General features: G+C 42.4%; 3 protein-coding genes across 3 annotated transcripts in view; all 3 read left to right on the top strand.

Annotated features, from left to right (window-relative positions):
• Positions 1-23,945: 23,945 nt before the first annotated feature.
• LOC101528802 (uncharacterized) lies at positions 23,946-40,640 on the top strand. The gene is made up of 4 exons (XM_004587958.3): positions 23,946-24,077; positions 26,058-27,131; positions 37,711-37,769; positions 39,551-40,640. The coding sequence occupies exons 2-4, from the start codon at positions 26,119-26,121 to the stop codon at positions 40,615-40,617; spliced, it is 2,139 nt and encodes a 712-aa protein (XP_004588015.2). The 5' UTR covers positions 23,946-24,077; positions 26,058-26,118; the 3' UTR covers positions 40,618-40,640.
• Positions 40,641-50,002: 9,362 nt separating this feature from the next.
• On the top strand, positions 50,003-54,052 carry LOC101529052 (melanoma-associated antigen B10-like). The gene is made up of 2 exons (XM_004587959.2): positions 50,003-50,078; positions 52,663-54,052. Exon 2 carries the CDS (start codon positions 52,684-52,686, stop codon positions 53,722-53,724), a length of 1,041 nt encoding a protein of 346 aa, XP_004588016.2. The 5' UTR covers positions 50,003-50,078; positions 52,663-52,683; the 3' UTR covers positions 53,725-54,052.
• Positions 54,053-70,856: 16,804 nt separating this feature from the next.
• LOC101529296 (melanoma-associated antigen B10-like) overlaps positions 70,857-72,089 on the top strand; it is a 1,741-nt gene continuing 508 nt past the window's right edge. Inside the window, exons 1-2 of the mRNA XM_004587960.2 lie at positions 70,857-70,936; positions 71,172-72,089. The exon at positions 71,172-72,089 is cut by the window's right edge and continues 508 nt beyond it. Coding sequence (XP_004588017.2) covers positions 71,212-72,089 — 878 coding nt within the window. The 5' untranslated portion in view covers positions 70,857-70,936; positions 71,172-71,211. The remainder of the gene's footprint in view (positions 70,937-71,171) is intronic.

Raw genomic sequence — 72,089 nt, 5'->3', positions numbered from 1 at the left:
TATAATTTTTTGAGGAAAAAATTTTTTTAATTTATTTTATTTTTATCACAAAGTCAGATATACAGAGAGGAGGAGAGACAGAGAGGAAGATGTTCTGTCTGATGAGTCACTCCCCAAGTGACCATAACGGCCGATGCTGCTCCAATCTGAAGCCAGGATCCAGGAACCTCTTCCAGGTCTCCCAGGCGGGTGCAGGGTCCCAAGGCCTTGGGCCGTCCTCAGCTGCTTTCCCAGGCCACAAGCAGGGAGCCAGTTGGGAAGTGGAGCTGCTGGGATTAGAACAGGCATCTATATGAGGTCCTGGCACTCTCAAGATGAGGACTTTAGCCTCTAGACTACCATACCGGGCCCAAATTTTTCCAGAAATTTATACTCATTTTTATGATTATTCAAAAGTATTGCTTGCTTTTTGTTATTACTATGGAGTATCTTTAATTATACTTTTATGTTAAATTTGAAGTCAAAACTTTCTGTTTCTAATTTACTTTAACGGCAGTATTTTGTAATACAGATATTAGAAAGATGCCCTTTACCATGTAACAATCTTTTTCTGACTTATTAAATCTAACTGAAAATTACTATTTTGCCTTTCAAATGCCTTTTAGTGAGCTTAATTATGTTTATTTATGATAAATAATAAAAAGTATATGATACCAGAAAAATATTTTGATATTTCACAGGTCTTAGAAAAGGAATCTGTCTTTGAAAGTGTTATTTTACATAAAACATCCTCACTGTATATAAACACGAAAGTATCATTTCCTGTAAAAGAATAATTATCAACCACATTATTTTGACACATTCAATGTATGAACTTGTAGTTCCAACATGCTTTCCCGAGATCAGTCATGTTCGTTTTTAAAAACGATTTCTTTATTTTTATTGGAAAATCACATTTACAGAGAAAAGGAAGTACAGAAAGATTTTCCCTCTGCTGTTCATTCCCCAAGTGGCCGCAATGGCCAGAGCTGAGCCAATCCAAAGCCAGGAGCCAGGAGCCAGGAGCCTCTACCGGGTCTCCCACGCGGGTGCAGGGTCCCAAGGCATTGGGCCGTCCTCAACTGCTTTCCCAGGCCACAAGCAGGGAACTGGATGGGAAGTGGAGCAGCCAGGACACACACCAGTGGCAATATGGGATCCCATCATGTGCAAGGCAAGGACTTAGCCACTGAGCCATCATACTAGGCCCAGTTGTGTTCTCTCTATATATAGTTTATTTTTCATTTAAATTACATTTTTGCCCAAGACAAATGTATTCAGTTGTCATATATTTAAATAATGTTGTTAACTTCTACTTTTTTTATTGTTTTTGATACAATTTAGTTGGCGGTGGGCTCTCCCCTCCCCCTAATTCACTCCCCTCCCTTCTCCTCTGTTCTCCCCTCTCATAATGTGTGTCCATCGTGAATTTTCCCAAGTCCATCATGCTTCCACTGAAATGTCTCCCAGCCATGCAGGAAAATAACTTTTTGTTGTAGGTTAATTCTTGTATCCTGGCGCCCTGATGTAGATACAGTGAGGATTAGGCCTTCGTTGTTTATGGGCCATACCAATAATAGTTCTATGTGGACACTGACAATCACAGGTGGTTATAAACAATCCACCTCTTGTGGATGGATGGTTAATGAATGAATTACATCACAATTGTTACATTAGGTACAAGTAAGTATGAATTAACATTGATTAACATAGAGTAAGATTCACATATGATATCTCTAGATTTGATATCATATTATATCATATTATAGCAAACATATGATATCTGACCTTTTGGGAATATATCTGAAAGACGTGTTGTATGACAAAGCAACATGTACCCCAATGTTTATTGCAGCACAATCAACAAGCGCAAGAACTTGTAAGCAACCTAAATGCCCATCAACAGCGGACTGGATAAAGAAGCTGTGGTTCATGTACACTATGGAATACTACTCGGCAATTAAAAAAAAATGAAATGCATTACTTTGTGGCCAAATGGGCCAAAGTAGAGATCATAATGCTAAGTTGTGCTCATTTTTTTGTAAGATTTATTTTATTATTTTTATTACAAAGTCAGATATACTGAGAGGAGGAGAGATAGAGAGGAAGTGGAGCTGCCGGGATTAGAACCAGCAGCCATACGGGATCAAGGCAAGGACCTTAGCCACTAGGCCACACTGCCAAGCCCAGTTGTGCTCATTTTTAAAGGTCTATTTTCATATTTTCTTCAGAAGACAGAATGAAATCTGTCTTTTGCAGGAGATTCATTTACCAACATTTTAATTTTTTTCTATTCTTTTTTTTAAGATTTATGTATTTATTTATTTATTTATTTGAAGATTTTATTATTATTGGAAAGCCGGATATACAGAAAGGAGGAGAGACAGAGAGGAAGATCTTCCATCTGATGTTACACTCCCCAAGTGAGCCGCAACGGGCTGGTGCGCGCCAGTCCGAAGCCGGGAACCGGGAAACTCTTCCAGGTCTCCCACGCGGGTGCAGGGTCCCAAAGCCTTGGGCCGTCCTGGACTGCTTTCCCAGGCCACAAGCAGGGAGCTGGATGGGAAGTAGAGCTGCTGGGATTAGAACCGGCGCCCATATGGGATCCTGGGGCGTTCAAGGCGAGGACTTTAGCTGCTAGGCCATGCTGCCGGGCCCTATTTATTTATTTTTAATACAAAGTCAGATATACAGAGAGGAGGAGAGACAGAGAGGAAGATCTTCCATCTGATGATTCACTCCTCAAGTGACCATAACGGCCGGTGCTGTGCCGATCCAAAGCCAGGATCCAGGAACCTCTTCCAGGTCTCCCAGGCGGGTGCAGGGTCCCAAAGCTTTGGGCTGTCCTCGACTGCTTTCCCAGGCCACAAGCAGGGAGCTGGATGGGAAGTGGAACTGCCGGGATTAGAACTGGCGCCCATATGGGATCCCAGCGCATTCAAGGCGAGGACTTTAGCCGCTAGGCCACGCTGCCGGGCCCATTTACCAACATTTTTAGTAATAAAATAGAGAGGAATTAATATACTATAACATATCTTGCAAGTGTAAGTTAAAGTAGTGTTATAAATTAGCTCATTTTAGAAAATTCACTTTTATTTAAAAATTTAATTTTGAGAGGTTGTCATTGCAGCACAGCACTTAATAGACGCTGCTTGTGATGCGTCCTTCCCCCTATCAGGATGCTGGTTAAAAACAGGGCTTGAATACTATAAGCTGCTAAATATAAAAATGAAAATAGACACGAGACAGCTGAATAGTACCCTATAACCATTTTAAGGTGTATAGCAGACAATTGTGTATAAACTAAAATTGAAATGTCAATGAAGTAGTCACAGGATGTGGTTAAGAATTTGCATTTTCTAACACATTGGTTACTCAATACTATGTCAATTAACTTCATGATGTTGTAACTTGTTGTTGTAGTTGTGTTGTGGCTTTTCATTGGAGGGGAGGATATTTTGCCAGCTCTACTTTTCAGACCAGGAATGGTCTCCCAAGGAAGCTATTGAATTTATCTGGAAAATAAGATGCTGGACACTCTGCATGGTCCATGCCCTCAATGAAAGAATCATGATTGGTTATGAACTGTACTACTGTAACAATGTGGAGGAATTCAAAATGGGGGGAGGGCTTGGGGGAATCCCAGAGCCTATGAAACTGTGCCATAAAACAAAAACAAGAACAAAATAAAACAAAAAAACAAAAAACAAACAATAAAAAATAGGACTGCTTCACTTGCCATCTAGCTTCCTGTTTACAAGCCTGGGAAGCAGCAGATGATGGCTCATATGCTTGAACCTCTACAACCCATGTGACAGATCCAGATGAAATTCCAGGCTACTGGCTTCAGCCTGGTCCAGTCCTGACTGTTGCAGTCATATGGGCAGTGAAGCAGTGGAAGGAGGCGCCACTTTTCTTTCAATCCCTGTCTCCCCTGCCCCATGTTACTCTGCCTTTTTAAATGAATATACTTATTAAAATATTTTTAAGTTTAATTTGAAAAGATTTGCATTCATGATATTGTATAGACTCAATATCTACAGTTACAGTTGCAGCAAATGTTAAGATGGAATCAGCATGTGATCCTTCATAATACATAAAAGAAAAATTTGAAATGTTTCAGAAATGTATTTGAAAATTACTTTGACTGTAATATTCTCAGAGAAAAGAAACCTTAATGCATTGTTCTTTGATAATTTTTTTCAAAAACAAATGTGATTATTTTCACCTCTTTAACGTATTTGTTCACATTTATACTTGTCGTTTCTGCCCATAGCTTTTATTCGTATCTTTTAGGGATTCTATTCACGAGTGCAAAAAGAAGCAATAGAAAAAGCCTGGAAATGATGCCATTCTCATTTGGAAAGCAGAAGAGAACAAAAGGGAGAAATTGGCCATGGAGCAGGCTTTTAGGCACAACCTTAGTTAGGCTAAAAAGAGAGATACACCAATTTTTCAAAACTGTGCTACTGTCAGTCAATCCTTTTATCCTCAGAATGCTGAGATTTTAATGCTATTGTTTCTGCCAGATTCCTTACAGCACTGTTTTTTATAAGTAGTTCTTTACTGAATAAGTGCCACAGTGGGACTCTGGAATTTTGATCTGTGTGTTTTATAGCCCTACTCGATGGAATGTTGTCTGTCACATGATAGATGTTAAACAGAAGTTGTTAAAAAAATCATTAAATGATCAGACAAGAAATGTAACATGGCTCCAGTGCCTAATCTATCATTTGTTTAGTTGATACCAATATGATTATTGAGAGGCAGACATAGGTAATTAATCACCCACGGATCGCAGACAAATGTGTTTAAGCATCTTCCTTAATTTTTCTATAAAGGTCAAAATTCACATTAGAGTTTATTAACAGGGCAATAATAGATCTTTTCACAAAATAAAACAGAACAAATAATTTAATGGCTGTCAGAAACTGACAGACCTTAAGTATTGAATATGTAATCATTGGTAAGCTTTTGCCACTTTTTTCTTTTCTAGATAAGCTTTTCAAATGATTCATTTTTTTAAAAGATTTATTATTATTGGAAAGCCGGATATACAGAGAGGAGGAGAGACAGAGAGGAACATCTTCCATCCGATGTTTCACTCCCCAAGTGAGCCGCAACGGGCCGGTGCGCACCAATCCGAAGCCAGGAACCTGGAACCTCTTCCGGGTCTCCCACGCGGGTGCAGGGTCCCAATGCATTGGGCCGTCCTCGACTGCTTTTCCCAGGCCACAAGCAGGGAGCTGGATGGGAAGTGGAGCTGCCGGGATCAGAACCAGCGCCCATATGGGATCCTGGGGCATTTAAGGCGAGGACTTTAGCCGCTAGGCCACGCCGCCGGGCCCGATTCATTTATTTTTATTGGAAAAGCAGATCAGATCTAAGGAGAAAAGGAGAGACAGAAAAAATCTTTCATCCACTGATTCACTCCCCAAGTGACTGCAATGGCCGGAGCTGAGCCAATCTGAAGCCAGGAGCCAAGAGCTTCCTTAAGTCTCCTACATGGGTGCAGGGTCTCAAGGCTTTGGGCTATCCCCTACTGCTTTCCTAGGCCACAAGCAGGAAGCTGGAAGGGAAGTGAAGCAGCTGGGACATAAACCAGTACTCATATGGGATCCTGGCATTTAGCAAGTTGAGGATTTAGCCACTGAGCACTAGGCCCTTCAAATATAATCTTGATCTTTTAAAATTTTACATGTAGTGCCAAGCATTGTGGTGCAACAGATAAAGCCACTGTTTGTGATGCCTGCATTCCTTATCACAGTGTTGGGTTGTTTCCAGGCTACTCCCTACTACCCATGTGGGAGAACTGAACAGAGTTCCTGACTCTTGGCTCCTGACTACGGCCTGGCCCAGATCTGGCTATTGCAGCCATTTGGGGACTGAACCTGTGGGTAGAAGATTCATTCTTTCTTGCCTCCCACATCCCTACCTCCTTTCTTTCCTCCCCTCTTCTCTGTCTCTCTCTCTCCTTTTCAAATAATTCTTTATTTTAAAAATTGATGTGTGGAATCAGACTGACTTGAAATAAAATACTCATTGCTGTTCAACATTTGTGCGTCAGTATTATAAAATGATGATTATAATAAACTACATACATATGGTCTACTGAAAAAGTAGATTGAATAATTCAGAACCCCTATCCCAATAAACAGAATTGAAAATAATGTGACTATGTCAGAAAGTTAATTTGCTGTTGAAGAAGTAAAACACCATTATCTTCAAGAAGACAGAAATCCAGGAAAGAATAAGCATTACTTGCAGCACTTGATGCGAATTGATGGGAGACGAAGCGATGCAGTGGACAAATCTGAAGGCTGAATGAATATTGTGAGTTCAGATCCTGCCAATATAGATAACAGTCTGCCTTTCAAATAAGTAAATATACATGAACATTTTAACATATTATTTCAGAAAGGCTTTAACTTAGAAAACCAAAATTGTGCATTAGTAATGCATTCCCAAATACACCCCACCCTATCCATTTTTTTTTTGTTTTGTTTTGGCTTTCTATATTGTTTTTTTTTTATTATTTTTACTTCATTAATTACATTGTATTATGTGACACAGTTACATAGGTACTTGGGTTCTCCCCACCCCTCCCCAAACCCTCCCACTATGGTGGATTCCTCCACCTTGTTGCATAACCACAGCTCAAGTTCAGTTGAGATTCCCCCATTGCAAGCGTATACCAAACATAGAGTCCAGCATCTTATTGTCCAGTCAAGTTCAACGGCTTCTTAGGTATACCCTTTCTGGTCTGAAGACAGAGCCAGCAGAGTATCATCCCAGTCAATTGAAAGCTCCAACATACCATCAGCAAAAATTTACATCATGATGGAATTAATTGACATAGTGATGAGTAACCAATATGTTAAAAGTAAATGCGAGTTCCCAGCCACCTTCTGTGACCACCTCACCTACACTTCAATTTTAGTTTCTATACAACATATAACATTCATAACATAACATGTTATGCATAACATCATATCTTCTTAAATTAAGGCAAACATGTGGTATTTAACCTTTTGGGATTGGCTCATTTCCCTTAGCATTATGGTTTCCAGTTTGGCCCATTTGGCCACAAAGAACTGCATTTTGTTTTTTTTTAATAGCTGAGTAGTATTCCATGGAGTAGATGAACCATAGCTTTCTTATCCAATCCTGCCTATCCATTTTTTTTAAAGAGGAGCACTAGCCTTATAACATCAACAAAACCCAAAAGTTCATGGACTTATGAGAGCAATATGTTAAAATCACTACCAAATAACTATATTCTACAAGACATCCTTTGAAAGGAACATGAAATAGACACAAATTGACCAAAAATATGATAATCTGTCACCAGCCATTTCACACTAAATAGTAAAGGATACTTTTAAGGCAGTATATATACATATTGATGGAAACTCAGAAAGAAATAAAGAGCATTAAAAACTGTAATTGTAATTGAATATAAATTAATACAGTAAAATATTAATAGCTGCTGGTGTTTTAAAAATAATTTATATACACAAAATATGGAAATCAAGAAGAGAGATAATCATATTTGCAGTAGTCTATATTTCTAGTTTTTTCTGAGAAGAAGGTAAAATAATAAACACAGGATTTTATTAATTCAATGGTGTATTCCATACCTTCTAAAGAAAGATGAAAAGCAGAATTAAAGAACACAAAACAAAAAGCATCATAGAGAAAATTAAAAATAAAAATGCTTAATATAAGACAGTGTAAAGAAGGTGAGAAAGTGAGACAATACCAATAACATCTTCAAGAACACATGGGACCCAGCACGGTAGCCTGTTGGCTAAATTCTCACCTTGCATGTGTGGGGATCCCATATGGGCACAGTTTCTAATCCCAGCAGCCCCGCTTCCCATCCAGTTCCCTGCTTGTGGCCTGGGAAAGCAGTGGAGGATGGCCCAAAACCTTGGGATCCTGCATCTGTGTGGGAGACCAGGAAAGAAGCTCCTGACTCCTGGCTTCAGATCAGCTCAACTCTGGCCATTGCGGCCACTTGGGGAATGAGGAAGCGAATAGAGGATCCTTCTCTTTGTCTCTCCTTCTCTCTGTAATTCTGACTTTTAAATAAATAATTTTTTAATCATCTCTATGGTATTTACAACAGAATCATCTGAACAAATTACAGAAAAGTTGAAAAAGCATAGGAAAATTATACTATGTATACACAAATCAAATAAACCTAGTACAGCTATACTAATAACAAGGAAAATTGAATTGAAAGCACAAAAGCAGTATTGATCACAAGTTTAATTTCCTAGATATGTGTAAGTTATTTTAAAAACATACTTATTTATTCTTATTGGAAAGGCCTATTTACAGACAAGAAAAGGCAGACAAAATGATCTTCCATCTGCTGGTTGACTCTGCAAATGGCCACAACAGCTGAAGCTGAGGCAATTTGAGACCAGGAGCCAGGAGCTTCTTCTGGATCTCCCACGTGGGTACAGGGTCCCAAGGCTTTGGTCCATCCTCTACTGCTTTCCCAGACCACAAGCAGGGAGCTGGATGGGAAGTGGCATGTGCAAAGCAAGAATTTAGCCACTAGGCTACCACACTGGGCATTTGAAGGTAGATTAACCAATTGAGCCAGCGCACCAGCCCCAAAAGCTGTATCAATTTTAAATCTTTACTTCAAATACCATGAACTCTATACATATAGGCAAAAGCTGACAAAATTACAACAAAGCCACTGAAAAATTTATAATATTTGAATGAATACATGAGATAGGTAGAATACTTTAAAAATATGGAAGGCATTAACATACTTGACGTAAAGGATATATTACAGAAATGTTTGTCAAAAAAATTCTTAATACGTATTATTTCACAAAAATAGGGATAATTTTAAGTAATGGACTGTACTCCTGGCCTTATTTTAAGCTTTATTTTTTAACAACTTTTATGTTCATCTATTTGAGAAATACAGTGAGAAAGAGAGATCTTCTATCCACTGATTCACATCTTAAATGCCTGAAATAGCCAGGTTGGGGGAGGCCAGAGCCAGGAGCTCGGAACTCTATCTAGGGTCTCCCATATTGGTGTCAATTAAAAATACTTGAAGAATAATGCCCAGTATGTATTTAGAGGGATGATTCTAGTTTAAAAACTTTATTTAGAGAATAACAAAGGATCCGAATTTGCGAACTAACAAGAAGATAGCATGATGTCAAAAAAATATGATACATGTGGAGAAAATCGCAAAACAAAAAAGCCCCAAAAAGTAGAATGTAAAGCAAAAATTATTAGAATCATGTTAAAATTGACAATAAAGTACCATAAAACTTGAAGTTATCTAAAGAGACTAACTAAATGGATAAACTCTGAGCAAGAATAATCAAGAAAAACAAAGTGAAAGAAAAGAACTGTGTAAGAATTCACAGGGAAATACCATTACAAATCCAACCAATCAATAAATTACCATATTATGACTATTGGACACTACGATCATATTACAGAAAATTTGAAAAATTAAACTAAATAAATTCCTAAAAAATAAATCTTACCAAAATTGACATAAAAATATAGGAAAGCCAAGTAGCAATGAAAGGAAACTGAATCCATAATTTAAATTTCCTCAAAGAAAACTATAGAGTCATATGGTTTTATTAATAAAGAAACAAAACCAGAATTACAGGAAAACATTCAAGAAATCAGGAAAACAGGAAACACACCTTGACTTATTTATAAATGCAGCCTAAATAAACATCAAAACAAGGATATTATGAAAACAATATTATAACCTATTTCTTTCATAAACGCAGATGTAAAGACTGTAAATAAAATGTCAAAATCAAATTTAGTTATAAATAGAAATAAAATAAAAGTATAGATAAAAATACCAGATGTTAAGATCAAGTGAGTTTATGTACCTAAAATGAATAAAATTTACAGATAGGTAAGAAGGTAAATACAAAAGTAATTCATCATAATCAGAGGAGCTTAGTACAGCACTGCAAGATTTATTTATTCATTTTACTTTTTATTTATTTAGAGAAAGATACTGTATGCTAGTTCACTCCCTAAATGCTTCCAATGCCTAGAGTTGGAACAAGGCCATAGCCAGGACCTAGAAACACAATCTAAGACTCCCACCTGGATGGAAGGAAAATAATTTCTTGAACCATCATTATTGTCTCCCAGAATGCATATTATGAGAAGCTGCAGTCATCAGACACAGCAGTTGAGTGTAGGGGAAAATGTGAATATCCAATGGACTGAGCTAAACAATTGCTCCTAAAACATTTAACATTAAAAGTATTAAACATTCTGCATTTTGGCGCAGTGTGCTAATCTGCCACTGCAAACACTAGCATCCCATTTGGAGGGCTGTTTGAGTCCTCACTGCTCCACTTCCAATCTAGCTCATTGCTAATGCTGCCTAAGAAAACAGCAGTCAATGGTCCAATTACTCAGATCACTGTCACACACATGGGAGACCCAATTGGAATTCTGAGCTCCTGGCCATTTGGGGAATGAAACAGCTGATGGAAGATCTCTCTCTTACTGTCTCTCCTTTTCCCTATCACTCTATCTTTAAAATAAATCAAATAGATCTTGTTTAAAAAGTTTCAAACATACAATTAATAAAATAAGCAAAAGGAGAAAACTACATACATAAATAAATGCAGAATATGTATTTAATAAAATTTAGTATTCATTAGTATTAAAAACTATTAATCTAGAACAGGAGTGGGGCCCGGCAGCGTGGCCTAGTGGCTAAAGTCCTCACCTTGAACGCGCCGGGATCCCATATGGGCGCTGGTTCTAATCCCAGCTGCTCCACTTCGCATCCAGCTCCCTGCTTGTGGCCTGGGAAAGCAGTCAAGGATGGCCCAAGGCTTTGGGACCCTGCACCCATGTGGGAGACACAAAAGAGGTTCCTGGTTCCCGGCTTCGGATCGGCGCAGCACCAGCCGTTGCACTCACTTGGGGAATGAATCATCGGATGGAAGATCTTCCTCTCTGTGTCTCCTCTCTGTATATCTGACTTCACAATAAAAAATAAGTCTTTTTTAAAAAAGGCAAGTAAAATTAACAATAATGTTTCTAACAGGAATGTTTGTCTTACTTCTTCTTTCAATGCAAAAAAAAAATATTACATTATTAACTATGATGTTTGCCATAGGAATTCAATATTTAATTCAGGAAACCTTACTCCTGTTCTTTTTTTTTTAAGATTTATTTATTTTTATTACAACGTCAGATATACAGAGAGGAAGAGAGACAGAGAGGAAGATCTTCCGTCCATTGAGTCACACGCCAAGTGACCGCAACGGCTGGAGCTGAGCCCATCCGAAGCCAGGAGCCTGGAGCTTCTTCCAGGTCTTCCATGCAGGTGCAGGGTTCCAAGGCTTTGGGCCAACCTAGACTGCTTTCCCAGGCCACAAGCAGGGAGCTGGATGGGAAGTGGAGCTGCCTGAATTAGAACCGGCGCCCATATGGAATCCCAGCATGTGCAAGGCGAGGACTTTAATCACTAGGCCCCCACGCCGGGCCCTTACTTGACATTTTAAAGGCCATCCCGTCAGGTGAAATAAGGCAAAGAAAAAAAAAGATATGTTCATTAAGACACAAGATTCAAAATAAAGATACAAATGATTAGCTGTCATTAATTACAATATAATATTTTATGTACAATTTTTTTAAATCTATAGAAAATATTTGTTATTGATAAGTTAAATTATTAAGGTTGTGGTAAACAAGTTCAATATAGACTAATTTTGTCTGTGTATTCCTATGTAAAGGCTTAATAAAAAACCTTTAAAAGTTACCAAACATAACGTAAACTAAGCAGAAATAAATTTTGCAAATATTATGACAGGTTCTACATTTCATAAATTGTATGAAATGTCTCTACAACATATTGCAGAAGTAAAGAACAATTGTTCGTTGAATGTATTCACTGTTTTAAAGATGGTAAAGTCTTCCAGATGCAGCATTAGATTAAGTGCCTTCTCAAAGGTAGTTTTTATAGTTTTTTAAAATGGAAATTGGCAAGCTATCTCTAAGATCCATTAAAAAAAAAAAACATGATGAGCCAAGTAATCCATGGCAATCTTAGATAAGAAAAAAACTTTGATTACTTACATGACTATATATTTAACAATACAACCTATCATTAATATTTGTTAAAAAAAAAAAAAGACAAATAAGTCAATGGAAAAGACTAGGCTTTCGAGACACAGCAGTACCCTCTTGACCCTGCAGGATATGCTCCAAGATCACCACTAGAAGCCTGAAACCACAGGCAATATAAACTCTATGTACACTGAATTTCAATTGCATTTCGGGGAGCATTATTAAGTAAAATAAGTGTTATCTAAATACAAATATACTGATACTGCAACAGCTCACCTGATAATGAGATGGCCCCAAAGTGACTAATGAATTACATACAGTGTTCATACACTGGACACAGAAATGATTCACACTCAAGGCGGGATAAAATGGATTTCATCCTGCTACTCAGAAAAATGCGCAGTTTCAACTGAATGAATATTTTTTGTTTTTGTAATTCTCCACTGAATATTTTCAAATTTCCATTGACCATGAGTAACTAAAACCATGTAAAATGAAACCCTGGCTAAAGAGAACTAGCATAAACTCAGTCAACTGATTATACAATTGAAATGCAATTGAGAAAAAAACTTCACAAATGGTTCTGGTTCAATTGAATATTTATGACTTTTAATTCACATAATAAAATGTTCAAAATGAGTTCACCATTTAATGGTTAAGATAAAATACAAATGTTTAGAAGAAAATTTGATAGAACAATCATAACTATGTAATAATTTTTAATCAGGAACAGAAAACCTAATACAGATAAAATTTGAAAAATCGGACTATGGAAGATTGGCATACCTTCTGTATCAAAGTACAGTATTAAGAGAATGAAAAAGCAAGCCATGAAGTGTGGAAAGCCAGATTCAGTGCAAACTCCTAACAAGGTTCTTATTTCCAAAATACATAGAGAACCCCTGTAAAACAATAAGAAAAAAGGGCCAGTTAAAAAAATGGTAAGATTTCAATAAGCACTTTACAAAACAGGATGTACAGATAGTTAATAATCACATGAAACCCAGTCACTGACCTCACTTCAATTTATCAGAAGTCCAAAAACAGGCACTTTTATCCTTTAGAATTCTTTTAAGTTAGGAAAGTAGTTATCTTTGGAGAGAATAGCTACTGCAAGCAGATGTGCGCACAGTTCTTGGGCTTTAGAAATAAGTGGCATTGTCTGCAACAGTTTTTCACAGCACAGTATCTACCGTGTGTGGTTTTTTTCTTTATTTGGATGTTGATAACATTAAGTGTTTGGTTTCTAAAAACTCACGAAGTGCTACGTTTATGACTTGTTCACATTTCTGTTTTATGCATATTATAATTCAATAACTTTATTAGCATACACATTAACACACTAAAGTAAACTAACAACCACAATAGCTTCACTGTGTGAATTAATAATAATAATTCCAGGCAAAATTATGCCTATAGACCACCTGTTTATGATTTTTCATGGGAAGTATATTATAAATTAAAAAGTCAAAAAATATTGAGCAATATTAAAGAACACATGGAAGAGAGAAACCCTTTATATTATCACTGTAAATGCAAGTAATATAAAAATAGTACTTAAATGAACAGCAGAAGACAATATCTATGGGAAACTATCTGCAACTAATCCTTTGGGAACTTAAAATATTATGAATAAACATTTAATTATAAGAAGGGTGTCTTCAAACTTCCCTGAACATATGTATTTTGAAAAACTAAGCATGAATTTAAATATTTTTTGCTTCCCAAATAAAATTATACCTTAATTCAACTCTTTATTAACTTTTAGAAGTTCCTTCATCTATCTACATAGGCTATTTCCTGGCAGGAAAGTATGCATGATTTTTATTTCTTCTTTGTGTAATTCTTTCCTTAAAACATAAACCTCTAGGGGCCAGTGTTGTGGCATAATGGGTAAAGCTGCCACCTATCCAGTATCCCAAAGACCAGTTAACATCCCAGCACCTCTAATTCTGATCCAGATCCATGTTGATGGTCTGGTAAAGCCACAAAAGATGCCCCATGTGTTTGGGCCCCTGTAACTCACAAGGGAGACCCAAATGAGGCTCCTGACTTGTCTACAACTTAATGACTTTGTTTCATAGACTGTTCTTTCTAATATATCATTACATTTCCTAATACGTCATTACAATAGGTTGTAGCCTTTTTATCATGCTTTTTGATACCTAATCAGTCAAAAATTGTTTACCATTTCATAAATATGGAAATCACTGCCAATCTGAAATTCTTTATTGTGTAGTTGTATTTCCCTGAAATGAAAGATTAATACATTTTGTCTTGGAATTGATATGGGAGAAACCACATAACTTATGAGTTTAAACCAGGCATTCATGTATCAAATGAACCATGAAAACCATAGAGAATAAGTACTCTAGAAAGAAATGGCATGCGTGTAGCATTTTCCTTACAAAACTTTCTCTGCTGTGGTTTCTTTATCAGTTATTAATGTCATCATGACACTTGAGGTTTGGAGGCTATTCTTGATAGAGTTACACATCAGTGAACAATTATTTTTTGTCAGAGTATTGACTAAAACATAATGATATGAATGACTGGAATCTAAACTGGCTTTTTTCCTTCTCCATTTTGGCTTCTACCTTTCTATCAAAGGACCTTACATCAAGCACCCTGATTTTCTGAATGGGAGCTAGACCATTTCCATATATTTTTCAGTATGCTCAGGCTCTCATGTGTAAACAGTTAAAAAGGAAAATTATGCATGAGTTAATATGGGAATTTCATAATCTATTAAGTACTGAAGTATGCTAGCAATGTAATGGACTAGTTATTCCCTGATGTAGTCCAGAAGATGTAAATAAGCCTAAGAAAGGTAGGGATCTTCCAGCAGCATTTATAACACATTTTATGAGTATTTTATTCAGCAACTATTTATTAAGTGTTTACTTATTGTTTGCAATAGACATTGCAAAGAACGTAAAAACATGCAAGGTACACTTTTGCTGCAGCAATGAAAGAATGCACATTGATTTGACTCTTACATGAAGTACCTCTTCTAATTACTATTTTTCTTCTAAATCAATGCTGTAGTGCCTTCAGCTATTCATAGTTATGGAATCTTTGGTTAGAAATCATAATCACAGCCTGGCACTGCAGCCTAGTGGCTAAATTCCTGCCTTGCATGTGTTGGGATCCTATATGCACACTGATTCATGTCCTGGCTGCTCCACTTCCCATCCAGCTCCCTGCTTGTGCCCTGGGAAAGCAGTGGAGGATGTCCAAAGCCTTCGGACCCTGTGCCCACATGGGAGATCCAGAGGAAGCTCCTGGCTCTTGGCTTCAGATCAGCTCAACTCTGGTAGTTGCGGCCACTTGGGGAATGAACCAATGGATGGAAAATCTTTCTCTCTGTCTCTCCTATCTGTAAATCTGCCTTTCCAATAAAAAAAATAAATCTTAAAAAAATGACAATCAGCTGCCCTATCATATTCCTATCATTCAATGAATGCATTATTTAACAATATCTTTAATTAGTAAATGAATATTGTGTATGTCCACATTACATCAAATATTTTGTCATTTCCAAAATTTTAATTCCTAATCAGTGGGTTGTTAACTTGTTTCCAAACTACAAGCTGTTAAGAAATGTAAGTACTTAGAGGATAAAAAGACAGATTAATTATTAATGTAATGTGCCTGCAATAGTTGACACCCTACTTAGCATGACCATTATGTACTACAGCCTGCAAAATTATTCCTCATGCTCCCACAGCAGAGCTAGAGCACCATATGGCCATGCTTGTTTTTCGTCAAATCATTTTTACATAAACAGCTGGAGAACTGTTTTTATTGTAAGAGTGCACATATTTTTTGAGACAGTTGGGAAGGATTGATGCAACTCTAGTCACTGCCTGTTTTCATGTCAGTGCTAAGAAGAAATCTGAATTCATATTTTTAAAATGTTATATTCTTGTCATCGTGGTCAGTTCACAAGATTTTTTTAATTTAGTGCAATAATTATTGGCATGCTTATAAACTTGTATAAAGAAATTAATATTAATCATTAAGGATCTTTAACATCATACTGTATACTCTGTTCTCATTTTTATACTCATGGATTTTTAGAGATAGAGCTGATATGTTTTAGATTGTTTTACAGGCAGTTTTAATGTGATCATATTTGGTTTTGAAACATAGCTTCAACACATTCTGATAAGTGATATAATAACCAGAAGATTTTTAGCAGTTCTGCGTGTATCTGTGATTTAAGCTCATTTGAAGACTATTTTCTCCAAAAGCATCTCACTATACCTCCTCAATGAGAAATGTCATGTGTTAATTTTGCTAGTAGATTCAAAAGCACAAGTACAGACATTTTTGTTTTTATTCTAACATAATAAGAATTACTCATCAGTTTTTTTAGGGAGATTATCATAGCACACAGAATGTTTAACTGTAAAATTTTACATCAAATTTCATATTTCATGCTCCAGAGACTTTTTATAATCAGATGATATTTTATTGGGACAATAGTAAGGATTCATGTATTATTCTAGGTCACTGATTCATTTTCATAGAGGTTAGAAGCTATAAAATAAGTTTCACTAGGGAAAAAATGAATGCTTATTATGCCATTGAAAAGTTTATGACTTTGAGGTTAGAGCAATAAAGAACATCTACCTACCACATATTAGTCCAAAATATAAAAGATATAAAGATCTCTTTACAGCTACACTTGCCAGTATATTCACTTACCCCTATAACTAATTAATCCTATTTATGAGAATACATACATATTTTTGCATGTTAAGAGAACAGATTACATGAGATATTCATGTGTTTTCTCCCAAACTAAATCCAGTTTAATAACTTAATCAAAAGTTTATGTCTAAGAATGACAAAACCAAGTGTAATGGTGATTTCAACTATTTAACAGAGTATATAACTCTTGGAGAACAGTGGTTGTCGTCTACGGCCATACCACCCTGAACGCGCCTGATCTCAGAGTATATAACTCTTGGAGAACAATTCTGAATTGATCACTTGCTTTTCTGGAAAATAATATGACATCTCCCGAGAAGAAGGAAGCATCTCATCTCTGGTGATGTTATATTACCTTCCAAGAATGTTCTCTACCAAAAAAAAGTCCTTGAAAAGGAAGTCTAGAGCAAATGAAACCCAGTGTCTCACTTGCAATATGCACAGAAATGCAAACAATCAATATATAAGGTTCAATATATTATGTATATATTATACATATAATATTTCTAAATTATATAACTATAATATTAGTGAAATAAATGTGAATATTTGAGCAATGTCAATCAAGGATATGGGCCAATGACCACTGCATTCTCAGGATCACTAGTAGGGATCTGAATCAGAAATGGAGCAGAGAAGAAAAAGAAAAAGAAAAAGAAAAGAGGAAAGCAAGCAAGCAAGCAAGCAAGCAGAAAAGATTTGACGAAATTCAGAAATGGAAAACATCAGCGTCTGAACATGTTATATCATAACGGTGTCCAGTATGAGGTACTTGCAAACATGTGAGATCCACATTGACGTCTCGGCTTTGGTGTGATCAGGACCAGCTTTTATGGGCTTATGAGAAGTGAAACAGCAGAAAACTGTCTCTGTCTCTCTTCTCGCTTCCATCTTCTCTGCCTCCCTAATCTTCATCTAAGCCTGTCACTATTCCTGTCAAAGAAAAAAAAATCTGTGGTTTAAAAGTTAGAAAATAAATTCATAGCACTGAAAGCTTGTATTAGGTGTGCATCCTTGTGGTTAATATGCAGATTTAGACACCCAAGTCCTTTATCAGAGATCCAGGCTTTGGTATTGGGCTCCAGTTCCTGAATCCACCTGCTTGCTACCACAGGCTCCAAGAGAATCAGAGATGTTGCATTTCTGCCACCTATGTGGGGAATATGGATTGAGTTTCTGGCTTCTGCATTCAGATGCCAGCCTGGAACAGGACTCTTGTGGCTTTTAGGGAGTGAACCAGTGAATGAGTGTGCACACTCTCTCTCTATGGCTTCCTATCACTTTGTCTTAGAAATAATTTAAAAAAAAAAAACAGTCGTTTTATTTATTTGAAAGGCAGAGTGACACAATAAAATGGAGCAACTCAGAAATAAACCTTCTGTCCTCTGTTTCACTTCTCAAAGGCTGCACTAGCCAGGCTTGGGACAAAGTGAATCCAGCAGCCTGGAAACCCATCCAGGTTTGGCAGACAAGAGTCCAAAGACACTGCTTTCACAGGAGCATTAACAGAGCCTAGAAGAAGAGCAGAAACGATTGGAACACGTACTCAGAAATGGAAAACAGGTGCCACAATCGGTGCCTGAACATGCTGTGTCACAATGGTGTCCCATGTTACGTATGCAGTCCTTTATGCTGTTTTTCCTCTAAATGAATTTTATCAGGACAATATTGGAGCCTTTGTTAAGATGTCACTTGGCATACCTGTATCCCTCACCTGAATGTCTGATTTCAGTCTTAGCTCTGATTTGAGCACCTACTAATGTGCAGCCAAGGAAGTAACAGCTGATGGTTCATGTATTGAGTCCTTGAAATCCTGTAATTGATTTTCTGGCTTTGATGTGTACCTATTGTGGACTTTTCAGAACGGAAACAGAGGACAGAACTCACTCTCTCTCTCTCTCTCTCTCTCTCTCTCTCTCTCTCTCTCCTTCACCCTTCCTCCTTCCCTCCCTCCCTGTTATTCTTTCCTTCAAAAATAAACAATAAAATCAGCAAAACTTTCGGGAAAAAATGAAAAATACATATACATAATATACATATACATAATATGAATATACATAATATGAAACATGCAATATATGTAATATTTCTAAATTATATATGAATATAATATTTTCAAAATACATTTGAATATTTAGGAAACATCACTGTATACAACTTTGCTAATTACATATTTAAATTTCTAGCCTGTGTTCTTCTGTGGTTAAGTAGCATGAAATAGTCTTAAAAGGAAATGGAGCCAACAGTGTGACACAGTTATGCTACTTTTTATTGTAGCATCCCTTGTGGGAATGTTGATCCAAGTCCTGACCACTTCCTATCTTGATTACCCAGGTAGGTGGGTCTCTGCATCCTCAGCCAGTCACAGCCTCAGCATTATAGCTATTTGAAGTTTGAGAAACTGGGGCAGTGGATGGAGCTCACTCGCTCTCTCCCTCTCAGTTTCTGTCACTGTGTCTATCAGATAAGTACATCTCTTTAATAACAGAGAGAGTACAAATTCATTCTACTCAACATTTGCATTGAATGGTAAGTATTTATCCTGGTAGTTAAGATGCAGTTTCACTTGCTCAAGTGCCTTACCTGAGTTCCTGTGTTTGAAACTAGGCTCTGACTCCTGACTCCATCCCCCTGCTGTTGCACACCTGGGAGGCAGCAGCAATATCTCAGAGTGGTTGTGTTCCTGCCTCCCACATGGGAGATCTGGATTGAGTTTCTAGCTCCTGGGTTGAGCCGCTATGCCAGATGAAGGCTGTTGCTGCATTTGGGATGTTGATGAGCCAGTGGATTGATTGTTACACTGCATTTCTCTTTCTGTTTCTCCCTCTTTTTTTTCTCCCTGTCTATCCCCTTTCTTCTCTCTGAATTATATAAATAGTTTAGAAGGCACATTTTACTTATTTGAAAGACAGATGGACAGACAAAAAGGGAATGATGCAGAAAAGCAGCTTCCATGCACTGGTTCACTCTCTAATTGCCCACACTAGCCATTCTTTGTCCAGGCTGAAGCTAGGACCCTGTACTCCATCCAGGTCTCCTTCAAGCGTGGCAGGGACCCAAGCACAGGTGCCATCTTCCACTGCCTTCCAAGGCATTTTAACAAGCAACTAAATGAGAAATAGAGCAGACAAGATTTAAACTGAAACTCCAATATGAGAAGCTGGGTTTTTTTTTTTAAGATTATTTTTTTTTAATTTTATTGGAAAGGCAGTTTTACAGAGAGAAGGCAAGACAGAACGATCATCTGTCCACTGGTTCACTCCCCAAGTGGCTGCAACTGCCAGAGTTGAGCCAATCTGAAGCCAGGAGCCAGGAGTTTCTTCTGGGTCTCGCTCACAGGTGCAGGATCCCAAAACTTTGGACCATCCTCCATTGCTTTTCCAGGGCACAGGCAGGGAGCTGGATGGGAAGTGGAGCAGCTGGGACAAGAACCAGTGCCCATGTGGAATCCTGGCATATGCAAGATGAGGATTTATTTACTAGACTATTGCGCTGGGCCCAAGAAGCTGGTGTTCAAGAAGGTTTTTTTTTTTTTTTTTAACTCGCTATGCAGCCCATGTTATGATGTTTTCACTTCATTGTGTTCATTTTATACTTTAAATGAATTTTGCCAGGGTATGGTGCAGATTCAGTGATTAACATGTCATTTGGGATGCTATATCACATCGTAAAGTGCCTGGTTTCAGTCTTAGCTCTGGTTCTGATTCTAACTTCCTGCTGATTTGCAGCTTGAGAAGGAGAGGGGCATGCTTCAAGTAGTTGCATGTTTTTACACATGTTAGAATCCCAGATTTGTTTTCTGACTTTGGTGTGACCCTGTCTCAACATTGTAGACTTTTGGAAAGTGAAGCAGGGGATGAAATCAATCTTCTCTTCCCCTTTCAAGTAAACAAAACTAAATAAAAATTTAAATAAGAAAAAAAAGGAAAATAAATCAAAGTCAGTATTATAAAATGTTATACAACACAGGATTTATAATATATATTTCTAAATGTTATATAAATATGACATTTAGAAAATATTTACAAATATTCAGCATCAATGTTGTATACAACTTTGCGAATTAGCTATATGAATTTTTTCAAAAGATGTATTAATTTTTATTGCAAAGCCAGATATACAAAGAGGAGGAGAGATAGAGAGGAAGATCTTCTGCCCAATGATTCACTCTCCAAGTGACCGCAACAGTCTGTGCTGCGCCAATCCAAAGCCGGGAACCAGGAACTTCCTCCAAATCTCCCACGCGGGTGCAGGGTCCCAAAGCTTTGGGCCATCCTCGACTTTAGTTGCTAAGCTACCGCACTGGGCCCACTATATGAATTTTTACCCTCTTCTATGATTAAGTATTATTAAAATGTTTTAAAAATAGAGCAGGGGGCCCAATGCGATAGCATAGTGGTTAAAGTCCTCGCCTTGAACGTGCCGGGATCCCATATGGGCACCAGTTCTAATCTCGGCAGTCCCACTTCGCATCCAGCTCCCTGCTTGTGGCCTGGGAAAGCAGTCAAGGACGGCCCAAAGCCTTGGGACCCTGCACCCTCATGGGAGACCCGGAAGAAGCTCCTGGCTCCTGGCTTCAGATTGGCTCAGCTCTGGCCATTGCTGCTGCTTGGGGAGTGAATCATCCAATGGAAGAACTTCCTGTCTCTCCTCCTCTCTGTATATCTGCCTTTCCAATAAAATAAATAAATCTTAAAAAAAAATAGAGCAGGGGTCAGCACTGTGTTGAAATCGGTTATGCTGCCATTTGCAACAGCAGCATCCCATATCTGAATGTTGGTTTAAGTCCTGTGTACTCCACATCCTGTCCAGCATCCTGTAATGTGCCTGTGAAAGCAGCACATGATGGCCCAAGTACGCTGGGCCCTGCTAGCCATGTTGGAGACCAGGATGGAGTACTGATTGCCTGGCTTCAACCTGGCCAGCCCCAGGATATGCAGTCATTTGGGAAGGGTACCAGTGGATGAAAAATTCATCTTCTCCCTCTTTCTCGCTCTCTCACTCTCTCTGCCAATCTCCCTGTCAAATAAATTTTCAAAAATTTAAAAGTTAATTAGTTCATTCTACTCAAAAGTTGCATTGAGGAGTGAATGTTCATCCTGGTGGTTAAGATACAGTTAAAAGGCCTATGTCTTGATCAGGTGCGGCGCAGCCAATAAAAACTCCTCACCTGTGGTGCTGGCGTACTATATAGAAGCTGGTTCAAGTCCCATATGCTCCACTTCGGATCCAGCTCTCTACTAATGTGTCTGTGAAAGCAGCAGAGGATTGCCCCAATGCTTAATAATTAAACATTAGGGCTCAGCAGCGTGGCCTAGTGGCTAAGGTCCTCGCCTTGATCCCATATGACTGCTGGTTCTAATCCCGGCAGCTCCACTTCCTCTCTATCTCTCCTCTTCTCAGTATATCTGACTTTGTAATAAAAATAAAATAAATCTTAAAAAAATAATTAAACATTAAACCCAAGGAGAAGCAATGTAAGAATTAATGAAGAAAAATGCAGAAATTTTGAATAAGAAGGCAGTGGAGCCAACTATCAAAAACAGATTCTTGGAAAAAAAATATAATGGACAATTTTGCATCGATTATCAATCACAAAAGAAAAAACAAGTGATATCATTAAATAATATTATAGAAAGAATTAAATATAAAACATAATAAGTAGTACTACCATTTGGCAGATGAAGAATGATTTCTATGTAAACATATATTTCATCTAATAAACTCAGAAGTAATGATAGAATTATAAAATTAACATAGTGTAATCCTCAATTTATTGAACAAATATGTTAATCTTGAACACAGATTCTAGTCCGAGCTACTGTTTCTGATCCAGTCCTCTGCTTATGTGCCTGGGAAGGGAGGGGAAGACAGCCCAAGTACTTTGTGTCCTACCACCTTCTTAGGAGACCCAGATGGGGTCTGGAGTTCCTGTTTTTGGCCTGGCCCAGCCCCAGCTTTTTCTTGCCATTTGGGGAGTGAAGCAGTAGATGAAAGATTGATTTTTTTTTTTTCCTGTCTCTGTCACTCTGCTTTTCAAATAACTAAAATAAATATTTTTTAAAAAAACATTTGAACCAAGTCCACCCACACAGAGTCCAAGGGCATGTAAATAGGGCGGATCCAAGACAGCAGTGAATACAGTCAGTGCCTAAGGAATGTAAACATGGGATGACATAAAGGATAAACTGATAGATTCAAAAGCATGTGATGATTTAGTGAGGTACAACAAACAATTCTGGAAAAAAATCAACACAGAAACATTGAATAGCACTTAGCAAGCTAATAATAGAAAACAACTCCCATTTTCAAAAGTGTATGTAAGAGCATTTCCATTGATGTTAAAAAAAAAAAGGACAAAGCAGTATTCTGCCAGAATACACGTCCAGAATCTAAAACCATAAAAAGGAAGAAATATCCAAAAGAAACAGAAAATGGCAAAATATAATCCTTTTAGAAAAGTCAAAGAAAAGCAATGTATTATTAAAATAAGTGAGTCATTTGTAAATTTTACTCTAGTAAAACCAAGAGTCTTGGCACACAAATAGTAGAGCATATATAGAATATATTTGTTACTGTGAGTGGGAAAAATTAAAGTGAGTTTCATTATGTAGAAAAATGCATTTTTTAAACATTGTTTCCTTATTTTCCCCAGTACAGTTTTGTAGGTATAGGGCCCCTCTCCCCGTTCCCTCCGTTTGCTCTCTTCCCTTCCTCTCCTTCTCATTGTTAAATAAAGATCTGAGTCTCAGAAAATTACACATCTGCATCCTCTCTGTGTAAAGTATATCATTGGAAAATTTCCTAAAGTCTAAATTTGGCTATTAAAGTGGCCACACAGTCACTGAATTTTTTGTGACAGTTCAATGCCCATCCCGAGGCCCCTCATTTGTGCCGCGGCTTCTCCATCACATATTACACACGGGAAACAATTCACTATTTCTAAGGGTTCAAGTTTAGAAACTATCCAGAGCTCACAGGGAGGTGACATTCCCCACACGAGGCAAAATATGGATATGCTTCCGAAGAGAGAACTTGGGGTACTACTACCCGTTAGGTAACACAGGGAGTGCCACAAAACAACGACCCTGGATGGTGCCCCTCCCTCGCCTGCCCTCCCCACTCTCCCTGCCCCGCCCCACTCGAGCCACTGCCACAGTGGAAATTCCCGAGAAAAGCTACCGGATGTTGTGCAGCGTGACTTCCGTTTTTGGTGTTGGAGGCCCCAACTTGTCTCCAGATCGGTAACCTGGGAAAGCAGTAAGGACCACGCGGTAAGGACTTTGGATTATGTGTAAGGGGTTCCTCTGCATGGAGAAAGAAAACTACAGAATCTCATCCTCGCGACTAGCCTTAAAAGGCCTTGAGAAGGGGGTGTTCGATCTTTCGCCCTTGGAAGTTACCTTCTGGGGACTCAGAGGTAGAAAAATTAAACCAAGGTGTTAAGCTAAAAGTCAGTGATTGGATGTTTATTAGTTCAGTGGCATCCCTCCTCCCCCATAGCCAAAGGATCCCTACACACGGCGGCAACTGCTGTTAGCGTGGGGGGACCAAACACGGGTGGTTGGACATAGCGTACACCAGCTCCGCCCTGTAGCAGCTCCAGGAGTTAACGGTATCAGACAAGTGTCAGCTTCAGAAGTCAGTGAACTGCCCCTTGTAGGAGCTGTGTGATGAAATTCCAGAACAGTGGAGAGCTTACTGAGCGTCATCCTTTCTGTTAGCCCTGGGAGGTTCCTGGCCTAACTGTAAGGCCCAAGTGTTCTGGAGGCAGAGGGGCAGAAAGCGCCGTAAGAGTCTGGGTTCGAGGAATGAGTCTGGGATGACTAAAGAAGGTGGCGGAATTGCAAGGGGCAAGAGAGATGGGTGGGAAAGACTGAGACTACGGAGGGGGCACCATGGGGGAGGAGCCACGGGGGTTTGGGGGCGTGGAATGCTCCAGGATACACGCATGGGGAGGCGTGGCTTGGAGAGGGGAGGAGCTGTTAGGGGCTTCTGTGGATAAGGGGTGGGAGGAAGGGGAGGGGTGGGCAGGGGACGTTGCCATGGTGATAGGAATAACAAGAGCACTGGGAAGGAAGGTGGGGGTAAATCATTCAGGCAAGTCCAAGGAGAAGTTTTGGGGTTGCCTGTAGTTAAGTTTAGAATTTTGAGCAGTGGTTCAGGGTACTTTACTCACCCACGGAGTACTGAAGCCACTACTGTGAGGCCTAATGGCTCATCATCATCAGGGCTCTCAGGTTAAGATATCACTTATCCAATCCGTAGTTGTCACAGGGATGTGATGGTCTTGGTCGGACAGGGCAGTGGCTGATGGTTAAAGGGAGGGTAATGCAAGTCCCCTCTGAAATTCAAAATGCAGACTGAGGAGTACAGGTCCTGCCTTTGTGGACAGTCTGGGGAAGCCCTGATGATATCTCATTCTGTCATCCTGACTGTACTCCTCCCCCCAGCTTACTACTCCGAATGCTTTGTAATATGAAGTGCATGGGAGTCTTGGTTGATTGCTAGACACCTCAGGTCTGCAGAGTGGATGGTACCAGGCAGTATAGGTAAAGAGATCTTGAACTTGGATATTCAGAAGAACATAGGGGTTTCTCAGAGGCTTACACAAGCTGCACTTCCAGATTGGGCAGGATGGGGTACTTTAGGAAAGGTATGTTATTCTGAGGCCTCTCTGTTTTCCTCCTTGGGAGTCTCAGAGATGTTAAGGCCTTGCTTTAAGGAGGGCACCTCAGGTCAGCTGAGAAAAGGAGAATGAGGCTCTACATGGAGCTAATGTGAGCACCGAGCATTCTAAATCCCCCCAGGGATAAAAGGGGCTCACAGAAACTCTGCAGTTGCTGCCATACCAGTGTCCTCAGGCATGTGTGATTTGATCAGGTGCAATTTCCCTCAAATGCTTGCTGAGGCAGTCAGACATGTGAGAATATGGACAGGAGGAGTCAGCTGCAAAACAGGTTCTGCAGTCAGTGATGGTCCTAAGTGTGAATTGACAGAAATAATCCCCAACACCAGAACAGAGGTGTCTCCACAGGGTTGGAGGTACTAGATACTGTCAGTGCACAGTAAAAGGCAGAGCGAGCTGGACAGCTGCAGCCATAGACACACTTTAATTATTTCCATAGAGAGAAGTGAAGCTTGGGGGTTCTTGAGAAGTGCACTCAAGGAAAGCTGAGAGGTTTCCTCTGATAGATTTCATATGGTATCTGTACTGCAGCAGGGATCACACCATCCTGTCCTCATTGTTCCAGGCCAGTGCATCTGCTGCGTTCTCTCCCATACTGCTGCCTGCTATCTCTGACGAAAGTCATCATGCCCCGGGGTCAAAAGAGTAAGCAGCGGGCCCGAGAGAAGCGCCGCCAGGCCCAGACCAAAGGAGAAGAATCAAAGGATGGGGAGCATGCACAAGCCACCATAGTAGAAAAAGGAGAGTCACTCTCTTTCTCAGCTTCCAATACCAAATATAGTATCCAAGGGCCACCTGCTGCTAGAGCACCTGGCACTGAGCAAGAGCCTGAAAGAGCCACTGGTGCTGTTGCAGCTGGTTCACACACCAGCAGCCAATTTGGAGGAAAGCCAAATGCCCAAGGTGCTGCTAAGCACTTCCAAGGGGGCCCTCTAGCAGAGAAGGTTGCCATGCTGGTTCATTACCTGCTCATAAAGTATCAGCTGAAAGAGTCTGTTACCAAGTCTGACATGCTGAAAAATGTAGTCCAGACATACAAGAATCACTTCCCTGAGATCCTGAAGAAAGCCTCGGAACGCCTGGAGCTGGTGTTTGGCCTTGATCTTAAAGAAGTGGATCACAACAGAAGCATTTATGTCCTGGTCAATAAATTGGAGGCCAACTGCAACACAACAGTGAATGAGAACAGTGGTGTGCCGAAGACAGGCCTGCTGATGATTATCTTGGGTGTGATCTTCACCAAGGGCAACTGCGCCGCTGAAGAGCAAGTCTGGGATGTGCTGAGTATGATGGGAATATATAAAGATAGCATTCACTTCATTTTTGGGGATCCGAAGAAGCTCGTTACTGAAGATTTGGTGCAGGCCAAGTACCTGGAATACCGCCAGGTGCCTGATAGTGATCCTCCACGCTATGAGTTGCTGTGGGGCCCAAGATCTTATGCTGAAACCACCAAGATGAGAGTCCTTGAGTTTTTGGCCAAGATCCATGATACCGTGCCCAGTTCCTTCCCAACCTGGTACGAAGAGGCACTGAGAGATGAGGAAGAGCGAGCCCAAGCCCGAGTTGCAGCCAGGGCTCGCATTAGTGCCATAGCCAGTGCCCGTTCCAAGGCCTTGTCCAGCAACTTGTGTCCCAAGTAAAGGCCAAAGAAGATACTTTACTGTTTTTGAAGAGGACAATTAATGTTTTCCCAAGTAAAGTATCAGTGAGGGTGGCAATACCAGTGCCCTAATGTGTGTTCCTCTTTTATGTAGTAACTTAGAAATTTGTTTAAATGCTGTGTCTTTTAATAGAAAGCTTATGTAATTTCAGAATTCAAGTTTATATAAGTCATATACCTATTGGTGTTCAAATGTTTTAAGAGTGTGAATTTTACTGTTTTATATAACAAATTTGAAAAATTCCCTTCTTATTTAGTAATGCCAAGTAAGATAACATAGTAGTAGAAATGTGAAAGCCTTCAGCAGCAAAACAATTGGGATCAGAAAGAAGTAAAAGATGAAAGTTCTGGCAGTGTGTTTCATTTTTAGTCTGGTTTATGAAAGTAAAGATGTACTTAGATGTGCTTAACTTACATAAGAATGTTGGAGAAGTAATAAATTATGTTTCTTTTATACTCTCTCCTTTATTTCTCAAACATAACTTAAGCATCTGCTTTTTGGAGGACCTGAGTTCCTGTTAGGCAGGGAGAAGGGCACAGGCCTATGTGTATGAGAAAAATAAGGCAGTGTGCAAGTTTAAGGGACTGTGATGCCTTGAAACAAAGCCAGACCACATCAGAAGTCCTGTTCAGTAACATCACAGGGGAGGGCCTGTGCTTTGGAACCTTCCTGTCCCTGTCTGATAGCAGTGTAGGGGAGAGCCTGCACCTTGGAAACCTTTTGTCTGATAAGTAGAGTACCATGCCTGGAAGGCTTGCTGGTTAGCATTCCAAAAGTGGGGTGGGGGAGAAACAGAAGAAATCTGTTCTGGGTTCCGGTGCGGTAGCCTAGCAGCTAAAGTCCTTGCCTTAAATGCGCCAGGATCCCATATGGGCACCAGTTCTAGTCCCGGCAGCTCTACTTCCCATCCAGCTCCCTGCTTGTAACCTGGGAAGGCAGTTGATGATGGCCCAAAGCCTTGGGACCCTGCACCCACGTGGGAGGCCTGGAGGAAGTTCCTGGCTCCTGGCTTTGGATCGGCATAGCACTAGCCGTTGCAGTCACTTGGGGGGTGAATCATCAGATAGAAGATCTTTCTTTCTGTCTCTCCTCCTCTCTGTATATCTGACTTTCCAATAAAAATAAATAAATCTTTTTTAAAAAAAAAGAAGATATCTGCCCTGTACCCACAACCTCCCCCCCCCCCCCAGTGCTCACAGGGGTCCCTCAGTTTTCTGCCTCACCATCCTTTTCTGCTTGTCAGGAGTATTTCGTTGTGTTTTGTCTGAACTCTTTGCTTGTGAGAAGACAAAGTCCACTACTCCAACTAACCAAGGATGCTCAGCAGCTGGTCTGCCTCCCCTGAAGAAATTAGGGATGGTCCCAGCAGCTTCTGAGTCCTCGCTGTCCCTTCCCTCCCCCCCCCACCCCCAGCCTACCTGCCCAGTGATGCAGCCGTAGCTCTTAGTAGATTTAAGGAGAAGTGGATTTGAGAAGTGCCAAGCAGGTGTCTTGCATCCTGTGCCCAGTGTACTTAAGCCCAGTGCACAAACGATGTGTTTAATGCATATCAGGTTCAGGGAGTTTCTGAGAAATAAGTGATACTACTGCCATGGGTGTGCCCAGAAGGCACTCTGCTGACAGCATTTGCTGGGGCTTGGAAGAGATGAAGCTCTCTACATATCAAATGCCCACTGTGTTTTATTAGTTTATCTCAGATATACTTTGGCAAACTTTAAGTGAACACTAAATTTGAAAAAAAAAGTATTCATTTATTTGAGAGGCAGAGGTGGGGGAGAAAAATAGAGCTCCCATCCACAAGTCCATTCCCCAAATGCCTATAATGGCCAGCACTGAAGTCAGAAATCAGGGAGACACTCCCAAGTATCCCATACAGGTGGCAGGAACCCAATAAATTGAGACACCATCCACACCTCCTGCAATCTGCATTAGTAATAAGGAAGCTGGAATTAAGAACTGCAGCCTGGAGGCTGGCACAGTGGCATAGCGTGCCAATCCTCCACCTGCTGTACCAGCATTCCTTGCAGACACAGGTTTTAATCCCTGCTGTTCCACTTCCAATCCAGCTTCCTGCTTATGGCCTGGAAAAGCAATAGAAGATGTCACAAAGTCTTGGGACCCTGCATTCACATGGGAGACCTGGAAGAAGCTCCTGTCTACTGGCTTTGGATCAGCTCACCTCCGGCCACTGTAGCCATTTGGGCATTTGGGGAATGCACCAGTAGATGGAAGATGTCTCTCCTTCTCTCTTATCGCTCTCTATATAATTCTGACTTTCAAGCAAAAATAATTAAATCTTAAAAAGAAGAAGAGGAAGAAACGCACTCTAAAACTAAACCAGGCACTCTAAGATAGGATGGCAACTTTTTTTTAAGATGTATGTATTTGTGAGGCCAAGTGATAGGGATAGAAAGAGAACTTGTATCTGTGGGTTCACTCCCCAAATGGGTGCTATGGCCTTGTACTGGTCCATGCAAAAGCCAAGAGCCTGGAACTATGTCTGTGTCTCCCATGTAGGTAGCAGTGATTCTGTTGGGAAAGTGAAGATACCAACTTCCCACACCACACTTTGTGCCCCTCTAAAGCACTCAGTGTCACGGTAACCAACAGACCCACATGCTTGGCTAGCTGCACTGTGTTAGGCAATTGTTTGGTTCTGGGGCCACTGTTTTCTGTAAGCCCATATAAACATCTGGCGGGGCATAGGTAGATGTGGCTGTTTGTGGATGGATAGTGAGGTGTGGACACAATTATGTGTGTATGTATGCAGATGTCTGCGTGTGTGTCTGATTGCCTGCAGCAGTAAGGTGGCTATATCCTGTAGCCCCACTGCTATTGCTGGCCAGTGACACCCTTGTGCATTTTTCACCACCACTGTCGTAAAAGAGATACAAAACCCTAAGCCCTGGGAATACAACAGTTCTGGTGTTGCTAGCAAGATTTCTTTCAGGACTGTATGAAATTGTTAGCTCCCTTAAAGGGTAGAATTTAGGGATGACTAACCACAAGTTATGTGGTATTGGTGGCTATGGCCTTGTGAGCTAGGGTGCCCCCCGGGGGAACTGCCCCGTTTTTAGAGTCAACGCATTGGATGTGTTCAGAAAGATTTCCAAGCAGGGAAACAGGCAAAAACGGGCCTCCGGGTGGATCTTCCTAGTTGTCTTGTTAGGAGGCCATGCCAGACCCCAGGCTGACACCTGAGGATGGGTCCTCTTTGGCTGACTTAGAAGAAGCAAAAATGGATCAAAGGGATGCCTAGATAACAGTTGATACTGTGTTACAGGTCCACCTCACTGCCTTGTGGGCAGAAGATAATGCTGAGTTGCACCAAAGTGCCTCAGTTAAAAGAAAAAAAAAAGAAAAAGAAAAACAACCACCAGGAGCTCCAGCCCTCCAGGTCCAGGCCCAGGCCCAGGCCCGCACATTCCACCTCCCCCCCTTCAGTGGGAGGGCTGGGAGTGGGAGGAATGAGAGATCTTGACTAAGACAGCCCTAGTGCAACAACAGGACTGAAACACCTGGGAAAGGAAACAAAGACCCAAGGAAAGGCAGGCATGACTCAGCTGCAAAGCTGCTGAGCTGCTGGCAGCCTCGGAGGGTACATGAGGGCCTGAGCCAGGGAACCCACCTGGGGCATGAGGGCCTGACCCAGGGAACCCACCTGGGGCTGAGCCGAGCACCTTTGTTGCAAGTTCTGGATCCTTGACAAAATTTGTGGGTGGCTAGGAGGAATGTATGGTCCTCTGCAGTCCCCTTTGACCCTGGCACTGCCTTGGGATCCATGATAGAGCCCTTTTCAGAACCCTGGGATCAAGCACCTAGGCTTGCAGCATGTTCTCCCCTCAGTGGGGAAACTCCACTCAGCTGTGTGGGGCTGTGGGCTGCACTCTCCTTGCCACTGGGCACCGGGCTGGACATACCCCTAGGGGCTTCCGTGCTGACATGAAGGGGGAACCCAAGACCATGGAGAAGGTGTCCACCAGTTAACTGCTGCACTCTCTGCCACCAGGGTGGGGAGTAGATGATGATGACTGGCGATGGCACAAAGGGCCCCTAGGCAAAGTCCTACTGCTACAAAGAGGGTGAGCATGCTTCTAAGGAAGAGGGTACATGGCCAAAGAGCATCCTAATGAGGGGAACACCAGGGCCTTCGTCACTGGGAGGCAGTGGGCCAGGACCCCCTGAGAAAATCCAAAACCCAGGCAGCACACAGCTGGATCAAAGGGTGATGCTGCAATTGCTGGAGCCCAAAACAGCTGGGCCGTGGAGTGCTGGGGAGGAGACAGAGAAGACAACACAGCTGACAGGAGCTGGAAAAGGAAGAGAATGCCATCCCAGGCCTCAGGGGAGAGGTCACTGCCCCTCCCCCCCCCCGGTCAGGCTATAGCAGCATCGGGAGACAACTTGGCAATTGTAATGGTTAGCATACATATAGTGTGTGTGTTATTGTAAAGACAATACTAAGTCTGCAATGTTATTCAAAACTTCTGAGTCCATCCACTTAGGGCAATTATGTAATATAAAAGTGTATGGGGTTCTACTCTTGGGGCTAAACCCTATACAGTTGGTGTCTCTGGCTGTGCCCTCAGCCTTGTGGCAATGGCACAACACCACCTTATGTCATGTTTTACTGGAAAATGATAGTAACCTGTGACTCTCAGATTTGAAAGCAGTTATGTTCATTTTTATGAGCCATCTAGAGCCACCCCTTGAGAGATGGTAGACTTTGGACTTTCAACCCAGTCACACAGAAACAATCTGATGGCTACAAATGTCCTGGTGGGTCAGATATTTTTGTAGTGGTGACCAGGCAATCATTTTGGTGGATGTGCCCTGGGTTGCTTGTCAGCTTTGCAGCTAGGCTGCCTTAAAAGGCCTTGGTTATGAAAGTACACTTAGACTCAAGCAGAGACTAGTACAGGAATAGTACAATAAAATTCAATCGGGGTCAGGATAAACTGTGTTAGCTCTTATGTTTTGTTGTTGTACTTTGTATTATTGTTATGCTGTTTGGATGTAATGCTCCACATGCCAGGTGTACACCTAACTCAGGGACCATTTTGGAAGATAATGTACACATAGATTGTGAGACGAGGACACCTGAAAAGATGAAGTGTTGGAAATGTGACACAAATTCTTCGTAGCCCATACTCATTATAAATAACACATGCTCAAGAAGTTATACATTCTAAAAATGTTGGGCCCGGCAGCGTGGCTAGCGGCTAAAGTCCTCGCCTTGAAAGCCCCGGGATCCCATGTGGGCGCCGGTTCTAGTCCCGGCAGCTCCACTTCCCATCCAGCTCCCTGCTTGTGGCCTGGGAGAGCAGTCGGGGATGACCCAGTGCATTGGGACCCTGCACCCACGTGGGAGACCTGGAGGAGGTTCCTGGTTCCCGGCATCGGATCGGCGCGCACCGGCCGTTGCAGCTCACTTGGGGAGTGAATCATAGGAAGGAGGATCTTCCTCTCTGTCTCTCCTCCTCTCTGTATATCTGACTTTGTAATAAAGTGAATAAATCTTTAAAAAAATGTATATATACTAAATATCTTAGTTATATTTGATAAACAATGTTATGGCAGATCTGTTTGCTATATCATAGAGTATTTCATATTCTCTGGCATAGCTTGGTTTAAAAAAAATCACAAAACAGATTTTGGTAGGCTCTGAGGTCAAAATAATAAGACACAATAGGCGCAAGCACTTTGACATAACAGATTAAGCCTGCACCTATGGATCCTGCATATCATATGGCGCCAGTCCAAGTTTCAGCTACTCCACTTCCGAGCCAGCTCCCTAATAATGTGCCTGGGAAAGTTGTAGAAGATGGCCTAAGTTCTTAGGCCTCTGAACCTACATAGGAGAGCTGGGAGAAGCTTCTGGTTCCTGTCTTCTGAGCAGTTCAACCCCAGCCATTGTGAGCATTTGGAGAGTGAACCAGCAGATAGAAAATATCTCTCTTTCATTCTCTCTCTCCTTTCTCTGTATAAAAATAAATAAATCTTAAAAATGCCATCAACTCCAGGCACTATGCCATGGACTATGCCCGTAGAGGTTTGCATTTTTCTATTGCCCTCACAAGTCTCCTAAGTGTCAGAATTAGCAGTCTGGTCTGAATTTGTTTGGAGCTCACATCATTTCATTCCTCCCTTCATGAGGCAGATGTTCTGTCTGTGGATTAATTTCCCTTCTCACTATTCCACAATGTCTCCAACCAATGCCCAGCAACTGGCACATGGAACTCCAGCTCAGCAGTTCACAATTACTCTGCTGTCTACATCTGCCCAGGTAGGCTCCTGTGCCCAAATCTGGATCCTAAGCTACTGACCAGCTCTTTCCTCTTCCTTTTCATGAAAACTGTGCCTGTTCCCCAAGGCAAAGAAATTCCAAAATAACCTTGCTTTCCACTGCCTGAAAACTTTCCCTACAATGGACTGGCATCATGGTACAGGGAGTCAAACCCCTGCTATGGTCACCTGCATACATATTACAGTTCCAATTCCAGGTGAAACAACTTGGTCTGCCATCCAGCTTCCTGCTGGTGCATCTTTAGAAGGCAACAGATGATGGCTCAAGTGCTTGGGCCCCTGCCATCTGCGTGCCAGACCCAGATGGATTTTCTAGCTCCTTACTTTGGTCTGGCCCAGTTCTGGGAGTTAAGGGCATTTGGAGAGTAAACCAATGGATAAAAGATGACTCTGTCTCTTTTTGTCTCTGTGTCTCTATCCCTTTCAAGCAGTGGAAGAGACAAACTTACCATGGAACTTCTTTGATTTGATAACAAAAGCCCTTCCTTGTAGCTATTTACCTCATCAGTAAAGTTTATCTACTGTGGCTGCTTCCAATATACTTTCGGCTTCTTCCAAATCAGCAAGTAAGTAAAGTCAGTTTTGGCACTCAATCGAGTTTCTTGAAAGATAATATTGAAGTTAAAGGGAAGATTTTGGGAAGATGATGAAGATAGAAAGAAAGGAGAATGTAATGTCATGATGCCATTGGGGCTAATGCTGAATCTGCACATTGAGAAATGAACTTAAGTAAATAGTACAAAATCAAAGCCTTCCTCCCAAGTGGTTAATGAGAAAGGACAAAGGAAATCATAATACAGCAACCATGCCGACAGGCCAGCATCATAAAAACGCTGCTGTGCTTTCAAGAAGACATAGTTCTAGGTCCTGGCTCAATAACCTAGTGGCTAAATCATGCCTTGCATGTGCCAGGATCCCCTATGGGCACCTGTTGATGTCTTACCTGCTCCACTTCCCATCCAGCTCCCTGCTTGTAGCCTGGGAAAGCAGTGGAGGACAGCCCAAAGCCTTGGAATCCTACACCCACGTGGGAGACCAGGAAGCTCCTGGTTCCTGGTTCCTGGCTCCTGGCTTTGGGTTGGCTCAGCTTCGGTCATTGTGTACACTTGTGGAGTGGACCCACGGATGGAGGATCTTTCTCTCTCTATCTCCTTCTCTCTGAATATCTGCCTTTCCAATACAAAAAGTAAAATAAATCTTTTTTTTAAACAAAAAGAAGACATAGTAGTGTGCTTGAGCCATCATCTGCTACCTTCCTAGGAGCATCAGCAGAAAGCTGGATCATAAATTGAGTGGCCACATCTCCAGTTAGCACTCTGATATGGAATGCTGGCATTACAAGCAGTGGCTTAACTTGCTGTGTCACATTATGTGACAATTATTTGGTCTACCATGCATATAGAAAATCTCTCCCAAGTAGACATTCCAGCTTTGCTAACAAAAGAAAAATATCACCATAAATCTCTTGGCTCCTGTCTGTCTCTGTCTGAGGAAACTGTCTTGGTGCTCAAGAGCATCTGTTAAAGTATTTGTGTATGTTCATGGTGGGGTGGGAGATGGGCAGAGATTTAACAGTTATAAATTTGAATATGCACCAAAAGAGATTTTAAATGTCTTTATCTGTTGAGAGTATAGAGGCTAATGAAAAGGTCAGTGCAGAAAGATACCATTGGGAAAACAAATCCTCCCTGTTGAAATTTAAAGCATCACTTAGAAAATAATCTGTTCGGGTCTGGCACAATGGTTCAGTGGCTAAATCCTCACCTTGCAAGTGCTGAGATCCAATATGGGAACCTGTTTATGTCCTAGCTGCTCAACTTTCCTTCCAGCTCCCTGCTTATGGCTTGGGAAAGTAGTAGAAGATGGCCCAAAGCCTTGGGACCCTGCACCTGTCTTGGAGACAAGGAAGAACTTCCTCACTACTGGCTCAGGATCAGCTCAGTTCTAGCTATTGTGGCCCTTTGGGAAGTGTACCAATGGATAGAAGAGTTTTCTCACTCTGTCTCTCCTCTCTGTAAATATGATCTGCCATTCTAATTAAAATAAATAAATCTTGAAAGAAAAAAGAATAATATGATCTTGGATTTTAGACTTCCTGGCATATATAGATCCTAGAATGAATTATCTGATACAAATATTTTGTGATAGTCTAAGAAACTCCTCAGAGAACCAAGAAGGCTATTGTCATAATATCAATAGCTTTTTATTTTATTTCAAACATTTATTTATTTATTTGAAACGCAGAGTTAGAAAGTGAAGGAAATCTTCCATCCAGTGGTGCATTCCCCAAATGCCACCAACATGTAAGGCCAGACCAGACCAAAGCCAGGATCCAGGAACATGATCTTGGTCTCCCACATAGAAGACAAGGATATAAACCCTTGGGCCACCTGCTGCTGCTTTCCCATTAGCAGGTAGCTGGACTGGAAATGGATCTGCTTGGCTTTGAACTCTTGCCTCTATAGGATGATGGCATGGCAGGTGGTAATTTCATTTGCTGTGCCACAATTTGGCTCCCAAAGGTAGCTATTTATTGAGTGCCTTCAATTAGTGCTATTTGTAACACTTAAATGGAGACTATCAGTACTCAATTAGTTTGCCTCTTGTTCTTCATTCATAAGAAGACTACATTTCAGTCCACTTGTAGTTACAAAAGGTCAGGTAACTGCCCTTGAAACTGAACATGAAAAGAATCATGATTCCCTTCCAGTCAAAGCATTTGAGAGTCAGTCGGCCACCACCATCCTTTCTGTTTCATTCAGCAGAAAACAGGAAAACAGCTTGGATCCCTGGGTCATTTTACAAGAGACCCTGCCAATTTATATCAAATTTAATTTGCATAATAAATAAAATGTAACTGCTAAATCACTCATATTTCAGGTTTTCCCCATAATTTAATGTATACTTAATCAATATAATACACAGCTACTATTTTTGTTAGTCTTAATAAAGATTTAATTTCAAATAAATTTGTGCATATATTCTTGCTGTCCCCAAAGAGTCCAATAATACAAATAAATCACAACTCTCATTTCCTACTATGTTCCTCCAAAATGTAGCCCGTCTTCAAAGGTACTCATGTTAAATCTTGCATCTAGCATCTTAAAATGTGTTCCAGGTTTTCCCTTACATGCATATACTAGCAAAATGCATTGCAAGTTGTTACCAAAAATTATCAACCTTATATATTGATCTGCCTCTCAACTTTGTCACTGAATAAAATGAAATCAGGATCTTTCTGGGGTGGGGGATGGTGGTATAGCACATTAAGGACACAACTGCAATACTAGCATTCCAGCCCATGCTACAGTGCTGGTGGTCGTCCTGGCTGTTCCATTTCTGCTCCAGCTCCCTGTGAATGTACCTGGAAAAGCAACATACGATGGCCCAAGTATCGGGGTCCCTAACCCCTACGTTGATGAAAAGCACCTGTGGAATTATGTTCGAGTTCCCCACTCCCACAAAAGAGAGGCTACCCTCAGAAAAGAGCTTCGTTCCTCCTCTCAGCCCTGAGGGGCCTCCTGTAGGGCTGGTGGAGGTCAGGTTCCCTAACTCCTGCCGCTGACTTGTCAGGAGGGTGGAAGATCTGGTTTGACTAGGGTGGTTGACTAGGTCAGCAGAGTGGTTCAGGGAAGAGTTGAAAACATGTCCAAAACTAAGCTAACAACATTAGCAAGTGAAGGCTGAAGGAACCCCCCTATTTTAGAAAAAAAAAAAATAAGAAACAATAGAATCCACCCCTTCTGTAAGCCCTGGGAAGCGCTGGATAGAAACACCCTTTGAATTTTGATGATTCAAGAGTTTTCACCATCACACAGCAAAGTTGGAGAGGTGCCTTCCAGCAGTGAGAGTTGACCCTCAATAACGTCTGAAGGAACCCGCTTCCTCAGACCAGAAGGGCCTGGCATAACATGGGGTTCTCTGACTTTAGAGGCCAATGATGAGTGTGCTAGATAACATATACTCCGAGTTTCACCTTTGGTGTCTCGGGACAGTTTATCAAGTGGTGAGAGGAGGGCACGATTGAGTAATCATTGAGAGGAGGGCAGTGTTAAGTTAGCAGAAGGAGGGGCCCAAAGCCCTCAGAACCTCAGAGCCTATGGTCAGGGCCCTTTGTGATGTGTGCCGGTATCCACGGTTACCGAGAGGCGGACTCCGCAGAGTCCCGCCCCTGACATGAGGGCAGCCAACCCCAGGCGAAGAGTTTTAAGAGAAGTCCGCTATTGGACAAGTATTCCGGCCTTAGAGGAGGATTTGGGTCTCAGGCCGAGCAGATGAAAGAGTCCGGAGCTTGAAGAAGAGCCAAGGTAAGTCCTTTGAGTGGGATATGAGGGTGCTCCCAACCCCCACCCCAAAAGAGAAGTCCAGTCCCTGCTGGTGAGGACCCAGGCAGGTCTCAGGAGGGAGTAGCCGACTCAGATATTGTGAATTGCATTACTACCCTCCCATAAGGGTGAAGGGCTTTGGGTTGTGTGTGGAATTGGTTCACGGTCTTAAAGGGGTGTAATGTATGAAGCTTTCATGAAGGCTGAAGAGACCTCAATCTAAAAAGTTAGGGGGGCCGCGAATCTTTCGTGAAGGCTGAAGAGGCCTCTATCTAAAAAGTTAGGGGGACCCAGAGATTCCTGACAGAACCTAAACAGAGATGGCCTGATAAAACGTTCTCTGAATTCTCCTGCTGGGAATTCAGGGATGTGAGGGCATTGGACTTCACCGTCAGCTTCAGGCCAGGAGAAAAAATGCCCCAGACCCCATGGTACAAGAGTACCAAACAGGAGGATCCCGAGTTTCAGGGGAATCCTTCATGTTTAGACTGAGAGGGACAGGCGAGGAGAAGCCTGCAAGTCTAGATCAACAAGGGCAGGCTAGGGCAGGGTAGGGGCGGTGCAATGGCTTCTTTGGCTAATCTTCCCCGCCCCATCCCGCAAGTGCGGACAACCCATAGGGGCACTTGTTCATGTCCTGGCGGCCCTAGTTCCTATCCAGCTCCCTGCTTGTGGCCTGGGAAAGAAGTCGAGGACGGCCCAAAGCCTTGGGACCCTGCACCCCTGTTGGAGACTAGGAAGACGCTCCTGGCTCCTGGTCTTGGATCAGCTCAGCTCTGGCCATTGTGGCCACTTGGGGGTGTGAACCAGCAGGTGGGAGATTTTTCTATTTCTCTGTAAATCTCTTTCCAATAATAATTTTTTAAAAAAGATGAATCTTTTAAAAAGAGAGAGAAGAAGAAAGAAAAAAGAATGTGATACTTATCTTTGTTCCTCCCTCTTTCCTAAAAAAAAAAAAAAAAAAAAGAGGGCCAGGCACAGAGTCGCAGCCGCAATGAACCCTGAGGGATTTATGTTGAGCTGAAATGTCTCAAACTTCCTCTTTTGGGATCTCAGGGAGGTGAAGGCCTCTCTCTGATGGGATAGGCCTCACATCAGCAGGAGCTGCAGTTTCAGGCCTTACCAGGTGTCAAGGTAGGGGCTGTAAATGAAGAATCAGAACCCCCAGATACTGTGAACTAAGCAGGGACTCAGGCTTGGCATTAAGGCACAACTTGTTTATCCACTGCCTGCAGCACTGGCATTCCATATGCACGTCGGCTGTAGTCTTGACTGGTCTGTTTCCAATTCGGCTCCCTGCTAAAGTGCCTGGGAAAGCAGCAGACGATGACGCAATTCCTAGGCCCCTGCCACTATATAGGTGACCTAGTTGGAGTTCTAGGCTTCTGGCTTCCACCCAGCCCCAGCCATTGCAGCCATTTGGGTAGTGAACCACAAAGTGGATGATCTCTCCCTCTCCCTCTCTCGCCATGCCTTTCAAATGAATCTTAATTTAAAAATAGAGTCTCTCAATACCCACCCAAATTTTGTCACCTCGGGTGCCCCAGGGAAATGTGATGAGTTCCTCCATCAGGACAGAAGGGGTACTGAAATGAAAGGTCAATTTCATGGCAGTACAGTAGAAGACAAGCAGGCCAGAGGATAGGACCCTGTGCATTCTTTGAGTAGTACATACAAGAAAACTTGCAGAAGAGCCACCAATTGAGCTAAAATGCTATCCCACTAGTCAATAGGCATTCACCATCTCCTTTTCTTTCTGCCAGGTCGCCTGCTTTTTTGTCTGCTACTGCTGAACGAACTCATCATGCCTAGGGGGCAGAAGAGCAAACTCCGAGCCCGGGAAAAACGCCGTCAGCTCCCAAAAGATCCTGAAAATCTGGTGGGTGCTCAAGCCCCTGTATCAAAGGAATCTGAATCTTCTCCCTCCTCATCTCATTCCAAGGATGGGCCCCAGAATTCACGTACTGAGCCACGCAGCGATCTCCAAGATCCTAAGCCAGTCACATCCACCACCACGACTGCTGAAGCTGTTCCAGCCAAAGGATCAGACGAAGGCACCAGAAAACCAGGATCCACACAAAGCCAGTCAGCCACAAACAAATTCCCCAATGGCCCTCTAGATGAGAGGATAATTATGCTAGTGCATTATCTGCTGTACAAGTATCAAATGAAACAGCCTGTTTGGAAGGCAGAAATGCTGAAAAATATAATCCAAACATACAGAAGCCAGTTCAGTGAGATCCTGAGAAAAGCATCTGAGCACCTGGAGCTGATTTTTGGCCTTGACCTGAAGGAAGTGGATCCCAACAAGCACATCTACGTGCTTGTCGACAAATTGGAATCAAATTGTGATGGGAGGCTGGGTGATGACATAGGTGTCCCCAAGACTGGCCTGCTGATGACAATCTTGGGTGTGATCTTTACAAACAGCAATTGTGCCGCTGAAGAGAAAGTCTGGCAAGTGTTAAACATGATGGGGCTGTATGAAAAGAGCGAGCACTTTGTCTTTGGGAATGTTAGGAAGCTCATCACCCAGGACTTCGTGGCAGATAAGTACCTGGAATACCGCCAGGTGCCTGATAGTGATCCTCCACGTTATGAGTTTCTGTGGGGTTCAAGGGCTCATGCTGAAACCAGCAAAATGAAAGTCCTTGAGTTTTTGTCTAAGATCCACGATACAGTGCCCAGTGCCTTCCCAGATTGGTATGAAGAGGCACTGAGAGATGAGGAAGAGCGAGCCCAAGCCCGAGCTGCAGCCAGGGCTCGCAATAGTGCCATGGCCAGTGCCCGTTCTGCAGCCGTGTCTAAGGGCACCTCTCATTTCCAATAAAGTCTGAAAGAATCTTCACTTTGTGATTGCGTAGAGTCATGTATAGTCTAAACAGTGGGAGGTTCAGGGTGGAGCGGGAGACAACACAGCATAGGATATTTTGTACTTATGTTCTGTGTGGTAGCCTTGGACAACTTATAAAAGGTATTACTGTCTTTAATAAGCAGCTCCAGAATTCAAGTTCATGAATGACAGTGTCCAAAGTTGGGGAGAGGGGGAAGAGGGAAGCTCAGCGGGCCTCCAGGACCACTCCATCCTGGAGGTTAGGTTTTTTGACCCACAGAGTACCTATAGCCAGGTTATGTGGCTGCCCCAGAAGGGCCTTTTATGCCCAGGTCTTAAGGGTTTTTATGCCCAGGTTAGGAATCACAGCTCAGGTACTTCCATAGATAAGTCCACGACATGTGTATGTAAGTAGGGGACTAACACCAAATTGGTTTGGAGGGGAGAACAAGAGTGAGAGAAGTGGATCTGATAGCAGAATTTGTGGGGGCAATGTGGGCTCACCCCTGTGGGACTGCAATCTCTGCTGGCTTGCCCAAAAACGGTGGATGGGGTCAGGCCTTGCTGGGGAGCTAAGGGGACATCTCAGCTGGGTTGGGGTTCCCACTGGTGAGCATGAAGCTAGGATTGAGGGCAGCAGGCGTGGCTGTGCATGGCTACAGACTGCACTGGTGTGGGTGTGCACTGGGACTGGGGAACAACAGATTGGGCTTGACTCCAGCCCCCACTGGTACTCATGAGAGCCAGGTTGGGTGTGGAACAGGCCAGACTAGGTCTTGACTCCCGCTGAATCATGTGAAAGCTGTGTCTGGGCACAGACCAGCTATCACTGGGCTGCAACACCCAACAACAAAAGCAGAATGGGTGTGACTGGGTTGAGCAAGGCCACTGTTCTTGTCAGGACAGGAGGTGGAGAAAGTCAACCTGGACCAATGGCCCACTGGTGTGTGCAAGAACTGCCACTGGGAGGAGACTCGATGGAGGAGTTTGGGATATAGTCAGTGCAGGTGAGAGCAAGAAGCAAGGCAAGGAGCAGCCCAGACCAGGTCAGGTTACCGTACCTGCCAGCCTAGATGTGGGTCAGGTCTGGGGATAGACCAGTCCGCGCCAGCACATAACACATACTGGAAGATCTGAGAACCAGGACAGGGGGCAGGAGGAGCCAAATCGGGCAGCGACACTAGCCAGTTCACATTAGGACCAGGACAGCAATCAGACTGGGCTGGGATAGACTGCAGCACCCACCAGCAGGAGCTGGGACAGAGGCAGACCAGACTAGGCTAGGCTGTACACTAAGACTGTAGATGCTAAGGTGAGGCAAGTCATGCCAGCCTGGGCCCAGCAGGGACTGGGTACATGAGTCCCAGGGGGATCTGGCAGGGCTCGGGTAGCTTGATTTAGGTCCTGGGGCCCACCTATGTGGTGGGATCTGGGTTCCTGAGCCCCAGGGACGGAGGAACTGGTGGGATTTGGGTCCCTTGACCCAGATCCTGGGGCCCGCCTTCTAGGTGAGTGTTGGTTTCGTGAACCACAGGGGTGGGGGATATGGTGGGACTTGGGTCTCCTGGCCTGGGTCCTGGGGCCCACCTACTGGGTGAGTATCAATTCATGAGCCCCAGGGATGGGGGATCCAGCAGGGTTTGGGTTGTCTCATTTGGGTCCCGTGGCCCACCTGATAGGTGGTGCTAGATTCCTGAGCCCCAGGGATGGGGGATTCCGCGGGGCTCAGGTCACCTGACCCGGGTCCAGAGACCCACCTTCTAGGTGCGTGTCAGATTTATGAGCCCCATGGATGGGGGATTAGGCGGGGCTTAGGTCACTTGGCCTGGGTCCTAGGGCCTACCTGTAAGGTGGGTGCCAGGTTGATGAGCCCCAGTGGTGGGGTATCCAGTGGGGCTTATGCCTCCTGTCCCTGGTCCTGGGGCCCACTTAATAGGTGGATGTCAGGTTTGTGAGCCCCAAGAGTGGGGGATCCAGGTTGCCTGGCCTGGGTACTTGGACTTGCCTGCAAGAACACGTACTGCTTAATGAAAAAGGTGGAGCAGTGGACATGGGCCCTGTTGGAAAAGGAGAATATGGCCGCACATTTGGTGCTGTAGCAGAAGGAGAACAGAACAAACTGGACAACTACCCCAAACAAACAATGACAGCAAAAAATCTCAGTGAGAACCAATGGACATTGGGAGGGTGACGACCTAGGATCAGTGAAAGCGGCAGTATTTCAGAACTGTCCAAACCACTTGGACAGAACCCTAGGAATATGTACACGGAGACTCTGGGTTGATACGAGGTGGTGGTTCCTCATTCCTGGGTACTGGGAAATGTGGAAAGTCAAAAGTGGTTTACCCCTTTGTCTCTCCCATTCCCCCAGGAACAAGAAGACATAGCAAATTTGGAAGCAATGAGTTCATCCAATTTTCCCTAAACCTCAATTCTTCCCACCCTGATCAACCATGTAATCATTATTAAAAAAATAAAATTAATAAAAATTTTAAAAGAAAGAAACAGAAAACAGGGCCCAGTGTGGTAGCCTAGTGGCTAATGTCCCTTGCATGAGCTGGGATCTCATATGGGCATCAATTCATGCCCTGGCTGCTCCACTCCCTTCCAGGTCCTTGCTTGTGGCCTGGGAAAGCAGTCGAGAATGGTCCAAAGTCTTGGAACCCTGCACCCATGTGGGAAACCCAGAAGCCCCTGGCTCCTGGGTTCAGATCAGCTCAGCTCCGGCCATTGTGGGCTCTTTGGGTGTGAAACAGCAGATGGAAGATTTTTCTCTGTGTCTCATCTCTATAAACCTGACTTTCCAATAAAAAATAATACAATAAATCTTGAAAGAAAGAGAGAGAAGAAAGGTAAAATAGGGCTAATTATTGCAACTTCCATTCCCCTTTTTCTGTGAAATTAACAGTTATCTATTGAATATGCTTAGGTTATGCAAAAATATTTAGGATTAATGCCTTTTGCATGCTAGTTAATTTATTTCCCAAACATTAATTGAGTGTTCTTTGGAAACCTCTGCACTAAGTATGGGAGGATATATGTAATTATATTATGTAAGAAATAAAATCTACCCTAAGAGCTAAAAGACAAATCTTAGCATGAAGTAGGAGGGGAAGGGTGTCTAAATAGAAGCACCTGCTGGGAATGCTTTGCGGCAAGGAGGTCTTGGGCCTCAGGAAACTGTGAGTCCTTCAACTGTGTGGCTGCAGCCATGTGGGGAATGAACCAGCAGAGGAGAAGATTCAGCTCTAATTCTGCCTCTCCAATGAATAAATCTTTCTAAAACTAGAACTTTGCAGTTTTCTCAGCTGCATATGATTCCTAGAAAATAGTGCAGAGATGAATTCCCTTACACTGCACTTTCCCTCTGTCCGTAGTCTAAGGAAGATCTTGAGTCTGTCTCCTCACTACTCTACGGTGTCTCTGAGGGAAGGAAAAGAAAAGTTCCATGTTCAACTGCCAAAAGCAGTCCTGCAGAAGGAAGGAGCAAGTGGGAGTCCACACGACCTGGGCCTTTCGGAGGGCCTCGTTTGCCCGAGCTGCTCATGCTTCTAGCCCTGGGATGGAGATCTGAGGCTTTCCTGGTCCCAACACACACGTGCTGTCCTGAGAGCTTCCTGCATTACAGTCTTCCCCTCTATGCCCTCAGCTGGAGCCTGCACCCATGCTCAACAGAAAAAGAAAACATTCTAAACTCACCTACCCTATCCCCACCATAAGAGGGCTCCAACCCCAGGTGGGTCCCATCTGTTACTGAGGCACCTGGCAACAACAGACCTTTCACTAATTGTTACTTCAGACCTTAAAAGTTACTTCAGCCCCTGAGTGCCCTCCGAACACTCTCATTATTCTCTGATCTGCTAGCCGCTAGCCATGAGAAATTAGACTCAGTACAAAATCTACTGCTGTCAATCTTAGGGGGAAAAAAATCAATTTCAGAAGTAGAAGAGAGGAGATAACCAGATACATTTCAAAGAGAGGTAGTCTTAGTGTGGTGAACTTTTGAATTATTTTTTGCTAAATTCATATGCTAATAAGCAAGTGTAACTTAAGTGATCACAAACCTGAGTCTCCCTGCTGTCTTTGAGGAGAAAAGACTGAGAAATCACTAGGAAACAACTATCTACAGATCTTGAAATCTTTTTAAAAATTTTCTAAAGATGTTTTTATTGGAAAGTCATATTTATAAAGAGGAGAGACAGAGAGAAAGATCTTTCATCTGCTAGTTCACTCCCCAAATGGCCACAACGGCCAGAGCTGAGCTGATCTGAAGCCAGGAGCCAGGAATTCCTCCGGATCTCCAACACGGGTGCACGGTCCCAAAGCTTTGGGCTGTCCTCGACTGCTTTCCCAGGCCACAAGCAGGGAGCTGGGTGGGAAGTGAGGGAGATGGGAAATGAACTGGCACCCACATGGGATCTGGCGCATGCAAGGCAAGGACTTCAGCCACTAGGCTACCGTGCAGGGACGAGTTTGAATTATTACCAACTCTGTAGGCTTTCCCAGCAGTCATAGTTTTCTATAATTTTTGTTATAAATGACCACTGATTTAGTGATTTACACATTATTGTTACTGTAGGGTATGTTATCTACATTTCCACAGGTGTGAAGGATGGAATGATTCGGCTGGGTTTATTATCGTGTTGCTCAAACCAAGCTTTGAGCTAGTAGTCCCATTAAAGGAAGAACCTGGAAAAAAATCTTATGAGAACATCAAGGTTCTTGGAAAAATGTAGCTCCTTGCAGTAATAACACTGAGGCCTGGTTTCTTTGCTGACTCTCAACTGTCATCATCTTTCAGAACATCTCTCCAGGCCCACACATTTGAATCCCCATCACACTTGGAACCTCTTTAATTTGTAAGACATCTCTCCTCAGCCTCCAGCCAGAAAAAAAATTCTCTACTTGTAAGTTTCGTCATGTTAGGTTGGACTCTCCTGGATACTCCAATACAGTATTTTGATCTGAAGTTATTTCATCACCTTAGTGTGTCCTGGCCATACAATATAACATTTATATTTTAAAAATAAGGATATGAGTATCTTTTAAAAAAATGTGTTTATTTACTTGAAATGCAGAGAGCAAGAAAGAGACTAAGGCAGACAGTGAGAGAACTTTCAGCCACTGCTTCACTCCCAAATGTCCACAAGAGTCAGGGCTGGGTCAGGCTGACGTCAACAGCTGGCGCTCCATCTTCACCTCCACATGGGTAGTAATTGAGCCATGGCCTGCTGCCTCCCAGGGTGCACACAAGCAGGAAGCCGGAATCAGAGGGGAAGCCAGAACTTAAATCTAGGCACCCAAGACAGAATGTGGGCGTTCCACTACTGCACAAAATGCCTGCCCCGTTTCAGGTGTCTTCTGGAACAACATTTCAGCATATCATTCATGCAGAAAATGACTTCCTGGCAGGCATGTTAGGAGACAAATAATTCATCATTTTCCTCCTTACTCTTTCCTTTATCTGCCCCAGAGGAAAATCTGACTCTTTGTTATGTCTAAGGACTCCTGTACAAGTGTGGTCAGGCATGTCATCAAGTGATGGGAAACAGAGATCTGAAAGTTGTGCTTTAGACCAGGTACTAAATGGAAAAAGCAAATTATCCATTTATGGAGGTTATTACAAAGGTGAGTGGAGAAAAGTGCTATTTAGTGTCAAGAGGCAAATCTGCTGAAGTTTATACAGTCCTTCAGAAGAAAGTTATGATACTGTATTTGAAAACACCTGTCACACAATCAGCACTAGAAAAAAATGGCAAATTTTAAGGCGGTTCGGCCTTTTCAGAAACTACTCCAAGAATGAAGAGGCTGTTGCCATAACAAATGTTTATAGCTTTTTTTTTTTTTAAATTGAGCACCTATTATGGAATAGTTTCTGGGAGAGACTGCAAGTGTTCAAATACTTCTTGTTTTGTCCTTCTTGGATACATGGGGAAACTGCATTCTCAACCTAATTGTAGGTATAAAGAATTTTGTGGGGCCTGGCGCGGTGGCCTATCAACTAAAGTCCTGGTCTCATACGTGCCAGGATCCCTTATGGGCGCTGGTTCTAATCCTGGCAGCCCCACTTCCCGTCCAGCTCCCTGCTTGTGGCCTGGGAAAGCAGCCGAGGACAGTCCAAAGCCTTGGGACCCTGCACCCGCGTGGGAGACCTGGAGGAGTTTCCTGGCTCCTGGCTTCAGATCGAGTTCAGCTCTGGCCGTTGTGGTCACTTGGGGAGTGAATCATCAGATGGAAGATCATTCTCTCTGTCTCTGCTCCTCTATGTATATCTGACTTTGCAATAAAAATAAATAAATCTTTAAAAAAAAGAATTTTGTAAGTACCCATATCACTGACATATGGACAGAATTAATATCTGTCATTTCCAGGCCAAGGCACTTGAATGGCATCACAAGTGGCCCCTGAGCTCACTCCGCCTCAGCTACAGTTTCAGTGTCTCTTAATTTTAAGTAAATGCTAGGTTTTTTCTTGCATGCTATGCTAGGAAAATATATTATTAATTTTTAAGTTTATCTGTGTAACGATATACATATCATTCTGCCTCTTGTTTGCTAATAAAATGAACACAGGAATTGTGTGTGAGAACACACATAAATTCACCATACTTTTCTGTAACTACCAAGAATTCTAAAGGGCATGTGTATTATAATTAATTTAATCGTTTCCTCCTGATGGATACATAAGTTATTTCCCATTCATTACCATGATTAATAAAACTGAAATATTCATGAACATGAATTCTTGGGCAAAAAAATGGATGTTTTCTTTTAAGAAAGATGTACGAAAGTACAAATTTAGGGGTTAGTATGATGGCTCAATTGGCTAATCCTCCAACTGCAAGTGCCAGCATCCCATATGGGTGCCAGTTAGTGTGCTTGCTGCTCCACTTCCCATCCAGCTCCCTACGTATGGCCTGGGAAAGCAGCAGAGGATGGTCCAAGTTCTTGGAACCTTGCACCTGCCTGGGAGACCTGAATTCAGGTCTCCTGGTTTCAGATCAGCTTAGCTCCGGCCATTGTGACCATTTGGGAAGTGAACCATTGGATGGAAGATCTTTCACTTAGTCTCTCCTTCCCGTTGTAAATCTGCCTTTCCGATAAAAATAAATCTTTAAAGTAAAAAGTATAAATTTAATTAAAGTACAGCATAATGATTGTAAAATTTTAAACTCTTACCAAAATTCCCTGTCAACAGTATTTTCACAAGCATTTAAACTGATCAGTTTTAAAATTGGGGAAAAATTTGGAGGCACATTATATTGTGTAACTGCTAATTCAATTTTTATTTCATTGTTTTCTAAGTAGGTTAAAGAGACAACAAACACCATTCTTTTGGCAGAGCAGGCTGTATCTGCAGTGGTGTGTTGAGTGCCAGTAATCCTCTGGGCACACGCTTTCAAGTTCCATGGCAGTAAAAATGTTTCTGTTTGCTTTGTGAAAGAAGAATTGAGTCAGCATGACCAGGAAAAGGCAATAGGCGCACATAGGATGAATTGAGCTAATGAGGGCCATGCCATCGTGAGGACTGGAGTAGAAAGCTCCCTATAACGCAAGTCCAAAGAGCCCAGGGCAGATGGTAATCGGAGCTCTGGTGACCCTGGTGGGGACGGGGACAAGTCTTACAGATCGTTTTGGGAATCTCTGAGTCCTCTGCGTGAGCATGAAGTTGCAGGGTTATCAGAAAGGGCAGATTTATCAGATGAGAGGACTAAAGGCTCGCTGTCTCTCTTCCTACATACCAGGCAGCCTCTAGCTAGCTCCTGTGTACCACCCACTCCTGGTAGTAATAGATCCTGGGAAAGCTACATCTTTTCACTGCTCTGCTGATTTGGAACATCCTTTTTCTTATACAGGGCCTGAAAGATGTGTTGATATTTGATAAGAAAGGATACTTTTTTCTTCTGTGTATGTGACCCTCCCACCACCAAGACTGACGTTGGGATTAGTGAGGGATTAGTGAGGAGTGGCAGTTGAAGCAAGAGAAGGCATATCAGAGTGGAGCATATGGGCAGCTCCAAGGAGGGGTCACATCAGAGGGGAAATTTCCTTAAGCTAATGACTGCAAATAAATGCCGAATGTAGGCATGTCTTGAACAGGATTCCGATACCTCCAGCTCAGATTTCCTCTCGCTGCTTCTTCTGACTTTGTGCACCAGAAGACATGTTCTTTTGGCTGTTTCTGTTGGCCTAGTAGAAGCAGGTATTCGTCGGAGTAGAGGGCTGCCCACAGTTCAAATGTTTCCATGATTGAAGGAGAACCATTGTAGATGATATTAAATTTACTCGGGATATATTGTAAAGTATTTCTTTGACATAGGATTAATATTCAGAGTATCTAGAGTAACCTGAAAGAAATTAAAATACAAAATAGATTCTGTGCCAGCAATTTTCAGTGAAGATAAAAGATCCATGTGTTTACTAAAAAAAATCACCCACATGGAATTTAAAGTGGTCCATCACTATAGACATTTCTATAAGGTTCCTTCATGGCTTTGAGGCTTAGAAGTGTCGTCAATTCACCCTCAGGAACCTGAAGCCTAACAAGCACAGCGGCTTGGTTTAGCTTTGGCTAACTCAGAATGCCATGGGGTGGAACCCCAGCTAGGAAATGGCCTCTGTGAGTACGTAAGGGAACTTTCAAACTCGAAACAGCATCAGCATCAGCATCACCAAGACCCGCCCCTTTGCTGCCAAGGAGAGACTTTTAGCAAGGATTTCCGGAAGTGGCTAACCTTGATTTCCGTTTGTTCTATCGCTGTGACTTCTCAGGGAAGTAAAGGCGTCAACCTCAGAGGCGTGATACTGATTGGCTTAGAGGCATTCCCGCTGTTGCCTAGGATTAGGTAAGGGCCAAATTCGATGTGACAGGACTTCTTAGCCCAACTAGAGGGAATTCCAAAGAGTTTGACCCATGTTATCAGCTTTAAAAAGAATCGGGCGTAGCAAACTTCCGGAACCCTCTAAACACTGAGATCAAGGAGATGTGGCTGTTGAGTCAAAGTAATCACTTCAGATAAGCTGAGAGGGTTTCCAAGGTTTAAACAGGTGGTGAAAAACCCTGAGGGAAATCTTCAGTAATCACCCACCAAGAAAAGAGGTAATATAACTGAGCCGTTAGACCGTTAGACCGTTAGACCGTTAGACCGTTAGACCGTTAGACCGTTAGACTGTTAGACCTTTACGAGGGGTTCTTCTGGGATGACAGGAAGTAATACCTGTCCCCACGGTGTCTGGCGGAACCGATCGGTTTGGCACAGGAGGGGCAGCTTTAAGTGGTGGGAGGTGTAACCCTGAACTGAGCCTGGAATAGAGGGAAGGAGGAGCATTAGGTACAAGCGAAGAGACTTCTCAGCGCACTTTGAAGCGGTTCCCGAGTTTCTCTTCTGGTCAGAGTCCAGGTACAAGCGGTGTGTTGGATCGTCGTCTGATGTAGAGATCTCCCCGACATTCGGAATTGTGAGGAAGTAAACTTGTGGCGGGTATGGGGTGGGGCGACAGACGGGGACAGGTGGGGGGGAGTCCCCAATGGCGAGGGGCTGCCGTCGGTATCTTCCGGACGTGGGACCCGGTAGCCGATCCCAGGATCCTGGTGTGGGCTTCAGATTCCCCAGGTCTGACAGGAGAGACCTTGGCAAGAGAGGAGCAGGGTATCCCAGGCTCTGTCTGAACTAAACGCACAATTTTAAAAAAGAATCTGTTGAACAAGAGTTCAATTTACATCCTATCCTGGCAAATTTTTATTGGGTGCAATGAAATATTTTAAACAGTATAAACATTTATTCGTTTTTGTCTTCTTAGTAATAACTATTCAAATTGCAGTGACATATAATATTTTATTGTACAATTTCCCTGATAGCTAGTAAAATGTAACATTTTTTGCCATTCTTTTGCACATTTATTAACTGAATTTTTGGGGTATTTCATTTAGTTTTTTTGTTGTTGTTGTTGCTTATATATTCTGGATGCTAATCTTATGTCAGATGAATAGCTTAAAAATATTTTATTCCAGTCTATCAGTTTCCTATTTTACTTTGTAGGTGTTTCTTAGCTCAGTATAATCCCATTTGTTTTGTTGCTTGTGTTTTAGGTATATATATTTTTAAAGATTTATTTTTATTTATTATTATTTGTTTCTAAGATTTTTTTTTTTAATTTTATTGGAAAGGCAGATTTACAGAGAGGAGGAGAGACAGAAAGAAAGGTCTTCCATCCGATGGTTCACTCCCCAAGAGGCCACAATGGCTGGACCTGAGCCACTCCGAAACCAGGAACCAGGAGCTCTTCTGGGTCTCCCACGAGGGTGCAGGGTCCCAAAGCCTTGGGCCATCCTTGACTGCTTTCTCAGGCCACAAGCAGGGAGCTGGATGGGAAGTGGGGCTGCTGGGATTAGAACCAGTGCCCATATGGGCTCCCGGCACGTTCAAGGTGAGGACCTTAGCCACTAGGCTACTGCACCGGGTCCTGTGTTTTAGGCATCTTACCTAAGGGAGTGTGGCATATGCCAATGTCTTGAGGTGTTTCCACTCTTTTCTTAGTATTTTCAGAGGTTCATTCTTTACATTTGACTCTTCTATTCATTTTGAGCTGATTTTTTTTATAAAGTGGGAGGTAGAGGCCAAACTTGAATATTGTATTTGCAGTTACCAGTTTCTCTAGCACTGTTTATTGAAGAGATTGTCCTTTCTCCAGTGTATTATTCAACACCTTTGTCAAAAAATCAGTTAGCTGGAAACGTATGGGCTGATAGCTGGGATTTTTATTTGTTTCCACTGACATAAATATCTCTTATGCCACTGCCATGTTGTTTTTGGTTACAGCAGACCACTGGGCAGGATGTGAAACAGTGGGCGCACAGCCTTCAGTTTTCTGTGGATGGAATCCCAGAGGGTTCTTTTGAGGATCTGTGCTAAAAAGGACTTGGTTGGGTTGTGGTATTGCTAGCAGAGACTCCTGTATCCCCACAGTACCAGCTTCAGATTTCTATGCAGTATCTTCATAATCACCTGCCATTTTTCCCACAAGCAGACAATTACTGTTTCCATGTTATGGTCCCTGTGATAAGAGGAGAAAAGGCATGAACAGCTTTGTGGCCACCTAGGCAATAATACCAGGTCACACCCACAGCACACACGCTCCCAGGACTAATTCAGCATAGGGTAGGGCCAAGGAGCAGTCTGCTATGATCTGCCAGATGTTGATGTGTGCTTATAGCCCCAAGGCTGCCACAACCAATGCCAGCCTGAGATAGAAGTCTGATGACTTGGAGCTGTATGTCTCAAGTTGAGATGGAGGCAGATTCAGGGGATTCATCTATAATCAGCAACCTGGGCTCAGGGACCGCTAGCATGTGCCCAGTGATGGTTTTACCAGTCCAATACGCAGTCTTGTGCTTAATTTGGTGCTCCACAGGGGCTGGAATCTTGTGCTTCACAGCGGATAGAGTCTTGTTCCTTTTATGCCTGCCCATGGCTGAGGGAAGGATGAAGCTAACATAAAGCTGGCTTGTACTTGAGTCTTGCACCTGCAAGGTCTGTACTGTTTCATAGACGCGCACCAAGTTTGTGAGATGCGGAAGGTAATGCAGGCTGCAGCATCTGTTTGTCTCACCAGGACATAAGTCTCTGATGCCAGGGCAGATCTAGAGGCTGGGTACTGGCCTAGGGACGGGGACTTTGGGAATTTCTCTGGATCTGGATCTCAACACACTAAACCCATATCTGAACATAAGGCATAGTTTTAAACTCATCTTCCTATCCTAGTTTCCAGTGACTGGAGTCTGGATTTTTCTGACTTCCAAAGGTTGGGGGAGGAGCACTGGGCCTGTCTCTTGGCCATGCAGGTTGACACTAAACTGAGTCAAAACTAAGTGTCACAGTCACCAGAAACTGCAGTCTCAGGTGTATGCCAGACCTACATGATACTGGCCGAGTGAAGGCTGAGGCAGTCACTCACCCAAGAGAGAGAGGACCTCACAGAGCCATGGGAGCAGTGAGGTAACTCCCAGCTGAAGTGACTCAAGCATCTCACTCTTATCTCCCAGGTCACAGAGTTACCTGTCAGCATGCCTAGGGGTCAGAAGAGTAAGCTCCGCGCCCGTGCAAAATGCCGTCAGGCTCGAGAACAGCACCAGAATGTGATGGGCGTTCCAGCCATGGCAGGAGTGGAAGAACCAGCCTGTTCCCCCTCTTCTACTTGTGTCAAGAAGGCTCCCAAGAGTTCAGCTACTTCTGGAGCCACCAGCAGTCCTCAAGAGCCTCCGAGAGCTCCACGCACCAACACTGCTGCTGTACCTGTTTCACATGCAAGATCCAATAACCGAGCAAGGGGAAGGCCAAGATCCTCACAGGTCCAGTCTGTCTTTGAGTACCACACTAAAGGCCCTCTAGACAAGGTAGTAGTTCTTCTGGTGCAATACCTGCTGCGCAAATATCAAATGAGAGAGCCTGTTTCAAAGGCAGATATTCTGAAAAATGTAATTGGTTTGCCCAAGAGCTATTTCCATGAGATCCTGATGAAAGCTTCTGAATACATGGAGCTGATCTTTGGCCTTGACATAAAGAAGCTGGATCTCAATAGGCACATCTATATCCTCATCAACAAATTGGAGATAGGCTATGATGAAAATCCGGGTGATAATGGAGGAATCCCCATAACTGGCTTGCTAATGACTATCTTAGGTGTGATCTTCACAAGGGGAAATTGTGCCACTGAGGAGCAAATATGGCAATTGTTAAATTTGATGGGAATATATGCTGGGAAGAAGCATTTCCTTTTTGGGGAGCCCCAAAAGCTCATCACCATTGATTTGGTGAAAGCAAAATACCTAGAGTACCAGCAGGTGCCTGATAGTATCCCTCCATGCTATCAATTCCTGTGGGGCCCCAGAGCCCATGCTAAAATAAATAAAATGAAAGTCCTTGAATTTTTAGCCAAGGCCCATAATACTGTTCCTACTGCCTTTACATTCTGGTATCAGGAGGCTTTGAAAGATGAGGAAGAGCGAGCCCAAGCCAGAGTTATGGCTAGGGCTCGCATTAAAGTCATGGCTGATGCACGTTTGAGGGGCTGTACATCAAGCCCTCCAGAGACAAGTAGAATATGAGTCATCCCCTCATTCTGTGGTTGATAAAAAGAAAAAGCATTTTTTTAAGTGGTGAAAGGCCGGGATAGAAGCAAAGGCAACATAGTATATAGCACAGTTTTTATTTTCTTTTTTCTTCAATAAGTTTTAAGCAAAATCTTGTTCTTTTTTATCAGAATGCTTGAGTAGCTTTAGAATCTAAGTTTGTGTGTAATATTTTCATTCATTGGAATGAATGAAATGTAAGAATAAAGATTTCACTACATTGTAAAGTAAGCTAGAAAATGATCCATGATATTTAGTGATTTAGAATAACATAATGTAACAGTAAATTAACTATATTGTTGGAATTGGGGAAAAATTCAGCATTGTGATGGTTGAGATCAAGAAATGGAGAAAAAGTAAAAGATTATACATTGTTGGTTTTACTTAGTACTGCTTGTTATTTTGTAACATTTAAATCTGGCTGTACTATTTTAGTTAAGAATGTGAGAAATAAAATTATAATAAAGCAGACTTCTTAGAAATTAATTTCTAAAATATCATTTTAATGTTATTTATATCTATTATTAACATATTATATTAATTATTATTAATATTAATATTATCTACATAATATTATTTACATGCATACATAAATATTTACATGCAGGCCCATGTGGGTCTCTGACTAGGATGAGATGAGCTGACACATATGGAGAAAGGTGGATGGGACAAATGTCCCAATTTTTTTTCTCCTGTGTCCATGGCGGGGTGGCGGGGCGGGGAGAGAAGTGACTACTCCTTGCTGTCAAACTACATCAGCACCCAAGAATGGGAAACAATCATTTGATGGCATGTTAGAGACCCCAATGTGCAGAAGAGTGTTCCAAGGTCATTGTTGCTTTCGTGGTTTTGATAGTCCTAAGACATCGACAGCTTCGAACACCAGGGTTCAGAATATCTTTCCCAGGTCTGTTGGCTGACCAAGTCCACCTTAGTGCATCCACAGGCCCAGGATCATGTGAAAAAGCTTAGCAGGAGAATGGTCCAGCCTGCTGTTTTCCATCCTCTGGTGTGACACTCGACTTCCTCTGCTGGCCTAGATGATCTGGCTGTCATGTCTCCCATGTGCATCTGGGCACTCCACAGGCATCATCAACTGAGAAGGCCCAGTTCTAATACATGCACTTCAAAGTTGAAACACATACATTGTGATTTTTCCTGTGGCTGGGTTTTGAGTCCAGCCAGTTAGCTAGGGAGTTCCCCAAGAAACTTCACCTGGGATGACCTCGGATTTGATTCTTATGTGGGCCAACCAGTGCAGGGCCAGGCACAGCCTATCACCTATACCAGTCAATGCACATACTGGTAGATGCAGCTGCCTAGTCAGATTTGCCCCCAGCCCTATTTCTCACACAAACTAATGGGTGCTGCAGCATAGTCCAGCCCAGCCCACCAGAGACCCAGTCTTCAAGCACAACAGCAGGTGCTGCTGCCTAGCCGAGGCAACCTCCAGTAACCACCAGGCTTACTCCAACCCTGGTTTCTGCATGTGCCAGCATGTGCTGTGACCTAGCCTGGCCCATCCCATATCCTGCCTGGCTCTTGTGCACATCCATGAGTGCTGCATCTTAGCTTAGCCAGTCCCACCTCCAGACATGGCCCACACATATGCCAACGAGTGCTGCTGTCTTGACCAGCCTGGCACTCCCCAAGCCCTGGCTTTCAGGTTCACCAACAGAAAATGTAGCCCAGCAGGGGAGTGCCCACATTTCCCCTACCAGGCCCATTCCCAATCTTGGATCTTGCGCCTGCCAGAATATACTGCAGTGTAACCAGACATGACTTACACCCAGTCCCAGCACTTGCCAGCAGGCATTAAAGCCCAACCTGATTGGTTCACACATTGCAGCCTAGCCCAGCCTAGACAACCCCCAGACTGGTTCACCCCCAGTCCTACTTCTCACAATTAACAGTGGAAGCAGCACCCCAGCAGGGGAGTCTCCAAAGTTCCTACCAGGTCTGCTTTCTGCCCTGGGTTTTGTGTGTGCCAGCGTGTGCTACAACCCAGTCTGAGACAGCCCACCCCTAGTATTGGCATTTGCCAGCAGGTGCTACAGCCTAGCCCAGCCTGGCCCATCCCCAATCTCATGTGAATTGGTGGATATTGTGGCCTAACTTGGCATGGCCTGTTCCCTGTCTTAGCTCTCACTTGTGCTAGTGTCTGCCGTGGACTGGCCCACCACAACCCAAACTCCAGACTCAGCTCACACATACGCAGAAGAGTGCTGCCATCTTGCCTGGGCTGACCTGCTCTCACTCTCACCCACAGGAGCTGCAGCCTAACATGGAAGGTCCCCCACCAGGCTTGTTCCCAGCCTCGGGAGCTTATGTTTTTCAAAAAATGATTAAGCTTCTACTCTTTGGAAAGTTTGTGTCAGTACCTAGAATGCTAAGATGAAGAATCATCCCTGCCCATAGAAATTTACATTTTGGCCCATCCTCCCACTGCAGCGGCACCTAAGCAACCTCAGGGGTCTGGGGCCTTGGGCTAAGGGCTGACAGAGCAGAACCGGCCTGGGAACTCCCCCACGTGTTTAGGTATCAGGTGGGTGGGCGGTTGGTATTAGGGCCCCAGGCTACAATGCTAGCATGGTATGCTAATAGACTGTGTTTATGGATGCGCTAACATGCTTGATTCTCAGCTGGGCAGAGGCCTGAATATGTGCCAGGGGACTGGCTCTGGAATCCCGGGTGGGCGGGCAGGGCTCCAGGCCAGCACGCTGCCCTGCCAGAAGACTGGACTGATGATGGAGTACATTGCAGGTAAGGAATGACTTCTGTACTTACAGGTAAATGAGGGTATTGAGGCCAAGTGGTTTGGAGAAGGGAAGCTAGAGGACCTTTCTGGGTCAGAACAATGCACCTGCCCACATGAGAGACTTGAACTGGGCTTGTTGCCATCGATCCCCACTGAACACCACTCACTGGCACACACTAAGGTTAGAACTGAGGACCTGCCTGGCAGGGCTAGATCACAGTACCTGCCAGTGAGTGTCAAAACAGGAGATGGGTAATGTTGGGCTGAGCCATGACATTGACCCGCACATGAGAGAACCAGGTCTGGGAACAGATTCTGTTGGGGATATGTGGATTCACCCCTGTGGAACTGCAATATCTGCTGGTTTGCTCAAAAGCTGAAGGACTAAGCCAGGCATAAATATGGAACCCTTCAACACTCATGGGTATTGTGGTTGGGAACAGACTGGTCTGGTCCAGACTGCAGCACCCAGACCTGGGGTTAGCCAGGTCACAATATCCACTAGTTCACACACAGGCCAAAACAGAGGTGGTGGACTATGCTGGGTAATGACCTACCACCCACAGACCACCATGGCAGTTCCCCAAGTTCTCCCACCAAGCCCACTCCCAGACCCAGATCTCAGGTGACAGTCCAAAGAGATCAGGAAGTATCAATGAGTAATAGAAGATAGCTTGTAGTTGCGAGCAATGGGAAGATGGAGAATGAGTTTTTTGAGGCTAAATACCTTAGTGACTCCGCAAATTGCAGATATATCTTGGGAAAAAAATTAGGTGTTACCTACCTTAGCTGAGACTATCTCTTCTCGTTCCTCTGTGCTCTGCAGCCACAGGAAGAAAAAATGTTCCTTGATTTTGGTTAGTTGTCTGTTGCCTATCTGGAGTACAGATTTGAGCTAAATATAACTATTTTGCAGGATAAGGAGACAATTATTCCAATAGTACAGTTCATTGTCAAATTGGGGGTGATGGCGACATGTGTGGTCCCAAGCTCTACCTCCATAATTGAAATAACAATTATTTGGTGAAATTTATAAATTTTAAATCACCAGATTTTTCCAACATTTACAAGAGAGCCATAGTAAATTTTATTATCGCTTCATTGAAGAATAGTGCCAGCTTTAGGCCAATATGGAATTCTGGGCCCCAATAATCCATGGGGAAGGTCATGGGAACTACTCACACAGAAACAGGTCTCCCACCCATGCACTCACAGGACTCCCCACCACCCACGTCAGTCCTGGGAGCTCCAGGTATGGTTGTTAAGTGAAGCTATTCCTTCACTTCACCCCCTTGAGACTGGGGCAGAGGTGAGGGGTATAAGATAGTTCTGTTAAGGAATAAGGAGATAAGCCCTTGGTCTGACACTGGCTGATCCAGCAGAGGAAAAAATACCAGGACTCCCCAAGAGTCAAGTTTAGAAACCTTATGAGGACTGAGGGTGCTTCCTCCTCCAAAACACAGAGGTCATCCTAAAACCTCAACCCTGCTGTCAGCTCTAGGAAGTTCTAAAGCGGGTGGCAGGAAGTAGCCTCACGGCACGCATTCCACTTTCGACATTTTAGGATAATAAATAAAGGTCTTGGGGCCCAGCTCAGCAGCCTAATGGCTAAAGTCCTCGCCTTGAAAGCGCCAGGATCCCATATGGGTGCCAGTTCTAATCCTGGTGGCCTTGCTTCCCATCCAGCTCTCTGCTTGTGGCCTGGGAAAGCAGTCAATGACGGCCCAAAGCCTTGGGACCCCGTACCTGCATGGGAGACCCAGAAGAAGTTCCTGGCTCCTGGTTTTGGATCAGCTCAGCTTTGGCCGTTGCAGCCACCTGGGGGAGTGAAAGAGCAGACAGAAGATCTTCCTCTCTGTATATATGACTTTCCAATAAAAATAACATAATAAATAAATAAATAAATAAAGGCTTTAATAAGAGTTAGCAGATAGAAGAATGAGCTCCAAAGGAACTTGCCACTCCTGCACCAACAGAACCCTGTTCCTGCTGTCAGCAAGTTGATTTGATAATGTAATTAATGATTTTATTTATTTAAAGTCTTTTGTAAATTGACAAAGTAGTTTTATATTTATAGAAAAGTTGGGAAAGGTAGCACAGAGACCTCATTAAACTCAGTTTCCTTACTGTTGTTCTCTTACATCGATGTATTTTTCGTAACTGATGAGCTGATATTAGTACATTTTTACTAATGGGCATCCATACATCATTCAGATTTCCTTCATTTTTCCCAGTGTTCTTTTTTCTTCCCAGGACCCCATTCATAATACCACCTTGCTCTAGTCATCATTTTTCCTAGGCTTCTGTAGGTTGTGACTGCTTTTCAGGTATCATCTGCTTTTGATGACCTTGACAGTTTCACAGGGTAATGGTCGGGTATTTTGTACACTGTTCTTCACTTGTGATGTGTTTCATATTTTTCTCATTATTAGACTGTCATTATAGGCTCTGAGGGGAAAGACCTCGTGAGTAGAGGGTCATTTTATCTTATTAATTTACGAGTGAACACTATCAACATGACTTATCATTGCCAATCTTCACCTTGACCATCTGGCAGAGGTGGTGTTTGACAGATTTTCTGCACTATAAAGTTATTCTTTCTCTACCCTTTTGATAAAAATACTCTTTTGATAGCTGCCAGTATTTCAGTCTATACTTACAGGGGGGAGAGTTTTGCTTTATCTCATGGAATGTGGGATATTGTTCTCCTTGACGGGGAAAATTATTTGTAATTCTGTAGGAAGCATTTGCTTATTCTCCTTGATGTGTTTATTCACTTAATCATTTATGTTTATCAGTATGGGTTATAGCGTTTTATTTTATGCTTTGGATTATAATTCAATATTAGATTATTTTATTGCTCAATTCATTCCTTTGATACTATAGTCTTGTTATTTTAAGTCCTCTCAAGAGATAGAGCTTGGAAAATGCCTGAAATTTAAATTTGCATTTTTATTAAGGGTTTTTCTTCATGTGATAACGTGCCTGTGCCATATGCTTTGAAAAATGCAGAATATCTCAAGTCTACCATTGCAAGACCATAAACACATTTTTGTTGAATTCAAACACCATGTAAGAAATAAAAAGCTAAAATCAAAATATATAAGGATACGGAATGAGACAAACATTGATGAAGCCTACTCAGGAAAAGCCGAAAAGGTACTAGTTCATACCACAGCCTACATGATGGTTCTTCTATTTAATAGAGCCACGCAGTAAGAGTGAAAACACAACAGCCAAAGAATGAGACTGAAAGTGCCCTAAGTGAGATTTTGCTAGGCTTTTGCAAGATCCTTGTTTTTTTCTTACCAGCCAGGTAAACAACAGAAGTTATTTGATTATGCCAAGAAACATGAAAGATCTTTATGCAGCTATAAATGACTGTGAACAAAAATTCTCTTCTAGCTACCTACCAGATGATCTAGCACGTTAATTGCAACTATTAGAAAGTGTCATCTGGCTAGTTGTGTTATGCATTGGTATCAGTGTCAAGTTGAACATGTCTGGAGCTCAGGTTGCTAAGCTTCCCGGTTGGTACTGTGCTTCCTTGCATGTTGGTCCTGAACATTGTGAGACTAGGTCAGCTAAAAATAAGGAAAAAACGCTTTCTATTGGAGGTGTTACCAGCCAGCATTCTCAAATGGTTGGCATTATCTTGGATGTTCTAAGATAACCCTTGGCTGTTGAACATGAAGGTGTGGCAGATAGTCTGGAGCTGTGGACTTAATCAAAGTGTGGACAATAACCATAGCATAGAACTCTGTTAAATTTAAGACAAAAGTTAGCAATTCAACACTGTTTAGATCAGTTATAGTAGAAGTTTAGTTCAATTACAATAAACTAATTATGTATTCACCATATATGTGGATATCATTTATTTTTCAATTAATAGATTTGACTTCTAGTGCATTTTTATGCTTACAGAAAAGTGGCAATAGAAACACAGAGTTCCCCATTAACACCTATGCTCATAAAATTTTTCTCCCATTAGCAACATCTTGCATTAGTATGGCATAAGTGTTGTAATTGATGAATAAGGGCCTGGCACAGTGGCCTAGCTGCTAAAGTCCCCACCTTGAACGCGCCAGGATCCCGTATGGGCACTGGTTCTAATTCTGTCAGCTCCACTTCCCATCCAGCTCCCTGCTTGTGGCCTGGGAAAGCAGTCGAGGACAGCCAAAAACCTTGGGACTCTGCACCCACGTGGGAGACCCAGAGGAAGTTACTGGTTCCTGGCTTCGGCTCGGCGCAGCACCAGCCGTTGTGGTCTCTTGGGGAGTGAATCATCGGACGGAAGATCTTCCTCTCTGTCTCTCCTCCTCTCTGCCTCTCTGCCTTTCCAATAAAAATAAATAAATCATTTAAAAATAATTAATGAATAAATAATTGATTCATTATTATTATAGGTTCATAGTTTACATTAAGGTTGATTCTTTTTGTTGTATAGCCTATGAATTTTGATAAATCCATATCGGTTATGACATAATATAAAAGAATTTCAGTGTCCTAAACTTTCATATCTCTTTACTTTTAGTCGTGAATTAGATTTCTTATAGATAGGACATAGTTGAGTCTTGGTAATTTTTTGTCCAATATTACAATTTTTGTCATTGGGCTAGTATGTGTAGAGCCCTCACATTAAAATAATTGTTGATGTAGTTGTATCCTTGACTGTTTTCCCCAGACACACTAGCAGGGCTGAGGCAGGGGAGCTGCATCAAATGTGGAGCAACCACATCTTGGACTGGCACCCATATGGGATGCTGGCATCATAGGCAACTTTACCTACTATACAACCATGCCAGCCCCTACAGCATCCTTAACATCTCTCTGGGACTAAACAAAACAAGTCACAGGTTTTCTTTTTTAAAGATTTATTTATTTTTGTTTCAAAGTCAGATATGCAGAGAGGAGAAGAATCAGAGAGAAAGATCTTCCGTCCGATGAACCACTCTCCAAGCGGCCGCAACGGCTGGAGCTGTACCTATCCGAATCCAGGAGCCTGGAGCCTCTTCCGGGTCTCCCATGTGGGTGCAGGGTCCCAAGGTCTTGGGCTGTGTCCTCAACTGCTTTCCCAGGCCACAAGCAGGGAGTTGGAGGGGAAGTGGGGCCAACAGGATTAGAACTAGCGCCAATTAGGAATCCTGGCGCATGCAAAGCGAGGACTTTAGCAGCTAGGCTACTGCACCGGGTCCACAAGTCACAGTTTTATGGAAATACAATAAGATGAATATATTCTGAGTGCCAGATGCTCCATTTCTGATCCAGCTCTGTGCTATTATACCTGAGAAAGCAGAGCAGGACAGCCCAAGTACTTGGGCTTTTGAACTCATGTGAGGACTCGGAAGAAGCTCCTGCCTCCCAGCTTCGGCCTAGCCCAGTCCCAGCTGTTGAACCATTTGGGAAGTAAACCACCAGATGGAAGACCCCCATCCCTTACCCCACAGTCTATTCCTCTCCCTCTCTTTTTTCTCCTCTGCCTTTCAAAATTTTTAATTTTTAATTTTAAGAGACACCATTCTAAGAACTTCTTTCTTTTTCATACCTTCTGAAACAAAGTTTGCTATAATTTTTTTCTTTCTTTCTGTATAGAAAAAGTGTTCCTTCCCCACTCTGGTTTTCCTCAAAATATTCACTTTGACTTTGTTTTCTGCAATTACACTATAATATGCCTATATGGAGTTTATAAGTTTCACACTTGTCTTTCTTGGTATTATTTAAACTTCCTGAATCCATGGTTTTGTGTTTGTCACCGATAGAAAATCCTTTACCGTTATAGCTTCAAATATGCTTTCTTTGGATATTTCTATTATCTGTATATTATTTTGATTTTTTCATGTGATTTATGATTTTTAAAAATTCTTTACTCTTTATATTTCGTTTAGGGAGGTTTCTATCAATATATTTTCAAACTTACTGATTTTTTTTTTCCCTTCAACTATGTCACGTCTACTAATGAGCCTGACAAAGACATTCTGCATTTCTCTTAGTGTGTGTGTGTTTTCTAGCATTTAGTTTTTTTTGTTTGTTTGTTTTTGTTTTAGGACAGACTTTAATGTAGATTCAAGTGGAATAATACAATCTTTTTTTTTTTGACTTTTTTTTATTAATTATTATGCATTATGTGACAGTTTTGACTTACAGTTTCCATCTGTGTACTGATATTACCCAGTTAGATTCATATCATCTATTTTTTTAATGAGAACCATTAAAATACTGATAATACTACTTTAATTTCTATATTTGATCATTTAAACAGCTACATCATATCTAAGTCCGGTTCTGATGCCTTGCTCTGTCCTGATTTTTTGTGTGCTTTGTAATTGATGTTGAAAACTATGCATATATCAGTTGTAGCTACCGAGGGAAGTGTTTCTACTGTGAGGATTGGTAATAACATGCCTAGAAGTTGCCTTTCTTTAATGTTTGTTGTAACTGAAGGGACCAGAGGCTTCCAGTTTCTCTAGTATCTTTGATTTTGTCTTCTTACTTTGCTTTAGGGCTTCTGTTTGTTTTGATCCTTGGAGAACATGTGCATTTTGCAGCTCTTTCAATTGTAATCCACTATTGTTACACTGGAGCTTTGTTGCTGTGGGGGGTAGAATATGGGGGAATGAATGTATTCTATAATATTTTAAAACTAAATCTCAATATTGAGTGGTTCTGCATCCGGGGAGTGTGACGATCACAGAGGTTTCCATCCCTGTTCTAAGAGAATATTTCCACGTGCATTCACCCCAGCCTTTTGATTCCTCACCTGGCTGCATCATTCCCAATGCATTCTTTGAAACCCTAGCCCATGATGACTATGTTTTTATTTTCCTTAAGTGAGACAGGAAAGTCAAAAGGGGTTAGAATAGTTTGCAAAGTAATTCCTCTAGGTAAGCTAAGGTTTCTGTGTTACCATGGAGAAAGGGCCTCTGTTTTGCAGAAGGTTCTGGGAAGAATATAGAATGGTGCTTCCCACCAGAGGAATTCTCTCAGATCTTCATTGTGTGAACCTAGTGAGGTCCCTGGAGGAAAAATCTGCAAACGTCTGGTGTCCCCTCTGTAGCTGTAATAGCAAGGAGTTTTGCAATCATACACTAGCCTGCATTCAGCTGAGAGCGATTTGTCAACATTACTAGTTAAGTTTCTGATTCTACTGCCACACTCTCCAGGAATCTGCGCTCCGAGTCAACAAATCAGTTTGTCTACCTGAATGGGTATACCTGGAGATTTTAGGGTGGCGTTTTACCTTGTGTCCTCTGACTCAAGTCGTTTGTTGAGTCCAAGGAAATTCAATAATTTTCATTTACCCCAGCTGTTTCTCACCAGGATATCTGGACTGTGAAAAATATTTTGGAGGCCAAGGCACCTGGGGCAACCAGGATTGATTTAGTAGTAATTTATGAAGAATAGTCTGGTGTGTTTTAAAAGCAACAGCCTCAGAGAGGCTGGAGAGAAGCAAAGGGAAGAGGAGAGCCACCAAGTATTCCTTCACAAAGGACACTGGGAGGTCGAGGCTCAGGAAGCAGCAGCCTGGAGAGGCTGTGACTCAGGCAGCAACAGTAGCAAGAGAGCTCGCAAGACACACTGAAACAATGTAGGCGTCCTGGCTGTCCGAGATGGAGCCAGCAACATGGTGCTTGCAAGTCTCGTGGTTGGCTGTACCAGCCGGACATGAATCTCCTCCGTTACTGATATGAGTTGAGAAGTCTCGCTAGAGTTCCCCTAGAAGAGGTCACAGGGAAGAAGAAAAACAAACAAACAAACAAAACTTAGCTGAGTGTTCATTTTTTTCTAAGTTGAAGAAATGGGAGATGGAAAGTTCTATTTCCCTGGCATGTTGTTTCCAGTTTAGCTGATCACAAAGTTGCTATCAACAGTTTCCATTTACCCAGGGAAAATACTCTACAGGAGTCTGGTAAATGGTGTAACTAATTGGTTAACTTCTAAACTCTTTATATTTTGGAGCTAAAACCTTCATTTTGAATATATTTCAGACTCAGAAATATTAAACATAGACCAGAATCTTTGTGCACTTCTAGCCTAGATTCTTCTAAAGATATTAACTTACATAAAGTTAGTACCGTTGTGAAATCTCAGGAAAATGCAGTGCCATAATATTCTCAACTAAATTAGAATCCAATTTGAATTTAATCAGCTTTGACATACATCCTTATTTTTGTTGTTTTGTTTCATGTTGTTTTGTTTGGTGTATAGTTTTATTGAACTTCATCATATGTATAAGTTTTTGAAACAACCATTACAATCAGAATACAGTTTGCTTTAATACTCTTAAGAAATGCAATGGAGGACTGGCACGGTAACCTAGTGGCTAAAGTTCTCGCCTTGCATGCGCCAGGAGTTGATTCATATCCTGGCTGCCCTGCTTTCCATCCAGCTCTCTGCTTATGGCCTGGGAAAGCAGTCGAGGATGGCCCAAAGCCTTGGGACCCTGAACCCACGTGGGAGACCCAGAAGAGGCTCCTGGCTCCTGGCTTCGGATATGTGCAGCTCTGGCCATTGGGGCCTTTTGGAGAATGAATCAGCTGATGGAACATCTTTCTGTCTTTCCTTCACTCTGTACGTCTGACTTTCCAATAAAAATAATAAATCTTAAACAAAAAAATGAAATGCAATGATATATCCCCTTTATAACCCTATCCTCTCCCAAATAATGCTGGAACCAGTAATCTCTTCTCAATTCTAATACTATAATTGCAAAAAAATATGCAAACAGAAATATATGGTAATCTTTAAATATCAGTGGTTTTCACTCAGCAAAACGTGCTTTAATACACTCAAGTTGTTGCTTGTATCAGGTGTATGTGTTTTTTATTGCTGAGTAGTATTGCATTGCATTAATGTTCCATTTTCTGTTTACCATATATCTGTTGAAGGATATTTAGGTTGTTGTCAGTTTTCACTATGAGAAATAAAGCTACTAGTATCATTTTCTATTTATTTGGGGTAAATACTTAGGAGAGCCCTGATAGGTCACATGACAAAGACATATTTAATTTTATAAGAAATGCCTAGATTGTTTTCCAGACAATATTGGCTATTTTATCTTTCAAATATTTACTTTTTAATTTGAGAGAGAGAGAGACAGTGTTTGCTGTCTTGCAGCGATGGACTTGGTGCACAGAGCCGATAATAACACACATGGACTACCGACTAATGCTCAACACGCAAGTTTATTAATGGCATCAGGTTTTCATAGACTGAGAGTCACATAGGATAAGGGAGGAGGTATTGAGGAGCTTACATAGTTCCCATAAGCCTATCTATAGAACTCATCAATTGTTTCCACACCCTTGTCTGAAAATCTCTCTGTTTTGTATATCCAATCCATTGTTCCCATTCAAATGATATCCAATAAGCTGTTCTCATACAAATATCCACTCAGTTGTTCTCACACAAATGATATCCTATTAACTGTCCTCCTATGAAACTGAGAGAGAAATATCTAGTTTCTGCGGATCCACTCTGCAAATGGCCCAAATGATCAGGTTGGGCCAGGCCAAATCAGGGAATTTAGAAATCCATCCAGGTCTCCCACATGGTTGGTAGGGCCCAATCACTTGGCCCATCTTCCCTTTCTTTCCCAGGCGCATTAGCATGGAGTTGAATCAGAAATAGAGTATCTGGTACTAAAAAAAATGCTCCTATGGGGTGCTCCTTCCTCCCAGGAAGCAGCTCAATCCACTATGTCAGGATGCTGATCCCTGCACTATTTTATATTTCTACAAATTTACATTTCCCTAAAGGGTATCAATGTTAAGTATCCTTTAATTTGTCTATCATCCATAGTTTGTCTCCAGCAAAGAGTGTGCTCAAATTTTTAAGCTTAAAAAATTAGACTTTTTGCTTAATGTTGAGTTTAAGGATTTCTTGGAGTTACAGGGTTTCTGTTTGGATATGTGATTTGTAAATGCTTTCTCAAAGACTCTTTTTCTTTTTATTCTCCTGACAGTATCTTTCCCAGTCAGATGTTTTCAACTTTGACAAAGTTCAGTTTAATCTGAATTTCTGTTATGGATCAAGGTTTTGGATTTAGGTGTGAGAACTTATAACTGGTCTCTAATAACCCAGATTTCCTCCTGTGTGTTGTCCTCAAAGTTGTACATTATTAAATTTTACATTTAGAACTACGGTCCATTTTAAATAATTTGTTTTAAGATAAGAGTTTTAGGCCAAAGTTCAGTTTTTCAAACACACGGAAGTCAAATTGTTCAGATATTGTGGTGAAAGCTATCTTTTTCTTTTGAATTGGTTTTCCTATGGGCAAAAAACATTTACTTTTATAGGTAAGGGTCTATTCATAGACTATTTTATTCAACTGGCTTATGTGTCTGTTGTCAGTGCTGTACTAACTTGATTAATGTAATAACACAATGTTACCGTTTGGTATTATAATTTCTTAGGCCCAATTCTGTTTCAAAATTGCTTAAGTTGTTTTAGTTAGCTTGTTTTTCCATAAAAATATTAGAAGCAACTTCCATATAACCAACAAAATATCCAGTTGACACAATGACAATGAAAGGTTTGAACTCATTGATCAAATTGAGAAGGTAAATTACCATCGTTAATATGCTGACTTAATTCATGAATAAGATGTTTCTCTCTGTTTAATATTTCACATCTTAATAAAGAAATCTTTAAAAAATATTTCATATCTTCCATTGGCATTTTATAATTTTCAGCTTACAGTTTAACTACATATTTCACTTGATCCAAAGTAGAGATTTTAATTATTTATTTGTTGTAAGCAGTACTGTGTATTTTTTACAGATTTATTTTATTTATTTAAAAAGAGGGAGAGAGAAAGCAGTGAACTTCCATTCATAGGTTCAGGTTCATACTCCAAATGGCTGTAATAGCTAGGACTCACAGCAGTGCCTGTATGGGATGCTAGCCTCTCAGGCAGCAGCCTAACCTACCCTGCCACAATGCTAGCCAGCCCAGTACTGTGAATTTATTTTTAATTTTTTAAAAAAAATTTGAAAGGCACAATGACACATATATACACACGCACATGAAGTCAGAGAGAATGAGACAGAAAAAGAGGTCTTTCCATCTAAAACAGCCAGGGCTTGGTGAGGCTTAATCTACCACTTGGAGTTTCACCTGGGTTTCCCTTGTGGGTGCAGGGGTCCAAGCACCTGGGCCATAGTTTGCTGTTTTCTTAGGCACATTAGTAGGGAGCTGGATCATAAGTGGAGCAACTGGCATTTCAGGGATGTCCACAATGCAGCTGGAAGTTTAACCCACTGTACCACAGCACAGGCCCACAGTTGACCATATTCTAAAACATAAAATTCTATCATAAATGAACTCATGTCATGTTCACTATAACAGTGAATAAATACTCTAAGAAATGCAAAGATGGGGCCTGGCGCCGTGGCCTAGCTGCTAAAGTCCTCACCTTGAACACGCCGAGATCCCATATGGGCACCAGTTCTAATCCCAGCAGCTCCACTTCCCATCCAGCTCCCTGCTTGTGGCCTGGGAAAGCAGTCCAGGATGGCCCAAAGCCTTGGGACTCTGCACCTGTGTGGGAGACCTGGAAGAGGTTCCTGGTTCCTGGCATCGGATCAGCGCTGCACCGGCCGTTGCAGCTCACTTGGGGAGTGAATCATTGGATGGAAGATCATTCTCTCTGTCTCTTCTCCTCTCTGTATATCTGACTATCCAATAAAAAAATAAAATAAATCTTTTTTAAAAAGACATGCAAAGATGATATAATACTAGAAAAAAAAAAGCTTGCCAATTAGAATTTCTCTATACCAATAGAGGAGAAAAGACATTTGATCATTTCCAGGACTAAAGAAAATTCCTTTGGAGAAAAAAATTTAACACAGATTTAACTTTTAGAAAAGCAATATTACAGTGGCCGAAACAGCTCAGTTGGGAGAGCGTTAGACTGAAGAAAAGCAATATTAGAAGAGAATTTTCATTTCCTAAAATGTATGATAAAATAACATGAATGTAAAACATGACACATTCCTATAAAAGTCAAGACCAGCTTACAAAGTTTTGGTACCATCCTTATTGTTGAGAAATGGACTGGAATACATAACCATAGCAAAAAAACCCACATAATGAAATATATAAAAGGTAGGAATATCGAATGGACAGAGATAATAAATGGTGTCAATCACCTCTAATTTGAAAATTCAAGGGAACAATGACACAGTTTAGTTAGATGAATAGGAGACTCTAGAAGGCTGTTGTATGTATTAGCGGATCAAACTCAGGAGTCTAGCTGTATAAAATCAATAACTAATTAGGACACGTAATATAAAATATCCCACACACAACAAGAGCAAATATCAAAACTTTACCTAAGGAAACCTAACAAATATGTACACAGTCTTTTGGAAGCAACTAGAAAAAATGAATTAGGAAGAAGATGTCCCAAGGGATATTGTAAAGACATTACTTAACCTTAACTTATTTACAGATTTACTGCCTACTCTGTACTAAATTGCATTCCCTTCAAAAATTCATATCTGATTTCCCTTATGAGAAGTAATTGGGTTTAAATGAAGTCTTAGTAGCGGGGCTATAATCCAAGAAGACTGGTGTCTTTATGTGACAGAGAGTCAAATCAGAGATCTCACTCCACGTAGACGTAGGCACAGAGAAGACACAGTTCCCATCAGAAACCAATTCTGCTAATACCTTGATCTTGAGCCTGCCTTCCGGAACTGTGAGAAAGTAAATTTCTGCTTAAGTCACATTGTCTGGGATTTTGTTATGGCAGTCAGAGTGGACTAATGAACTGCCTTACATGTAGCATGTGCCATGGCAACCAGATTCAGGCTGCTATTTTCCAAAAGCTACAGAAAGGGGAATGCAAGAGCGATATCAAGATGCCAGTTGTAAAGCGAGTTAAGCCGTCACCTGCACTGCCAGCATCACATATGAGTGGCGGTTTGAATCCCAGCTGCTCCGCTTCTGATTTAGCTGCTTGATAATGTACGTGGGAAAGCAGCAGAAGATGGGCCAAGTTCTTAGGCCCTTTTCACCCACATGGGAGACCTAGATGCTAGTTTCAGGTTGCTAGCTTCTGGGGAGGAAACCATTGGATAGATTTTTCTCCCTTTATAACTCTGCCTCTCAAGTAAATAAATAATCTTAAAAAAAAAAAGATGAAATGAATGAGTCACACATAACAAGGGTAAAAGTTTTTCAGAAAATACCTCAAAAATACACACATATTTGTTAGAAATAGAAATATATTTGCCACTGTGAATGAGAGACAAAATATGAAGCAGCTGTCCCAGAGAGCTGTTAGAGTAACAGCAGATGGTCTAGGTGTCGCAAAATCATGTATCTTAGCCTCTCCCCCTTTGTTTCTTTAGCTATTTATTTATTTATTCATATTTATTTATTCATTTATTTCTAGCCTCTTCCCCTTTTATTTATTTATTTTTAAAGATTTATTAATTTTTATTGCAAAGCCAGATATACAGAGAGGAGGAGAGACAGAGAGGAAGATCTTCCGTCCAATGATTCACTCCCCAAGTGAGCTGCAACGGCCGGCGCAGCGCTGATCCGAAGCCAGGAGCCAGGAACCTCTTCCAGGTCTCTCAGGTGGGTGCAGGGTCCCAATGCATTGGGGCCGTCCTCAACTGCTTTCCCAGGCCACAAGCAGGGAGCTGGATGGGAAGTGGAGCTGCCGGGATTAGAACTGGTGCCCATATGGGATCCCGGGGCGTTCAAGGTGAGGACTTTAGCCGCTAGGCCACGGCGCCGGACCCAACCTCTTCCCCTTTTAAAGCAGACCTTTCAGAATAGCAGGTTCCCCAAATCTGTTTGTCGGGCAAACTGGCCTGCTTACCCAGCGTTTCTCTCTTACACGCCATACCCTGTCTTGGCACCTTGCTTTGTGCTCCAACTTTAGGCTTCTGTATCTAGTTTGCAACTTTGACTCTTTCTCTGCAAGTAGGGAAACAGCCCAAACTCTCAGGGAGTCACTTCCCAGAAAGCCATAAAAGTAGCCAAAAGGAGCACTCCGTACTCCTTACTCCTCATAACCTATCCTGAGGTTTTACAAGATAACTCATCCCAGCACACAGGCACACTTGCACTCACAGCCCTCCCTAACTTGAACTTCAAGCGTCTCAGAAAAATAACAGTCCTGTATGAGGAAAATAGCCTCAGACCTTCGCATGAGGGACGTGACACTGAGAGTCTAACTGAGGACCCGTAGTTAGAAGCACGCGCACGCGCTCAGTGGGCAACACAAATGAGGATACAGTATTGCCCCTGCACGTGGCCTCGAGCCACCACGTGAAGCACACAACCGTTAAAACCAACGTCTGACGTCCTTACGTTCTACGTTCTACGGGGTGATCAGAAGGCCTTTGGATTAAGGGACAACGGTCGACAGGAAGAGAAGTCAAGCTTTACGGAGGATAAAGGAACTGTTCCTGAGTAAGTACTGATGGGACCTTTTACCTTACAACTGAAGCTGATCTACTTAGGAAGGCCTTGGGTGGGGGCCATGAGGTTAAGGACTTTCTTCTTTCCCTCCGGGAGTTCCAGGCAGGGCAAGGCCTTTGGTCTCTTTGAAGTTGCTTCCGGTTGTCAGTGGACAAACCGATTGGTAAAACGAAGTGTTAGCTGCTTGCTGAGAGGCACACACACCACTTTATTCTCCCTCCTCCAGGTGCCTTCTTTCTTTTCCTGAATCTTTGACTGGAGTCATCATGCCTCGGGGGCAGAAAAGCAAGCTCCGTTCCCGGGAGAAGCGCCGCCATGTGCAGAGTGAGATTTGGAGTGTCCCGGATGCTCCGGCCACTGCTGCCGCCATGGCTGAAGAAGGAGAGCCTCTCTCTTCTTCCCCTCCCGTTTGCGATGTTAATCCCCACAGCTCCGCAGCCACTTCTGCGGTCTGTACCAAATCCCAAGGGCCGCGAAAGAGAGGCCCAGCCACCCCCAATATTTCTGGAGGTGTTACCCGCACAAAATCTAATAGAGGTGCTAAGAGCCAAGGTGGGAAAAGAGCAAGCACTTCTCAGGTGGGGATCGCCACTGGTAATTCATGTGTTAATCCTCTAGATCAGAAGGCGCTTTTGTTGGTGCAATCTATGCTGCGCAAATATAGCATGAGAGAGCTGATAACAAAAGAAGGCATGCTGAGATATGTCACTAGAAAGTACAAGATGCACTTCCGTGAGATCCTCCAGAAGGCCTCTGACTTCATGGGGCTAGTTTTTGGGATCTTTGTGAAGGAAGTTGACCCGATTAGGCACCACTATGCCCTTGTCAGCCAGTTGAGTCAAATCGGTGAGCCAGAAGTGAATAGCGATGATATAATGCTGCACAGTGGCCTCCTGATGATTATCCTGTGCGTTATCTTCCTGAAAGGCAATGAGGCTTCTGAGGAAGACATCTGGGAGGTGCTAAACGTGATAGGCATCTTTGCTGGAAAGAGCCACTTCATCCTTGGTGAACCCAAGCAGCTCATCACCCAAGATTTGGTGCAGGAAATGTACCTGGAGTATAAGCAGGTACCTAACAGTGATCCTCCACGCTATGGGTTCCTGTGGGGCCTAAGAGCGCATACAGAAATCAGTAAAACGAG

The sequence above is a fragment of the Ochotona princeps genome, chromosome X, assembly GCF_030435755.1.
Source record: "Ochotona princeps isolate mOchPri1 chromosome X, mOchPri1.hap1, whole genome shotgun sequence".
Lineage (NCBI taxonomy): Eukaryota > Metazoa > Chordata > Mammalia > Lagomorpha > Ochotonidae > Ochotona > Ochotona princeps.
The sequence above is the reverse complement of the archived record's forward strand: the minus strand, read 5'-3'. Positions and strand labels throughout refer to the sequence as shown.

Bases quoted from the DNA above. Each gene is read 5' to 3' on its own strand.
- LOC101528802 (XM_004587958.3), top strand. From the start codon at position 26,119: ATGCCCCGGGGTCAAAAGAGTAAGCAGCGGGCCCGAGAGAAGCGCCGC. The intron at 27,132-37,710 runs GTAAAGGCCAAA...CCGGCCTTAGAG, and splicing joins TCCAGCAACTTGTGTCCCAA to GAGGATTTGGGTCTCAGGCC. The intron at 37,770-39,550 runs GTAAGTCCTTTG...TCTTTCTGCCAG, and splicing joins GAGCTTGAAGAAGAGCCAAG to GTCGCCTGCTTTTTTGTCTG.
- LOC101529052 (XM_004587959.2), top strand. From the start codon at position 52,684: ATGCCTAGGGGTCAGAAGAGTAAGCTCCGCGCCCGTGCAAAATGCCGT.